The 62,798-nt window shown below is 40.1% G+C and overlaps 2 protein-coding genes across 4 annotated transcripts; one reads left to right on the top strand and one right to left on the bottom strand.

Annotated features, from left to right (window-relative positions):
• Window positions 1-8,493: 8,493 nt before the first annotated feature.
• On the bottom strand, window positions 8,494-42,967 carry nampt1 (nicotinamide phosphoribosyltransferase 1). Its single transcript, XM_052029967.1, has 11 exons — window positions 42,744-42,967; window positions 38,336-38,492; window positions 31,213-31,316; window positions 27,690-27,818; window positions 27,372-27,530; window positions 25,928-26,064; window positions 24,318-24,543; window positions 20,605-20,724; window positions 16,362-16,502; window positions 15,180-15,314; window positions 8,494-11,761 (listed from the first exon to the last, which is right to left on the bottom strand). The coding sequence occupies exons 1-11, from the start codon at window positions 42,795-42,797 to the stop codon at window positions 11,651-11,653; spliced, it is 1,473 nt and encodes a 490-aa protein (XP_051885927.1). The 5' UTR covers window positions 42,798-42,967; the 3' UTR covers window positions 8,494-11,650.
• Window positions 42,968-43,076: 109 nt separating this feature from the next.
• cdpf1 (cysteine rich DPF motif domain containing 1) lies at window positions 43,077-59,582 on the top strand. 3 transcript variants are annotated; one of them, XM_052029978.1, is made up of 5 exons: window positions 43,104-43,198; window positions 50,644-50,808; window positions 51,411-51,520; window positions 56,014-56,125; window positions 59,239-59,582. In XM_052029978.1, the coding sequence occupies exons 3-5, from the start codon at window positions 51,411-51,413 to the stop codon at window positions 59,368-59,370; spliced, it is 354 nt and encodes a 117-aa protein (XP_051885938.1). In that variant the 5' UTR covers window positions 43,104-43,198; window positions 50,644-50,808; the 3' UTR covers window positions 59,371-59,582. The 3 variants fall into 3 exon arrangements, with proteins under 3 accessions (XP_051885937.1, XP_051885938.1, XP_051885939.1); XM_052029979.1 differs by lacking the exon at window positions 50,644-50,808 and adding an exon at window positions 44,899-45,020 and having other exon boundaries at window positions 43,107-43,198; XM_052029977.1 differs by lacking the exon at window positions 50,644-50,808 and having other exon boundaries at window positions 43,077-43,198.
• The last annotated feature ends 3,216 nt before the right edge of the window (window positions 59,583-62,798 follow it).

Genomic DNA, 62,798 nt, shown 5'->3' with positions numbered 1-62,798 from the left:
TCTCATATAAATCTATTTTAGCATTTATTTCTCCAAAGTCTGCCGTCGCACGTGGAATCATTTGCTCTCCTTGTCTCATAGATAGGGACATCTCAGAATCAGACTTATTATCACTGACATATGACGTGATATTTGTTGTTTTGAGGCAGCAGTACCGTGCAAAGACATAAAATTACGATAAATTACAAAAATAAATAAATAGTGCAAGAAAAAGGAATAACGAGGTAGTGTTCATGGGCGGTTCAGAAATCTGATGGCAGAGGGGAAAAAGCTGTTTCTGAATAGTTGAGTATGGGTCTTCAGGCTCCTGTACCTTCTCCCTGATGGTAGTAACAAGAAGAGGCCATGGCATGGATGGTGAGGGTCTTTAGAGATGGATCCACCTTCTTGAGGCACCGCCACTTGAAGATGTCCTTGATGGTAGGGAATGTTGTGTCTGTGATGGTGCTGGCTGAGTCTACAACCCTCTGCAGCCTCTTGTGATACTGTGCATTAGAGCCTCCATACCAGGCTGCGTTGCAACCAGTCAGAATGCTCTCCACTGTACACCTGTAGAAATTTGCAAGAGTCTTTGGTAACATACCAAATCTCCTCAAACTCCTAATGAAGTAAAGCTGCCACTGGCATCAAAGTGCAATCACGAAGAATCTCCTGATCACTTCACCTTATTGCTCCTCATCCACACCACACCCCTCCGCCCCCACCCACCCCTTCCAACTCCAATTCCTCCTGCATCCATATCTGGAAAAGGCTATCTCCCAGTTTGTTTGCATTTATACTTCCGAAACTTCTGTGACAAAACTTTTGGGCTTCCACTTGGAGCAAATTTTCTAAGCAATCTACTCAAAAAAAAAACTGCAGATGTTGGAAATCCAAAATAAAGACTGAACGTCCTGGAAACGCTCAGTAGGTCAGGTAGTTACTGTGGGAAGAGAAATAGTTAGTGTTTCAGGTCTGGGACTTATAATCAGAAGTGGTGAAGGGTCCTGGACCTGAAGCTAACTTTCTCTTTCCACAGGTGCTGCCTGACCAACTGAGTTTGTCCAGCATTTTCTGTTTCTACTCGGCTCATCTTCACCTTTGACACCCTGGTCCCTATTAAAATAATTTTCTCTCTCAAGCAGGCTATCTCTCTTTGAGGTATTATCAGCTCTCTCTTAAATTGAAGATACATAGATTTGAATAGATATTGCAAACAAATGGTGAAACCAGACATCATCAGATATGTCTGGACTTACTTTCCAAAGCCTTTCCACCATCTACAAGCTAGAAATGTGATTGAATGATCTTCAGTTGCATGGATGAATGTGGTCCAAACATTCAGGACAAATGAACCATTTGATTTGTACCCATTTAGCACCCAACACATGGCTCCTAGTTAACCACACCACCCTTTTTCTAAATCATGCTGTCCAATAGAGTGGGACACCTCTCTCCTCATACAAATCTTATCTAAAAGCAAAAAAAAAACTGCTGATGCTGGAAATCTGAAATAAACACAGAAAATATTGAAAATACTCAGTTCAGGTATCATCTGTAGATAGAAAAATCAAACTGCTGACCTTCAGAACTAATCAGAACGTTTACATTCAGCCTGCAAAGGTAACCCTGAGCCCATTTGTCTGTTGCTTTAATTCTCCATTCCACTCTCATGCTGACTTTGGCCTCTTACATTGTTCCAATGAAGTGGAAAGTAAACCTGAGGAACATCTTCCAACCAGGCACATTAACAGTCTACAGAACTCAACACTGAATTCAACAATTTTGGATAATCAGCCTTTCCAGGTTGCATCAGAATTAGCCAGTTTCAATGAAAGACCATCAAAATGTAACATGAATTCAGGTTTTCTTTCTCCACAGACATTGTCTGACACAGCATTTATATCTCCAGTATTATATTTTCTTTTAAATCTTTATCCAGTCATTTCCAGTGAATCACCACTAATTGCTTCTTTCCCCACAACCGCGCCACAGAAGACCCCTTTAATCTTATTTTGAAAATGCATCTCCTACCTGACAGCCTGTCAGTAAGTCAGGACTGTCTGCAGTCGGTCCCCCTAGAAAGAATGGAGGAGAATATCTTTGGTACCTTTGAAATCACTCGAGCTGTTGGACAACACAGGGGAAGTGAAGGGAATTAAGGAATTGCAAGAAGGAAAGAGACATTGTGGGTGGGGAATCTCAATAAATCTTGAACCAATCAATCAAAAGAAAGTTTTTTTCCCCCGATTTATTTTCAGGACCTGGGCATTGCTGCGAAGGGCAGTATTTATTGTGCATGCATAATTGCCCTTGAGAAGGTCATGGTGAGCCAGCTTTTTGAACTGCTGCATCTTTTCTAGTGAAGATACTCCCTCAGTGCTATTGGTGAGGGAGTTCCATGATTTAGACACATTGACAATGAAGGACCGGCAAAAATATTTCTAAGAAAGGAATGGTGTGTGAGTTGGAGAGGCACCTTCCTGTGGTAGTATCCCATGTAGCTACTGCCCTTGTTTTACTTTGCGTTCGAGGTCTGGAAGGTACTAGGAGGCAAGTCATTCACCACAGGATACCCAGCCTTGGACCTACTCTTGGTCAGTGGTGACCCCAGTACATTGATGGCAATGGAATTGGCAATGCCATTGGATGTTAAGAGCAGGTGCTAGATTCTCTTGCTGGAGGTAGTCATTATGTGGCACTTCTGTGGTGAGAATGGTACTTGCCACTTATTAGCCTATACCTGAATGTTAGCTAGGACATGTGGGTCCGGGCTACTTCATTTTCACACAAGATCACACAAGACAAAGGAGCAGAAGCGGGCCATTCGGCCCATCGAGTCTGCTCCATGAGCTAAACTAAACTATTCCTATCTAGCCCCAATTTCCGGCCTTACCCCTTATCCCTTGATACCCTGACTAATTAGATACCTATTAATCTCCTCCTTAAACGCCCCCCAATGATCGGGCCTCCACAGCTGTACGTGGCAAAGAATTCCATAAATTCGCTACCCTCTAATTCTAAGAATGTGCCATCTGGTCCTGGACTCACCCACCAAGGGAAACCTGCTTAGCCACATCTACTCTGTCCAGTCCTTCCAACATTTGAAATGTTTCTATGCGGCCCCTTCTCATTCTTCTGTACTCCAGTGAGTACAGTCCAAGAGCCGATAAACGTTCACCGTATGTAAGCCCTTTCATTCCAGGAAACATCCTCATAAATCTTTTCTGAACCCTCTCCAACATCAGTACATCCTTCCTGAAGGGTGGCACAACATGGTGGGCCGAAGAGCCTGTATTGTTCTATGGTTCTATAAGGGGCCCAAAACTGCACACAGTATGCCAAATGAGGTTTCACTAGTGCCCCATATAGCCTCGTCAACACTTCCTTACTTTTATACGTTATACCTCTTGAAATGAATGCCAACATAGCATTCACTTTTTTTACCGCCAGTCCGACCTGGTGGTTAACCTTTAGGGTATCCTGCACGAGTACCCCCAAGTCCCTTTGCACTTCTGTACTTTGAATTTTCTCCCCTTCTAGATAATAATCTGCCCGTTTATTTCTTCTTCCAAAGCGTACAACGGCACATTTCTCAACATTGAATCTCACCTGCCATTTCTTTGCCCATACTCCCAAACTATCTAAGTCTCTCTGCAACCTTCCTGTTTCTTCAATACTCCCTACTCCTCCACCCATCTTGGTGTCATCTGCAAACTTAGCCACAAAACCATTTACTCCATAATCTAAATCATCAATGTACAATGTAAAAAGAAGCGGCCCCAACACCGACCCTTGCAGAACACCACTGGTAACCGGCAGCCAACCAGAACAGGATCCCTTTATTCCCACCCTTTGCTTTCTGCCTACCAGCCAATGCTCCACCCATTCTAATATCCATCCTGTAATTCCCTGACCTCTCATCTTATTAATCAGCCTCTTGTGCGGCACTTGTCGAAGGCCTTTTGAAAGTCTAAATACACAACATCCACAGCCTCTCCCTTATCCACCCGACCTGAGATTTCCTCAAAAAACTCCAATAGGTTGGTCAGGCAGGATCTTCCCTTCACAAAACCATGCTGGCTTGGACCTATCTTGCCTTGCACCTCTAAGTATTCCATAACCTCATCCTTGAGGATCGATTCCAATAACTTTCCAACCACTGATGTCAGACTAACAGGTCTGTAATTTCCCTTATGCTGCCTCCCACCCTTCTTATACAGCAGAACTACACTTGCGACCCTCCAGTCCTCCGGAACCATGCCAGAGTCTATTGATACCTGGAAAATTATCACCAGTGCCTCCACAACCTCTAAAGCCACCTCCTTCAGTACCCGAGGGTGCACTTCATCCGGTCCGGGAAACTTATCTGTCTTTAGTCCATTTAGCTTCCTGAGCACCTTCTCTCTAGTAATCTTGACTTAGTTCTATCCCCTGAGACCCCTGACTATCAGGTATATTGCTGATGCCCTCCACAGTGAAGACCAATGCAAAATACTCATTTAGTTCCTCTGCCATCTCTTTGTTATCCATTATAATCTCTCCTGCACCGTTTTCAATTGGTCCTATATCAACCCGTCTCTGTTTTACTCTTCATATATTTAAAAAAACTCTTAGTATCCTTTTGAATGTTATCTGCCAACTTCCTTTCATAATTCATCTTTTCTTTCCTAATGACCTTCTTAGTTTCTTTCTGTAAGTTTTTAAAAGTTTCCCAGTCTTCTGTTTTCCCACTAATTTTTGCTTCCTTGTATGCCCTCCCTTTTGCTTTTATTTTAGCCTTCACCTCTCTCGTTATCCACACTTGTGCCATTTTTCCATTCATAACCTTTTTTCTTCAAATATATCTATCCTGCATTTTCCTTATTTCTTGTAGAAATTCCATCCATTGCTGCTCTGCCATCCCTACAGCTAGCTTACTCTTCCAATCGATTTGGGCCAGTTCCTCTCTCATACCACTGTAATTTCCTTTGTTCCACTGAAATATTGACACACCTGATATCAGCTTCTCCTTCTCAAATTTGAAACTGAACTCAATCATATTGTGATCGCTACTTCCTAATGATTCCTTTACCTTTAGTTCCCCAATCACAGCACCCAGTCCAAAACAGCCGATCCCCAGTGGGCTCATCAGCAAGTTGCTCCAAAAAGCCATCCCGCAGACATTCCACAAACTCTCTCTTCTGAGATCCACTACCTTCCTGGCTTTCCCAATCCACCTTCATGTTAAAATGCCCCACAATTATCTTGACATTGTCTCTCTGACACGCTTTTTCTATTTCCAACTAGTCCACATCCCGGCTGCTGTTAGGGGGCCTATATATAACTGCTATTATTGTCCTTTTACCCTTGCCATTTCCTAACTCCACCCGTAAGGATTCCACTTCTTCTGACCCTATGTCCCTTCGTTCTATTGATTTTATATCATTGCTAACTGTCAGGGCCACACCACCCCCTCTGCGTACCCGCCTATCTTTCCTATACACTGTGTACCCTTGGACATTTAGTTCCCAATCACATCCGTCATTAAGCCATGACTCAGTGATTGCCACAATGTCTTATTTTTTAATCTGTAGCTGTGCCGCTAGGTCATCCACTTTATTTCTAATGATATGTGCATTTAAATACAGTACATTTAAACCAGTATCTGCTACTGATTTCGCTGTATTTCTATTGTTCAGCAAGTTATCCTGTCTTTTCACCTGCCTGTCCCTCTTACCATCTTTACAGCACACTATCTTGGACTTGTTTCTATATACCTCTTCCTCTAACATCCTGGTAACCGTAACTGTATCGGAACAGTTTGGCTGGAGGTACAGCTGGAGTGCAGGTTGCAATGTTTTCTGTTCCTGCAGTCTTTGCTTGTATCTCGTGCTCTCAATCATTTCTTGGTATCACTTGGGAGTGAACTAAGTTGGCTGAAGAATTGATTCTATGATTCCTTGTAATCTCTTTTCCCCACCTTACAATCAACTACCTCCACCCATACTCTTCTGCTCACTTCACACAAGAGACAACTTGCAATTATCAATTAACCTACCAACTCGCACATCTTTGGGAGCTGGAAAGAAACTAAACCACTTGGGCAAAACCAACACATGCAGAGAGGGAACATGGAAATTCAAACCCTGGTCACTGGAGCTGAGATAACTGCTCTCCCAGCTGTGCCAATGTGTTGCCTCAAGATAAAGCAAACAGACTTTGGCTTAAGACAACTCTTGACAGAATCTACTGCTTCAGACTTTTTGATAATAAGGGAAGCCCTAAATTTATTGACAATATTACCAGATGAGCTGTACAACCTGAGAATCACAACTACCCAATTATTGGATTCCTTGATTTGTTTCTTGTCTCTGATCACATTTTCATGAAATGAGTCTCCACAGGGTAAAGTTGAAGACAGTTTAATATTTATAATTTTCTACACTTTAAGTGTCCAGAAATTATTGGAGATAAACAGTTGCAAATATGACACTATACTTCTTAACAAATCACTTGAGTGGAGCTGAAGAGATTTATAGTTAAGGACTATTTTCAAAACAGGGACACAAACTTAAATTTTAGATTTGACTCAAGTAGAGTTATCAAGGGAAAGCACTTTAGAAACTCCACTGTTAATCTTTTAATTGCACAACTAGAAATAAAGCAGCATTTCCATACTAACGTTCTTTCCAAAAAGGATTTCTTTTGTGACTATAAAACCTGTTTGACAGCCTTTTAAACAGGAATTTATTGGACAGATATTCCTAATTGTTTCATGGGTATACACCTCCTCAAGACTTGTAACTCCTTTCCCAGTGAACTGGCCTGTCCCATTTTGAAGTTATTTAACACCTGAATGAACTTGCTGTCCAACATTATGGAGGCAGTGATGAAATAAAAATAATTCATCCATCTTTTAATATCAAAATGCCAGTGGTACTTAAAGGAAACAGCAAATAATACTGACATGAATGTTTGGAGAACAATTGGATCTTCCAATTTGATGCAAATGTAGCTTCTAGTTTCTCAAGTCCTGATTGTTGTAATTGAAAGGGAAAAGTAACATTTTCCAAGGAGGTGCACTTTAAAATGTGCACCAGTATTCAATTAAGAATGGCAAAACATAGGATGTCACACTGCAGGCCTTTATTCAATTAAGGACATTATCTACTGATAATAGAAACACCATCGGGCCAAACTGTTGCAAATACTCAACAGGTCAGGCAGCATCTTTGGAATGAAAAATGGAGTTAGCATTTCAGGTTGAAGACATGTCATCAGAACTGGAAAAGTGGGAAAGTTAGTTTTAAGTTCCAGGGTGGAGAAGGGATGGATAGGATAAAATAAATATCTTGATAGGGTGAGGCTGGGAATACGTTTGAGACAAAATCACGCAGTTGGTAGGTTAATTGGGCTGGTTAGAGGGAAGGAATGTCAACAAAAGAACATAAAAGCTATGAGAGCAGCAAGAGAAAAAAATGGGCATAAAAGCTGTGAAATACAAAGGTGTAGGAAATGCTTGAAGTCATTGCTAATGGAGAGAAAGATTGTGCCAGTGTTGCAAACTGATGACCTTTTGCAGAAACTGGGCAGTTTTGATAGAAAGAGAAGGCAAGTTACCTGAAGTTGCGGAATTTGATATTGAATCCAGCAGGGTGCAAAGTGCCTTGGTGGAAGATGAACTGCTGTTTGTCAAGCACATGTTATAATGGTGCAGAAGGCCACAAACATATGTCCGAGTGGGATGGAGAATTAAAGTGACAGGCAACAGGAAGGTCAGGGTCACCCTGTCGACTGAACTCAGGTGCTCTGCAGTGACCCAATTTGTATTTGGACTCTGCATTGTGGAGACTATATTAAATGAGCATTGAATGCAGTAAACTAGATTAGAAGTGAAATCATGGATGATTGGAAGGGAAGAGGTAAAAGAACAGCCTCTCCTGCGATTGCATGGGAATTTCAAAAGTGATCTTTCTCATGCATCAAACTGGATTTCAACCTAGTTCACGTGTGTAGGTTAAACAAGGAAAACCACTAAATTACTGTTCAATTTGTTCAGCTCCTCCACAATCTTTGACAGACGTGGCACTAACCTATGCAAGGACATGAAATGCTATCTTGCATCAGTTACTAACCAAACCAGAAAGGTTAGGTGGTACAATGAATTTTAACTGAATTTAAATCATATTAGTCATACTGACAGCCAAAAAACTCCTTTGCTGCTGAAAATATTAACTCACTGTATAGCCCCATTCCTGTAGAATTTAATTAGAGATTGAATTTTTTAACTTTTCCTTGCGTCCATTATCTTCAGTTGAGTTTGCTTTCTGTACAAGATATCTTTGTCATTTGACCACACTATCCAGGCCATTAAACTCAATCCGAAATGGGCATATTTAATTATTTCAGGAACTATTGGACGGAATGCAATGCAATACAGTGTGAAGAAACTTCACCTGAATTCCACTTTATCAAGATATGCTGGATATTTTATCTTTTATGAGAACACATTGCTGACAGCGACAAGAGGGATCAAAAGAAACATTTTATTAATAATATTTTTCAGATAGGTTTCAGGTTTATGGGAAAAATATAATTTATAGGAGAAATTGAGAAACAGCAAATGGCATCAAGTTCGGCAAAAGTAAACAAAATTACAGATGCAGTAATATTTTCCAATCTACAAAGTATACATTGTGTAAAACAAAGCCTTATTAAAGTTCCTTGATTAGACAATACACAAGGAAATCAATTAATTTAAAAATAGAGGTATATAGGACAGCTAACCACCTCAAATTCAGACATGAAATAAGAGATGTCATGGTAGACCAGTTTATTACATTTATAAAAGCATAAACGCTCAACAAATTTAATGACAAAACCAATATACCTACAAAATTTAAAGTTATTTTGAAAACAAGGCTGTCTCAGATACCTACAAAATTTCTACAAGCATTTGGAAAGATGATGACAACATTACTGTTTTAACAGTGAATTCAACCAATACCAATACCAACTACATTGAAAATTGGATTAGCAGCTCTAACTCAGAAACAATCCCTGCCAAGAGATGTTCCTTGATGAAGATAGTATTGCCTTAGTAATTTGTTTAAAAGGTGAGGAGTTATAAACTAACACTAAATGACAAGGTTTGAATCAAAACTGCTACACTCAGGCCTACTGGGCTCATTTAAGAGACCAAATGAAAGAAAGAAAATACAAAATTGGGTGGCGTAGTGGTGCAGCAGTTAGTGCTGTTGATTCAATTCCAGGAAGCCAGGTTTGATGCTAACCTCTAGTACTGACTGTGAAGTGTGCACGTTCTTCAATGACCACATGAGCTTTTGCCAGGTGCTCTGGTTTCCTTAAACATCCCAAAGATGAACCAGTAGTTTAATTAGCCACCGTAAATTACCCCTTGGTGCAGTTTATGGAAAAATAATCAAATGACAATTGATGAGCATGTGAGAGAACAAATTGCAGGGCTGAGGGTTAATAGGATTGCTCTGCTGGGAGCTGGCATGGACATGATGGGCCAAACAGCCTCTTTCTGCATTGTAGTACGCAAGCAAGCAACCTGGTGTATATTTGATGCATTGCTCATTGGGTGACTATGACAAATGTCTATTTCGTTTTTTCCCTGGTATTTCTCCCTTCTAGTTATTCAATTCTTGTGTCCTTTAATTTAAAATTGCCACAACCCATTCAACTCCATTACTTAAACATTGCAATTCATTCATGAAAATCTGATACAAAAATTTCTGTATACAGCACAACATATTGTTTCTGCAGCCAGATAAAATCTTCAGTTCTCATAACATTGTTTATTTAATGCAATGATTCATTCCCCCAGAGGAGTTCTTTGCCAAGGTTCCCATGTAATGTTTGTGTGAATGAATTGATTATATCTAGCAGTTGTGGTTGGTATTTCATTGAACACAAGCTGAACTACCTTTTATTTTTAGGAATGTAAAGCAGGTTGAAAACAGCAATGTTATTAAATGAAAACATCTTAGTGATGAGTTTAATATTAAAACATCATTCAACAAGTACTTAAAATGTTCCAATGATCATTTATAATTTTGATCCTTCTATTTGCTGTTCTGTCTGATCTCAGTTTTGAACAATTGTACAACATTATTCCCATTTCTATCCTTGACAGACAATCATCACTGTGGCACTGAATGCAAGAGAAAGCCATACTTCACAGAACAAATATCATTGGAACCAGTTCAATGAGTTATTTAAGGTTACACATTCTTATATAACAGCAAATGTTCTTCCATTTCAAGATTATATGGGGGAATAAAAGAACAAAAACAAGCAAGCTGTTTATTTTCAACTTGTCCTTAAATTTCTGGTTAAGCCATTACATCATCGATGAGTGGAATCAGTAATGTTCACTTGACAAATTTTAAAAAATCCAATGGCATAGTCCAATGCTCTGTTTTAATATTTAGATACATTGCTGTGGTAAAAAAAATAAAAAAATAACAAGTATAATCTGAAACTGGAGACATCAAACAACTGTACAAAAAACAAAGCATATTACACATAACTGGTGCATTAAACCATCTCCAGAACTGATAAATGCAATGGGACACAAGATCAAATTTAAAGCCAATCCTATAGGGTTGTAAGATTTCATTGCCAATTCCATTTCTTATTCCGAGACAGTTTGGGTTTGCTTTAACATTCTACAGGGGAGATATATGTATATAATGACACACTGAATTGCCTCTTCCATCCCAATCTTACCTCAGTGTAGAAACAACTGGTAGTGAGAGTCAGCAAAGATTAAATTGTATTAAAGAAAAAGCCAAAATAAGTGTTCAAAGGAAGGCACCTTCCTATCAATTTCAGAAATAAGGTTATAAGTTCATCATGTGCATTAAAAGTCTAATCCAAATTAATCAGTATACTTGAAAGAGAGAGAGAGAAAAACAGTTACACATCTTGCATTAATTCACTTCTGATTGTTGCAAAGAGCAATTTTAGTTAGAGTGGACATCTTCCCTTCCTCCACAATTGCTCTTAAAAAGCCTGCATTTTCAGCACACACAGGTCTATAAATAAAAGTGCACCATTAACTATCCATCCTTTCAAAATCTACTCATGTTTGTGTGTGTGTGTGCGTGCGCGCAAAAAAGGCTTTGTTCAACACAACATCAAATGGTTGTACTTTGTCACAACCTGATACTTTATTCTGCAAAGCAGCCCTTATTCCTAAACTGGAACAGTGTCTTAAAAACAATAAAATAGGAAGATCAAAAAGGAACTTGGTATATATGTACACTAAAATTTAAATTATTTCCAATATTGGCCAAATTTTTCACCCACTGAAGGTGGTCAGCTAGTCCAAACACATAACAAACATGGGCCGACATTTGTACATTTTCATAATTCCTAGTAACCACTATTATACCTCACAATTTACATTTTAAAACACAAGTAGCAGCTGTTCAAAGCAACAAATTGTTGAGACTGTGTACAGCGAGTGTTAAAAATACAAACCATACTGGATGATCACTGTACGCTTGATCGTCATTTGCTGTTTATGTGGCACAGCATATAATTATAAATGTTTAGATTTAATAGGTAAATTAAAACTGCATATATACACACATCTGCGCACCAAATCTGCAACAGACCTAGGACATCATTCTGCAGTTATTTGTTTGAAATCAACTCAGATTTGAGAGTCTCCCATTTTATTCTTCAGTTGCGCATTTTCCCTCACTTCATCAAAGGTGTAGCTCTTTACAACTATGCCATTCTTGAAAACTGTGTGCAGTAGATCCTGTAAATTGAGAACATCCAGGAGTCACATTCAACTCAAACAATCCAGAAAATAACAATGCACTAAGTGTGGATCAACTAAAATTTAGGAAGCGAATGTCAATTTGTGATTGACTACATGCCTGAAATTTAACATCTTCCTCAATGTCTTGTAATGCCCTACACAACTGTGTAATTGTTGATGTCTTTTGATATTGCTGCCTCACAACAAATGGTGGATGACTTAAATTGAAAATTAACAAATGACACATGCTATAAATCTGAGAAAAACGAAATGCTGGAAATACTCAGGTCAGGCAGCATTCTATGTCAGTGGCCCTTAATCAGACTGGAGGAGTGAGAACATGGGTGTGCTTTAAGTTGCAGAGAGGGGGAAGGGTGGAGAGAATGTTTGTGATAGGATGGAAACCAAGGCTGTCCAGGCAGCAATTACTTTCAGAGCTATCTAGTTAATAGATGAGCGAGGGCAGTTAGAGGACAGAAAGCAAAAGAACATAATAGAATTGCTCTACAGTTCTAGTGTGTTCTTTTCATTTTTGTTCTCTCTCCAATTGCCCTCACTCATGAACTAAACAGCTCCAAATGTGCAAGTGCACTTCATTTCAAGTTCACTATGTGGTCTCCCCTACACTGAAGGGAAACCAAACACAGACTGGGTGACTGCTTTGCCGAGTACCGCATTCATGATCTTGACATTGCCCATCACTTTAATCCAACTTAAGGTGACATGCTTTCCGTCTCAATCAGAACTGGACACTTCTACTTTAAATAATCCATCTGTGATATCGGCTCAGTTTTTCCTCTCCATTAGCACAGCCTGATCTGCTGGGCGTATCTATTTACACTTTTTGGCCTGTATTATCATCTCTACCTGTCCCCATTAACCCATTTGACCAAAGGACTTCTGCAACTTGTCCCCACAACTTAGTGTACCATATAACTAGATATTTCCTCTGTCCTTTTTCTCACCCCAGCCCCACCTTCTCTGTAACGCAGAAATAACTTGTTTTCTCACTTTCCCAATCCATGAAGAGTCTTCACCCTGAAATGTTAACTATGTTTATCTTTCCACAATTTCTGCCATATCTGAGTATTTCCAGCACTTTGTTTTTATTTTAAATCAAATGTAGATTTTTATCCCGCCATACAGGTTTACTATTTTTCATGAGATTGATGGGTTTTGAACAGAAGTTCTGGCATTTCGCCATTAAAATGGAAGTAGCAATTAGATCATCAGGGACATTCAAAATCAGTTCAGAAAAATGATGAGGAGTTGTCCAAAACTGCTGGCATATTCCAAAAGTGGGGCCGAGGCAGTACACTGCCTGAAACCTACTTGTCCTGTGGAGCATGCTCCGCCAGCTCCCTCAGCTGTGGAGGATCACTTTGTTTGCTCTCCCGTATCCAGAAAAGACAAATGCAGTCAGGCAGATGGGGAGTCTTGTGCAGTCAAACTCAATTTTCAATAAAATATTAATGGAGCCATTAAGAACACCGAAACAAAAGATTATTTGATTGAGACCATTGTGCTGTGCAATGAAAAGGTGATTTGTGACTGAATGTTCTCACTCACACATTCCTTTATCCAACCATTCCCATTTTCCCCCCTTAATACCAACAGTTAACAAAAAAAATCAAATATCAGGTTTAAAAATTATTGACCCATCAGCCTTTTGTAGAACAATTCCAAATCTCTAATATTCTTTACAAGTGGAAGTGTCTTCTCGCTTCTGAAAGGTCTGGTTCCAATTTTCAAACTAGTCCCCCTGGAATTGGGCTTCCCAAATAATAAAAAAATAGTTTCTACCCAATTAGCATGTCTTACCAACTTTTAAATATTATTCAAATAATCTTTTAAATCCTGGACAATGCAACTTGTGTAATCCTTCCTGGTTTGTAATATGTTAGCCTTTAGAAAATTTAATATTGCTCTGGTTATTCCACTCCATAAATCCTTCATGGTGCAATGATCTCAGTTCTGCTGTGGCCATATCAACACAATAAAAATCACAGCACATGCAGCCATTTGGCCCATTACATCTCTGCTATCCTATTCCCCTCATGACACCCCCAGTTCCTTTGCTGCACTACTTTTGTTTACCCAAGCATGAGGTACTAGAAACAGTTGTTCCTCATGTAAAACTTCCACAATTCAAAAATAAATCTCAAATCTCCTCAGCCTTCTCTCCTGAGAAACTCAACTTCTCTGGTCTTTCCTTATATTTATATTGACTTATCAACAAAACTCCTGGGATTCTAGTCCTCTACAGATAGCATTTCATTAGCCTATTTTTCATCCCAAATAATATTTTCTGAACAACCATAACAGCTGGCATCCCATTTTCTGGACCTGCCTATAACATTTTAAATGATGAATATACACAAAGTTTCTTCAAACCTAACTTTTCACCATTTAGAAAGAAATTTGGTTCCATCATAAAAACAACATATGCTTGAAGAACTTAGCCAGTCAAGCAACATCTGTTGAAAGAGAACCAAGCTAATATTTCAGGTCAGGGACCCGTCCTTAGTACCAGGGGAAGAGTGGAGGCATTACAGTTTTCAAAACAGAGCTGGAGGGGAAGAAGTGATGTGCAAGACAAAAGACTACATGGAGATTGATCAAGACAGATAAGAATCCCCTAAGAGAAGCATTTTATAGAAACAAGAGGAAGGTACACAAAAGCATGACAATGGGAAACAATGGGAGAGCAGTTTACCTGGAAAATTCATTGTTCATTATGTGCATGTTTCACATTTGCCTTTATTGAAATCGATTTGCTATAGTTTTGCCCACTCAGTCTATTAGCTTTGTAATTTAATTATTCCATCTATAATGAAAGTTATCTTGTATCATAGGCAAAATAGAATATGTCCCAGTCCATACGATCTGAAGTAATTTATAAATATTTTAAATATTTGCAACCTGAACAGATTCTTTCAGAACACCAATAGTCACCAACTGCCAGTTTAAGTTCCCATCCTTTCTCTCTGCTCAGCCAATTTATCTTAATTTTATCTGGTTCAACTGTGTCTCTTGGCAAGAATTTTTATCAAATGCCTCTGGATGTCCATAGTAACATCCAGAGACATTCCTCACCCTTTACATTAAACAGCTCTTCAATAAGAGATCTCAGCATAACTAAATATTCAAAAATCCATTCCCAGCTCTTCGTGATTAACCAAATGTTTAAGATGTTACAACCATAATATCATTAAGTATGAACTCATGATTTACTGAAGTTGGATGTTATGCCAGCAGATCTATAATTTCCTGGTTTCTTCCCTTTCCCTAGTTGAAATAGCCAAGTGAGAAGAGCAAATTTGCAATCTAAAAAATGATTCTTAATTAATACCAAGGTTAATATGCCTTCCTTTTTGTTTGGCAGTGTGGAAAACAAATATACAAAGTTACTTACAGGCCCATTTTGTTCAAGTTCGCCTTTACCCTCTTCGAGTGTAACATAATCTCCTGAAGCAGTGCAGTGCAAAGACAGACGCCCTTTCTTGGATCGCTTGTTTGGATCCATAACTGGATCTTTGAAAACATTTACCTATATACAAGAAAGATTTACTTACATGCATGGTAAGTATTGCCTTTACCTCAATTCTTTGAGCAGTTAAGAGTTTCACTGAAATACCTGTACAAGTTACTTTTTTGACATTAAGCCACAAAATCTGCAAGGTTCCAAGTTTATAACTGGAATCCAAGAATCAAAAGAAGCCATCACAAATCCCCATTCACACTTTAGCAAGGATGAAACCTCAAACATCAACAAAAGTTTACTGAAGAAAACACTTCACTACAGAACACAACATAAATCCTAATAACATTAGGAAACATCACTAAAAAGCAACACAAATATTAAAGCCTCCTTTGCATGGAATAAAATCAGATTACCAGTAGACTGGTGGCATTTCTTCCCTGCTTCTGTGCTACAAGATAATTTACTCAGCACAATCACTTTTACCTCAAATCTGACATTCTGAACAGCATTCAAAACATTTCTCCAAATTACTACCATTAAAACATTCTAAGCACAAGTATGGCAAGGATGTTTATGTTGCTGGACCGCTAATCCATAATGCTGAAACAATAATCCAAGGACATTTTCAAATTCCAGCATGGCAGCTGTAGAATTTAAAATCTGGCTAATTAACAAAATCATAAGAGCTAGAATAAATAATAGTCATCTTTAAAAACACCAGTCTGTCTTACAAATCCCATTGGGTTCACTAACATTTGAGGAAATCTGCCATCCTTATCTGGTTTGGACAATGCTCAACTCCAGACACACAGCAGCATGGCCTTGCAAAGCACGAGCAATTAATGAAGGGCAATAAATGCCAGACTTTCTGGCCTTGGCACCTCCAGTGAATGAACATGTAATGAATAATTATGCAAACTATTTATCAGACAACAAAGAACTCAGGCAATTATATAACAATTGTATAATTATTATTCAATTCATACATAGTGTATACACACACACACACACACACATCTCAGACAACTAAGTTCTCTACTCATATTAAAAAAAAACACTGGACCTATAAAACTGTTTAAAATACAATCCAACAGCTTTATAACATTAACATACCCCTAGGCCATTGGTCACGACATAACTGCACTTAAAAGAACAATTCAAAAGATCTCTTGTCATCTTCTGTAGCAAAGCTCCACCAGAACCAAAGGTAATGTTTTCAATGCTCCATTTATGTTCTTTCATTCCTTGTACAATCTGAAAAACAAAGTATGCTACTGTTATCCATTTACATATGGCACAGTGCGATATGTGGCTCATATAGACTCAAATTCAGAGCAATAGCTGCATCAATTTGGTTTCTTAAAAAGTTTCCAATATCCTGCTTCCTGATATCTAGCGAGAAATCCATTCAGAGTTAAATTATTCTGCGGATGTATAAATGCCTCTACAAACATTAGAGTTAAATGCAAGTCTCAGCCCACGGTTTCTCTGCCATTTTATCAGATCATGGCTGATCTGATTGTAACTTTCCAATCCTCCCGATAAAAGTCATAGGAGGACTGATTTAGTTTGCTCTCCCCACTTGAAGCAGCATTCCGAATTAACTTTTCCTATACCTTTCCACTTGAACAGAGTTAAGTGTCTCATCTTAATGTTTTGTGCACTTAAAATGTCTCTCATGTTTTCTACAAAACCAGAACTGGATAATCTTCAAGGTGTAAACTAACCAATTCAAATTGTATTTCCATTGATTCTTTTTATTTTTTTTTCCTGAGTTGTTTTATTGGTCTGTTACAACTTCATTCAAAAAAAAATTGTCAAGGAATTTACCTTAATTGCAAAATACCTGCCACAGAGGTGTTAATTAAATCTAGGGATATAAATAATATACAATATACATAAGCCTATTCATAAAATGTGCCACTTTACACTCAGCCATTAGCACGAGAATTTTTAACCTGTACCAACCCCAATCCTTAATACTTGAAAATGAAATAAAAATAGAAAACATTAGTGATACTCAAGATCTCAGGCAGCACATGTGGAGAGACAACTTAAAATGTTAACTCTGTTGAAGCTACAGAGAAAAGACAACTTTTGTTGTAGGACGAAGACCAAGATCGTGCAAGTGACAAATGGTGGTGGTGGTGAATGCTTGTTAAATCATTGTTTATAGGAGATGCATTTGGAGGGAGATGAGCACAGACAGAGGAAAGGAAAACAAAATGTTCTAAGGTGCAGAACGCAACAGCTGCTGAAAACCTGAAGAAAGAGAGAATGCATCAGATAGCATCTGCAGAGAAAGAACAAAAACAAGTTAACATCGATGAGCCTCTGTCAAGATAGGTAAGGAAACACTAGTTTACAGAAATTATTAAATTCTATATTGAGTCTTGAAGGCTACAAGGTGGTGAGCTGGAAGATAAAAGGTGCAGTACTTTGAATTTACTCTGGCTTTCAACAATGTTCCAGTGAAGCACAAAGACAGATCAGAGTGGGAGTGGGATAGAGAATTAAAATGAATGGCAACTGGCAGCTCAGATTTTTCTTTTCCAGACTGAACAGAACTGTTCTGCAAAGAGGTTACCCAATCTGCATTTGGTTTTTCCCCATATAGTGAAGAACATAACACAAGCAAAGAACGCAGTTCACTAAATGCTTTCTGCATTCATATAAGAAATAGTAGTAGACTATTTGGTCCCTCATACTCGTTCTGCCATTCAGTAAGTTCACAGCTAATCTTTTATTTCAGTTTCACTTTCCTGCACTAACCCGATAATCCCTGGATTCCCTTAATATCTTTTTCTTGAAAATCCACAGCCCTCCAGGGTAGAGAGCTCCAAAGATGCATTGTCCACTGTGTGAAAAAAAATTCTTAGCTCTTTCCTGAAGAGCCAACGTCTTATCCTGACATTGTGATCCCAATTCTTGGCAGCACAGCCAGGGGAAACTTCATGTCTATTCAGTCTAGCCCTTTGAGGATTTTGTAAATTTCAATGAGATTGCATAATCTCTCTGCATACGACAAACTCACCATACCAAGGATCAATATGGGACATTCCATTGCAAATATATCCTTTCATCATTTGGGAGACTAGACTTTGCTCAAGGTTCTTGATGCAGTTTCTCCAGGACTCTGTATAAATTGAGCAACGAGTGTCTATGCCTGTACTTATATCCTCTTGCAATGAAGATCAACACACTATTTGTTCAATGAACAATTAGAAAGACAATGGTATGAAACCAAATGCAGAGTGAGTGACTACGGCAGAACGTCTTCATTAATCCTCAAGGGTGACCCTGAGCTTCTGGTTCCCCATCACTTTAATTTCTACCCCATTCCTACTCTGACCCCTGTGCCTTTGGCTTTATATACTGTTCAAATGATGCCCAACCTGAACTCGAGGAACAGCACCTTATCTTCTATCTAAACACATGCAGGACTTGGAATTCAAGGTTGAATTCAATGATTTCAGATAACGAGTCTTTCTTGAATATGAAAGTGAAAAGATGCTTCCATTCGTAAAGGATACGAGAGATTTGGAATTGGCAATTGCTGTCAGTTCAGTTAATTTTTAAAATCTGACATTTGATTTTTTTTGTTAACTTATGTCCAATTCTGGCATTGTGCGCATCTCTCGTCACCCCATTGCAGGAAGGGTGTGGAGGCTTTGGAAAGGGTGCAGAAGAAGTTTACCAGGATGCTGCCTAGATTAGAGGGATTACAAAGAGAGGTTGGGAAAACTTGAGTTATTTTCTCTGGAGTGTTGGAGGCTGAGAGAGACCCGATAGAAGTTTATAAGATTATGAGAGGCATAGATAGGGTACATCTTTTTCCCCAGGGTAGAAATGTCAAATACTAGAGGACATGTATTTAAGGCAAGAGGGGGCAAGTTTAAGAGAAATGTGAAGGGCAAGTTTTTTTTTGAAAAAAGCAAATGGAGTGGTAGATGCCTGGAACAGGCTGCCAGGGGTAGTGATGGAAGCAGATAAAACAGTGCTGTTTAAGAGGCTGTTAGATAGACATATGAATATGCAGAGAATGGAGGGATATGGATCATGCACAGGCAGAAGAGAATTAATTCAGTTTGTATCGTGTTTGGCACAAATGTCGTGGGCGGAAGGGCCTGTTCCTGTGCTGTACTGTTCTGTGTCTATCCAAGTCAGAATTGGTCAGTTTTGGTGCAAGATGAACCTGTAACATTAACTCCAATTTTTTCTCTCTATTGATCCTTTCACAGCATTTGCCATGGTCTACATCTCTGTTCCACTATCGTTTCTACCTCCCTCTCCACCATCTTTGCTCATCTCTCACTAGTTACATCTCCTCCAGACAGATTAGCTACGATTAACAAGCTTTCGCCACACTCTTAGACTGCACAGCATCTGTGTCACCTGGATTCTCTTGGTCTATCACAGACACTCCTGATGCTCTCTCCACTCCTCCCCCTTATCTCCAATTTAAAAAACACACGTTTCTCACATTTCCAGCATTTTGTGTTTATGTGCAACTCCAGCTGCAATGGGAAAAGTTTAAATTACTCAGTGGCGTCAATTCTCTGCAATAGTACCCATCAGCACCACTTTTCTCTCCCCATCCATCCCTTTTTTTTTACCTATTGTGAAGGCACAATGACATGGTTGAAGAAATACCAACCAACAATGCTCATTTTTTCACCTAAACCCCCCACCTTTCTTCCTGTAAAGCCTTCCTAAAAGCCATCTCCAACCAAGTTCAAGTCACTAATCCCAAAATTATCTGCATTGATACAAACACAAGTTTGAACAGTTACCTTCAATTAAGCAAGTCATTTATGAAGAAACTCAGCTGTAATGTCTCAAATACAGGTCCCCAGGTTATGAATGACTGACTTACGGACAGCCTGTACACATAAACAAGCGTTTGGGCAACCAGCAGGATGGATTTGCTAGCTGCTGGGGGGCAGCAGGCATCTTCTGTGCCCGGGTGGGGGGGGGGGGGGGGGGGGGGGGTGGAAGAAGAATGCAGCATTTCCACACGTTTTCTCTTCCTTCCCCACCCCCCCCCCCCCCCCCCCCCCCCCCCCCCCAACAACAAGCCCAACAATTAGGGGCTAACGTCAAGCCAGCAGAGCTGGGAGCACTGAGCAGACTCAGTGAGTTAGTGAGGCCAGCTGGCGGCCGCTCTTCCTGCACCTGCTCTCTCCTGTCACAGCTGATTCTGTGATCCTCTCCCACACACCGTTTCTGTTCATTTCTGACTTACAAACAGTTCGTGTTCTCAACAGTTCTCAGGAACGGAACCCTTAGGACTACCTGTAAACCAAATAAAAGAAATGGGTACCAGTGATTACTTCTCTGGGCTGTTCACTATTACCTCTTGTAAAGTGTTGATATCCACACCATCTCCCTGAATGATCCTCAAGAAAGGTGGAAGTACTTTATAACCTTTAGAATTTTCGAATGGTGGAAATTTCCTCCCAAGGATCTCAAGAACCTGTTGATAAAACAATTAAGATTTTGATAATTGAATAGAAGATGATCAAAAGCTCAATTATTCGACTAATCACTTCAAAAGGTACAAGTACATGTGTATGAAAAGCAGATACCAGTATTGAATTACACAATTGCAAACTTCAGGAACAAATCCAGAAGATTCAAATAATATTCTACTGATTTCATAAAGTCCTTGTGGTTCACAACACAAAACTGTCCCTAATTGCCTCTGATGCAACTCAAAGGAATCCTCCTAGCAAGTATTCCTGAATATTCTGCTGAATACAGCCATCCAGCCAACATTCCCTTGAGCTCGCTAATCCCTTTCAGTCAATTCTTTATCTACCCAAGATGACTGATGCTTTAACCTTGCAGACAAACTTTTCATACAAAACTTAATTTAGACTTCATGCACACAGCATCCAATATCCACTTGGGAAGCCACATCCATATTAATAATAATATACAAAAAATCAAAATGCTACGACAGAAGAATGTGCTCCTCCTGGTAGACAAAAATCATGTTAATTTTAATTCCCAATAATTGATTCCATTATCTTGCTCATTACAAATATCTCTGCAGTTATTCGGTTTGTATCATCTTTCCTGAAAATGAATTTCATATTTATTTCAAAATCAGGAATGAGTTACTGCCTTCAGGACTTAATCTTACTCATCTCTAGTCTCATGTGTCCAATCACAAGTCCTGTTCTGACATGTTGGTTGCAGCCTCTGACCTCATACGAAGGGTATACCTCAAATGTCAATTTCATTTCCTCTTGAAATACATCAAGGAATTTTTGAATATTCAAGTACTTTCCTTTTAAATCTCAAGCCTCATTATTACGGATGTTGGTTTGCCACACATGGAGTATTTCACACAGTTCTGGTCGCCCTGCTGTAGGAACCTTATTATTAAACTGGAGTGGGTGCAAAAAGGATTTGTGAAGATGTTACTGGGACTGGAGGGCTTCGGTTTCAAGGAGAGGCTGGAAAGGCCAGGTCTTTTTTCCCTCTGGGGCACAGGAGGCTGAGGGGTGACCTTATAGAGATTTATAGAGGGGCATAGATAAGGTGAATAGCCAAAGTCTTTACCTCCAGAGCAGTGAGTCCAAAATTGGAGGGCAAAGGTTTAAGGAGAGAGGAGGAAGATTTAAAAAGAGACCCAAGGGGCAATTTTTTCCCTCCCCCACCACACAGAGGGTGGTGGGTATGTGAAATGAGCAGCCAGAGAAAGGCAGAAGCAGGTACAATTATGACATTTAAAAGGCATTTGTACAGTTACATGGATAGGAAAGGTTTAGAGGGATACGGGCCAAAAACTGGAATTCTTTGAGAAAGTAACAGGCAAGATAGCAAAGGAGAGTCAGTGGACGTTGTTTACTTGGATTTTCAGAAGGCCTTTGACAAGGCGCTAAACAAGATAGGAGCCCATGGTATTACAGGAAAGGTACTAGCATGAATAGAAGATTGGCTGACTGGGAGAAGGCAAGGAGTGGGAATAAAGGGGGCCTTTTCTGGTTGATTGCCAGTGACTAGTGGTGTTCTGTAGGGGTTGGTGTTGGGTCCACTACTTTTCACGTTTATATGTTAATGATCTGGATGGCGGAATTGATGACTTTCTGGCCAAGTTTGCCGATGATACAAAGATAAGTGGAGGGGCAAGTAGTTTTGAGGAAGCATCGAGTCTGTACAAGGACTTGGGACAGGTTGGGAGAAAGGGCAAAGAAATGGCAGATGGAATACAGTGTAGGGAAGTGTATGGTCATGCACTTTGGTAGAAGGAATAAAGGCATAGACTATTTTCTAAATGGGGAGTGAATTCAGAAATTGGAGGTGCAAAAGGACTTGGGAGTGCAGGATTCCCTCAAGGTTAATTTGCAGGTTGAGTCGGTAGTAAGGAAGGCAAATGCAATGTTAGCATTCATTTCAAGAGGACTAGAAATATAAAAGCAAGGATGTACTGCTGAGACTTTATAAAGCATTGGTCAGATCACATTTGGCATATTGTAAGCAGTTTTGGGCCTCACAATATGCCAAATCTAAGGAAGGATACACTGGCATTGGAGAGAGTCCAGAGGTTTACGAGAATGGTTCCAGGGATAAAAGGGTTAGCATATGAGGAGCATTTGATGGCTCTGGGCCTGTACTTGCTGGAGTCTAGAAGGATGAAGGGGGATCTTATTGAAAGGCCTGGATAGAATGCATGCGGAGAGGATGTTTCCAGTAGTGGGAGAGTCTAGGACCAGAGGGCACAGCCTCAGAATAGAAGGACATTCCTTCAGAATTCCTGCAGAGGAGAAATTTCTTAAGCTAGAGGGTGGTGAATCTGTGGAATTCATTGCCACAGATGGCTGTGGAGGCCAAGTCATTGGGTATATTTAAGGTGGAGCTTGACAGGTTCTTGATTAGTAAGGGCGTCAAAGGTTACGGGGAGAAGGCAGAAGAATGGGGTTGAGGGGGGGAAATAAATCAGCCATGATCAAATGGTGGAGCAGACTCGATGGGCCGAATGGCCTAATTGTGCTCCTATGTCTTATGATCTTAAAAACAGGCAAATGGCACCAGCTCATTTGGACAACTTGGTCAGCATGGATGAGTTGGGCTGAAGGGCCAGTTTCCATCCTGTGTTGCTCAATGACTGTTTCCATGTGGATGCAGAATTTGCCAATCTTGGAAACCCTTACAACTACCATCAAGTCAGAAAGTTTCCTTTGAGTACTCCCATCTTAAACTGAAATGAGTGTATTAGCAAGCATTTTAGTACTCAAGAGGAAAACAAATCTCAACTGCTTTGTAAGTGCACAGTTCTGGCTTACTTTCTGTTTCAATTCTACAGCATACAAAGCAGCAGTCTGCTTACTGAAACAAATATTAAAAAGCAATTGGAACTAGTCAAACAGCAGGTGGAGCCTTGTCAACCAAAGTGAACAAGATCGAATAAAATTCTTATAAAGACCAAATATATAAATTATATTTCTAAATACAAGCTACAGTAAAACTCCAATAATCTCCCTTTAGTCAGAAATTCTGATGATCTGGCAATTGGCTCACTCATTAGTCCAGAATGTGAGGCAGGGGTCCAGAATGCAAGCAGGACATGTGGCCAGAGCTGGAGGTCAGTGTGCTGCTACAGCCCCGACCCAGACAATGGACCACATCTGAGGCAGAGTTGGGGCCTGAAACACCAGGGATCAGGAACATGGGTAGGTCTGCAACCAGAACCCGGGTCTGGAGAACTTGTACGTTTCCCACTCCTTTTAAATTCACGGGTTCACTCAAAAAATTATATTACTGTATAACATGCAAAAAAAGTATGTTCACATATTATGAGTAACATCCAATAGTCCAGAAAATCTGCCAGTCCATCACTAACAAAGTCCCAAGGGTGCCAGATTATCAGAGTTTTGCAATATAGTGTTTTATTTTACCATTTCAGTTCCCACACACATGTATTCAATGTGTGCTTTCACAATTTTTCTTATACACTTCTGATGTATGGTTTGTAATTTTAGCAACAAATTTTTCAGAAGATATTCAAAACATAAATACCTCTAAACTAGGAACTACATTCTAAGAAGAGAAACAAGTTACCTGTAAAACTGTATCAAGTGGATTTCCTGAATCTGGCCGAATAATGAGTGGAGCTTCAGGACTCCTTCCTTCTATCAAACCTCTTAAGTCCTCACCCCAGATTTTTTCACAAGCATTATATATATCATAACTGTCACTGACAATTGATACAGGCACAGTAGAAAACTTCTTCATTATGTGTTCAAAGGCATCTTTTTCACAGTCTTTTCCCCATGCTGTAATTGTACTGCTCATAGAAAGGAAATATAGAAACTATTCAAGAAGCAACCCAAATGATAGACAGGTATACAACTATAAACTGATAACCATCAAGAACCTATAGCTAAAATCAATTTTATGACATACAAAGAAAAACAAAAAGAACTGGACAAAATTTAGCCTTGGCTTTAGAATACACAAATTAAAAAATAATTTCTGAGCACAGCTGAATTACTTTTCTGTCAGAATTACTTGCAAGTAAATTTGGCCTTTACTTAAATTCAAGATTCACTTAGTTTTATCAGAATTCAGTTAAAAAACTAACCCCTCAAAATTATGACACATGGAACATACATAAGGATTTCGGCAACAACAGGTATGTTTTGATTCAGCTGGTAATAGTCATCCAATCAGCAAGTAGTGCTTTCAAGCCCTAATCCAGAGATTTAACCACAAATATCAATGCTGACACTCCTGTATAATGGGGGTGCCTTCTTTTTGATGATCTCATACAATTTTATCTAAAATTGACTGCTTTATGCTCTCAGCTGAACACAGAAAAAAATCATATGGCACCACTTATTCCTGGTATCTGGTATTTCTGCCTCAATTCAACATTACTTGCAGATCATTTAGTCATCATCACACCACTGTTTGTGGTGTTTATGCGAACTTACTGGGCATAAATTGTCTGCCATATTCTCTACATCACAGTTGTGAATGTGGTTTAGGATTATTTCATTATTTGTGAAGTGCTTAAGGACATCTTGAATGCAACATAAAAAGGTACTATACAAAACTTTAGCTCTTCACAATATATGCAGGAAGAAGGCAAGCCAATAATACAAACAAATTATGTGAAAGCAAAAAATGAATTCCAAATCCAGAAGAATTTTATTGGATAAATTGACAGAACTTTCAGTAAGAAGCAAATTATAAAAAGTGGTCAAAATACCAATTTCCTAAACAGAGTGCTGTTGAGATTGATACCATATCTGGCTGATACAACACGGAGAATATAAATACCTGTACAACAATATTCTCAGAAATGACCAATGTACATTCAAAGGGCATAATTAAGAACTCATCTCTGCTCCCAGAGGGATAAGACTGAGTTTTGCAATTGGAACATGAATGAAAATTCAAAATAGACTGACAAACCAGAATTTAAAAACTAATAAAATAAGATTTGGCTTGAGTACAAGTATTGTTTCAAAATTCAAATGATGAGTTGGTGGCCACAAATATTAACATTCACTTTGATGCAGGATGATATTAGGTTTAATAAGTAATCTTTCCCCACATAATACCCACATTCAAAGTTACATTTCAAACACTTTCCAAGATTTCCTTCATAACATGTTATAAAACATTTACTGTACAAAATTAAGTTCAATTATCCACGTGCCTACCTGTGTTCTGCTGCTGGCACTGAAAAGCCCGGCATGGAGTCCTTTGTTCCATAATACTTCTTGATTACTGTGATTCCTGCAACTGTGTCAGTTCCTTTGAAGTTTACCAGATGAGCAGACGCCCCTATTCCTGCTGTCTAAAAGGAGAACATCTATTATGACACCCGGGCAAATATACTGAAGCACACAAAATGTAACTCTTGCTTTAGAATGTTTAAATGGTGAGAGTGGGGAATATTTGATACTTTAAAAGAACCTGTGTGTCCTTGTGCAGTAGTCACTGAAAGATAACATGCAGGTGCAACAGATAAAATGGTCTGTTGACCTTTATTGCGAGAGGATTTGAATACAACAGGAAAGATATCTTCATGCTATTATGATGGGCCTCAGTGTACCATGTGCAATTTTGGACTCCTTACTCAAAAAAAGGATATAGTTGTCATTGAGGGAATGTAGCAGACTGGTTCCTGAGAGAGTGGGTCTGTAATACAAGGAGAGATAGAACACTATTTTCTAGAGTACAGAATGAGCAGCAACTTCACTAAAATATACAAAAATTCTTAAGAGGCTCAACACGGCAGATCCAAGGAGGCTGTCTTTTGCCAAGTAATTTTGAACTAGGGAGTCAGTTTCAAAATAAAGAGTGCATTAAAGTCTGGAATGAGGAAAACTTCTATAAAGGGGTAGTGAATCTTTGGAATTCTCCACCTCAGAGTGATGTGCAGGTTTAGTCTTTAATTGCACTCAATTTTCAGCTAATTTAGTGATCGATAGATTCCTGGATGTTGGAGGACTCATGAGATATGGGGACAGGAAAATGGCATTGAGGTAGATCATCAGCAATGATCTTTTCCGAATGGCAGAACAGGTTCAATGGGCTGAACTGTTCTGCTTCTTACATTCTTATTTTAAAAATGATAATATCAGCATAGTCTACCTTTGAATATGGGAAATATTTACTTTTAATTAATTAAATTTGGCTTTATTTGGAGTCTCTGTGTCCTGGTCACGTTATCTTTCAGCATGAGTAAGGAAGGCCATAATTTGCTATGAGACTCTGATCCTAACTATGTCTCTCCTTAAAATCCCGTACCCAACTCTAGAACAATGTAATACGAGGATGTAGAAGCCAATTCAATACAAACAGTAACATTCAAGAGATGATCAAATACTCAAGGGAAAGACTGCATTATTATGGGAAACAGCAGGTGACTGGGAGCAATTAAAACTACCAAAGCACTAACATAAACAAGACGCATCAATTGGCTAACTTTGGTATATTATGTTACAAGTCCAAGGCACCACAATTCATTCTTTGGTAATAAATGTTAAATGGCAAAAACTTACGAACTTAAAACCTCAAGCATTTTGCTAATCTGGCTGATATCTTGGCCAAGCCTCTGGTTATTCAGTTCCAATTCTATGAGAAAAACAAAGTTCTTACCTCTTGAGAGGAAACCCCTCGATAGCCAAAGTCATGAAGCTTGTACTCCAGTCCATCTAAATTACCAGCAGTCTGCATTAAATACTTGGCCAAAATTTTCTTCTGCTCTCTGGAATTGGTAGCCACAGAAATTGGATACCAAGTTTGAACAAGGCTAGTCTGGAAACCAAAGGGAAAATGCAAGTTTACTTCTCCCAAAAGAATGTTTTGTGTGCAAACAAAATACAGTACAATTAAGGTAACATCACAAAAATCCGGAAGCTGGATATTCCTCAAATATTTTTCAGTCTGAAAAAGCAACAAAAACTGCACACATACCTCAACCCAATTAGTTAGCCAATAACACTCTGGGTCTGTATTTTCAACTGTAAAGAGAACGTTCCCCCGGGGAATGACACTTCCTTCAGGAACAGCCTTTATTTCTATTGGAAGGTGACCATCATGTTTCTATAATGGAGAATCAAAAGCGAAAAGTAACAAGATATCAGCATTTTTTAAATACAATCCAAATTTAGCACATTATTTTAATACACTGTTGGAAACATTATGGAAAAAGCTGTCCATGTTCTCTAACATGCCAAATATATTTTGTTTCATTAGCAACATCATTTCATTTACTGACCTACAGAAGCTAAACAACCAAAATTAAAACTGAAGATGTAACGTCTGAAAATTTGCCTTGACACGAAGAAGTGGAAAAAAAACACTTTGGTTAAAAAATTTCAGTTTCTTCACTGAGATATCACCTTTGGAAGCTGCAGTAAAGTGCCAATGACCAAACTTTCTTTCTTACACCCCATTAAAACAAAAACTGGTAGAATATTTGGTTCTCCCTGAAGCCCATTGTCCTCTTTGGAAACCAGTGCCATTCAGTTCCCTCAAACAAAGAAACTGTTTGCCAAACTTTGCAACACCCCTAATCTCCATTTTCAGTGTTCTTAAACTATTGTTTCCCCATTTCAAAAATATCTTCCCAATGTCACCCATGGTTTCACATGTCTCTTACACAACATAGCTCATTACCCACCCCAACACCACCCCCCCCCCCCAAAATACTTCTCTATATTGAAAGAACTGTGTTCACCAAACTTTAAAAAAAAATTCTATTTCGGGAAGCAGAGTGATTAAAAGGTCATGGTGCACAGAGAGACCTGGGTGTCGTGCACACAAATCACTGAAGGTTAACGTGCGGGTACCACAGGCAATTATGAAGGCAAACAGTATGTTGCCTTTATTACCAAAGGATTTAAATACACTGCCCAAAGAAGGAAGGAATGAAGGAAACAGGAGTACAGCAATGGCTCCCCAGATTGATGGTGGGGTTGTCATAAAGGACGGATTAAGTAAACTTGGCCTATATTCTCTGGAGTCCCAGGTACATGGATAGGAAATGTTTAGAGGGATATGGGCCAAATGGGACTAGCTTAGATGGGCATCTTAATCGGCATGGACAAGTTGGACTGAAGGGCCTGTTTCCATGCTGAATTACTCCATGATTCTAATAACATAATCTCACTGAAACGTACAAAATTATTATGGAGTTCAAGGCCGCAGAGGCAAGATGATATTCCCCTGAACTGGGGTATCCAGAACCAGGGGTCACAGCCTCAAAGTAAGGGGACCAGTCATTTAGAACTGAGACGAGAAGAACCCAGTAGGCATGTGGGACTCAGTCAAGACAGATCAACTGATTTTTGGATATTAAAAGATAATCAAAGAATGATAGTATTGGAGCAGGAATGGGACGATAAGATAAAGGATTATCTCATGATTATTCTGAATGGTGGAGGAGTGCAGAGAAATAACAGCCTACATCTGCTTATACTTCTCATGTTCCTATGACTTTAAATTCTGTTTATATCCTGTGCTTGTGCTAACGTTTTACCATGAAAACTGCATTGAAGATTGATTCCAATCACTGCATGTAGTGTTCTAAGTGTGTCCATAGCTTTAATGCCGCTCCTCTGAGGGCATTTATTTTTGGATCAGATGTTGAACTGATGTCCCATCTGATCCCTTAATTGAACCTTGGCAATCTCCATACATTAGGGATAGGTGTCCTGGCCAATATTTATCCCTCAACTTAAATGAACAACATTTTGCAGAAGCCAAAAGAATAAACAGCTCAAAACTATAATGCACAGGAACAAGTCATTTGAAACTATTTCAGTAACACTGTTATTTTCAGGTATCAGCAGTGACTCATTTAGTCGCACTCTTCCCTCTAAAGTCAGAAGGGTCTGGGTTTCAGGGTTGAGCATAAAATCTAGACTGACAAAATACATCTTCAAACTTAAGACTCCATTTGTCCTCTCAGCTGAATAAAAGATCCATGCCACCACAATGAGATTATACTGTCAACGTTGCAGCCAATTTGTGTAAGGTGGAAACCTTGACATTGCAGAAAGATGCAAATTGTTTGTCAGGAGAGTGGAAAATGAAATTTAATCTCAAGTACGGGGTAATGAATTTTGGGTGATGCAACAAAGCAAAAGAATATTCTGCCATTTATTGTATACTGAATGGTGTGAAAGAACCAAGAAACTTTAAACTGTATAGCTGAAGATCCTTATGGAAGAACAAATGGAATAAAGAAATTAAAGTGCCAAGTGAGTTGCTTTTGTTTATTAGCTGAGATGCAAGAGCAGGAGATTTAGGCTAACTACATTGGAGGGTGCAGAAGAGAATTACAAGATGTTTCCAAGAGTGAAAAACAGGAAAGAATAATATGTTTGAGTTGAAAAAGGAGGCTGAGGGGAGTCTTGGTGAAAATGTAAAAAATTATGCGAAGAATCAAAACCAGGGGACAATGGATTTAAAGTAACTGGTAGGAGGATTTGGAGGAAATAAGGAATCTTGTTTTCCCATTCAGAAAGGAGAGCAAGGCAGAAACCACCCCCCCCCCCCCCCCCACCCCTCTCATACTTAAAAGTAATTGAATGTTTACTTGAAGACCAGTGATTTGTAGGATTACGGTCCATGTGTTGGAAGATGGAGTTAGATGGCAAAGCTGTTATCTGACTGGCACAAACAGCCCACTTTTGTGTCATATTTTAAGAGCAGGAGAATTATCCCTAGTATCCCATTTTACACCAACTGAAAAATTAGTAAGTATGTCTGGTTTTTATGACCTGAACAGCTTTGGAATATTCAAGATCATGAAAAGTGCAAGTCTTCTTTATTGAAAAGTAAATCCAAGTCTTGCATAACTGACAGAGCATTTTCTAAGAACTTAATTCACTTCCCCTTGAAATCATTTCCATCTGCTGATTGAGAAGTTTTATGTTGAAAGTCCATTCTTTGACACTTCCTCACGAACAACAGTAAACTTTTTTCCTAGCAGGGAAAACCCATAAAATAAACATCAAGGATCTATACAATGCTGCTGAGAAATAGTACTTGCAAAAATAGCCTTTTTATACAGTGAAAATCAGCAAGGAAGAGTCCCTATTCTGGGCAGAAATACCCAATATTAAACAAGACAGCAAGTGTGCAATGACTTCAGCAGCCAGTTTAACAATGTACATACTAGGGTGAACCAGAACTTTTTCATACCATTGAACCCAACTACTATCAAGAAAGATTATCCAGAAATGGATTGTTAATGTTGTTAAGTTTCATTTTATCAAAGAGTCTGGGATGTTTACCAAGGCTCATGTAAAATAATGCAATCTGAACAATGGACAAAAGTAGTATCCTAGCAGTAATTAAATGATTTAAGGTACAGAGGTGTGTGCGTGTGGTGGAGTAGGGCGAGAAGAAGGGTGAAGAATCAACAACTAAAAGATTGCTGAAACAAAATTGTCTCTTGACACTACACAGGTACTCTTGAATTACCCACCTCAAGGATATAATTCCAGCCACTCTCATTAAATACATCATGTTGAAAATGTTCTCTGTAGACCTCTTTGGCCTCTTGAATTTTTTCCTTTGTTACAACTTTACCTGTTAAAAAATTTAGACGAAAGCATTTTCATGTAGAGATTGATCCAAGTTTGAGATTTCCATTGTACTTGTCGTAAAGCTGCTTAGATCAAACCTTCAAAAACATTGCTGTACAGAAAAAGCATTCATTTCCAAAAAAAGATCCTTTAGCACAGTGGTTTATTATAATTACCAAGCCATTTTATTCCAAGTGTTATCTGCTTAGTAAAATAATTAAATACTTTACTGTAATTAACAGGAAATTAATTAAACAACATATTAATCATACTTTATCAGAATCATTAGCAAATATTCCAGTTCAAGTTACTCATTCAAAATCAACATTACACACAAAATTTGAATCAATATTCAAGACATGAGACATTAAAATCATTCCAGGAAAATAGTCAGAAGCCACAAAGAAGAAAGAAACTTAAAACAAGCACTTGAGAGAAGTTATGAACCACATTGATAGGACTAAAGACAGAAAAGTTTAGAATTTTAAACTTAAATAGGGGCAATTTTGAGGACATGAAAGCAAAGTTAGCTTAAGTGAACTGCTAAGTTGAAGGATCAGTCAGTCAAGATGCAATGGCATAATTTAAGGAGATCATTCCAAATACATGGAATTTTTGTTGGAAAGTAACTATCGTAATCAATGCACCACGTTTAAAAAAATTATTGGATAAAGTAAAAGTATACTTTTGCGCAAAAATTAGTGCAGGCCAGAAGATTGAACAGAATGATAATGGCAGTGGTAGGCAAACTAAACAGGCATTTTGCAGTCTCCATAACACAGGTAATATCCCAGAAATTACTGTAAAACTGGCAACTGGAGGTGGGGTGGGGAAGGAATTCAAGAAAATTGCAACCATCAGGGAAGTGGTACTGAGTAAACTTGTTGGTGCTGCAGGCTGACAAGCCAGAGTCCTGATGTACTTTATCCTTGATTCTTAAAAATGGCTTGTGAGATGGTTAATGTGTTGGCTTTATTTTTTACCACAGAGGGTTCCATTAGATTTCAAAATAGCAAATGTAACTCCCGCCCCCCTCCTCAAAAAAAGAAAGCAGGAAACTACATGCCAATTGGCTTCACAGCTGTCATTAGGAAAATGTTGGAAACTATAACCAAAGACTTGATATCAGGATACAGAAAAAATTTACAAATGTAAGCACAGTTTTGTGAAAGGGAAATCATGCTTCACCAGTTTATAAAGAGTTATTTGAAAGTACCAACATATGCTGTGGATCAAGGGAAATGGAGGACTTCCAGAAGGCATCTGATTAGGTGCTTCGTCAAAGAAAATAAAAGCTAATAGTGCAGCAGATAACAAACTGGTGTACATAGAAGATAGGCTAACAGGAAACACTAGGCATAAATGGGTCTTTTCCAGTTAACAAGATGTAATGCACTGCAGATATTTGGACTGGGTCATCAACATTTTACCATTTATATCAATGACTTAGTGGTGGGATCAAAGGTATGATTGCTAAACTTTCTGAAAAACAAAACAGCTCATATCATCTAAATAGTGTGAGAATGTTAAGCTCTAAAAATGGCGGGAGGGGGTGGTGGTGAAGAATCTGGGTGTCTTAGTGATGATTTGCAAAAGGCTAGAGTGCAGGGACAACAGTAATTAGGAAAGCTAACAACATTATCACTTATTGCTCGGGGGATTAAATACAGAAGTAAGTGGTTTTGAGCATTGACAAGATTCCATCTGGAGTACTGTGAACAGTATTGGTCTGCTTAAAAGTTATTAATATGCATTGAAAGCAATTCAGAGGTTTACAAAACTAATCTTGGAATTGGTGAGATGTCTTATGAGGAAAGGTTGGACTGGCTGGGCTTGTAGCTGTGGAGTTTAGAACAGTAAGAGGGGATCCGATTGAGACACCAGATCCTGAGGGGTCTTGACAGGTGGACGTGGAAAAGATATTTCCACCGAGGGATAACCTGGAACCATTGGTCACTACAGTTCCAGATTATCCCACAAGTGGAAATATCTTTTCCGGCACCTAGTAGTCCTTTCCGTCATTTACTAGGTGTAGATTCGAGTCTGCATACCTGATCTGAGCCCACAGGACTTGACTATGTGTTATGGGTTCAGGTCCAATATATAAAAAACTCCTTGGGCTCAGGTCAGATTGGGCCGGCTCTTTATATATAAATGCACTAATCCTTGCTGATCGACTCCATTACCAAAAATTCAGCATTTTGCAAAGTGAATCAAAAGAAATTCAATGGGAATTAAACCAGAATCAATAAACCTGCAGATGTGGGAAATCTGAAATAAAAACACAAGATGCTGGAAATACTTAGTGGGTCAGGCAGCATCTGTAGAAGGAGGAATTGTTAATGTTTCAGATTCTAAATGTTTTGTCAGAACTGGAAAGAGAAAAGACAAGTTATTTTTCAGTAGCAGAGAAGGTTAGGGAGGAATGGGTAGAATTAAAACCAAATGGCTTAAGGTGGTAGTTAGAAGCCCACAATGCTTTCTTGTCTGTGTTAGGTGTTGCTCATGGCAGGGTTGTGGGACATGCCCAGAGTCCAGACTATACTAATAGAAAGAGGAAAACTGAGCCAAAATTGACAGGCAGAAGTGGCCAGTTCATATGCAGACGGAAAGAAAAATGAGTTACCTAAAATTGGAGAAATCGATATAGAGTCCAGAAGACTGCAATATGCCAGACAGAAGGTTAAACTAGCACTCCAATTATATGGCCTGCTCCCAATCTAATGAAGTCCTGATGAAGGGTCTCGGCCCGAAACATCGACTGTTCATTTCCCTCTGTAACCGCTGCCTGACCTGCTGAGTTCCTCCAGCATTTTTGCTCCAGATTTCCAGTAGCTGCAGTCTCTCGTGTCTTCTGCTGCTCCCCATCTCCCTCCTGCTGGACCAAGAAAGTTCCTTCTAGGCTAGAAACACAGGAGACCACAACTGCTGGAATCTGGAGCAAAAAAAAACTGCTGGCAGAGCTCAGCGGGTCGGGCAGCATCTGTGGAGGGAAATGGCCAGTTGACGTTTCGGGTCGTGACCCTTCATCCAGTTCCTCCAGCAGTTTGTTTTTTGTTCCTTCTGAGCTAATTTGGAACAGAGACCAGACCCATTCTTGTACTACCTTTCCTTCAGCCTGTTGTTCCACTGGAGTAAGGAGCTATGCTGAATAGTCGAGCCAGTACCTCTCACGCAGAGGACAGGGTAAGGTGCACATGGTTAGTTGGTGAAATGCGCCTGTACTGTGCTGTAGTGTTCTACGAAGGGTTAGATAGATCTTAGAGCAGGATAGAATGTCGGCACAACATTGTGGGCCGAAGGGCCTGTACTGTGCTGTAGTGTTCTATGTTCAAATGGGTTTGTCAATGTTAGATGGAAAGGAGATAATTCTTTTTTGAGGGTCACGGGTCTTTGAAGCTCTTCCTCAAAAAGGGGAGTAGAAGCAGAGTTGAGGATTTTTAAGGCAGAGGAAGATTGATACAAGCAGGGGGTAAAAGATTACTGTGGTAGAGAGAGATACGGAGCTGAGTTACAATCAGTTCAGCTGTGATCAAATTTAATGGAAAAACAGGCTTGAAGGCAGAGTGGTCTACTTCTAATTTGAAAGTCCTCAGAGTATGACCACCAGCTGATTTATGATGTATTGGATAATGGACATTCTGGAGACTCAGCAAATGTCTCAGCAATTTGAAAAACTAAGTGCAACACCCTGTTCAAGAATGGAGGGAGACAGGGAGCAAGAAATTATAAACCACTTAGCCAAACAACTCAGTGAGAAATAACGAGTTCAACATAAAACAAGTCATAACAGGACATTCAGAAAATCCAAACAATCAAGCAAGGTCTAATTGGTTTTATAGAAGGAAAGTAGTGTTTGACAAATTAAAAGTCTTTGAAGATGCAAACAATAGGGTGGATAAAGGAGAAACTACAGATGTGTGTTCCAGATTTCCAAAAGGCATTCAGTAAAGGATCACAAAAGGTCACTGTAGAAAACAAGAGCTTATGGCACAAGGGGCATGAATAGAGGACTGGTTAACAAAACCAGGTAGTATTAATGGGTCATTTTCAGATTGGCGAGATGCAACTAAATTTGCTGAGAAGGACTGGAGGAAAAACAAGCTGAGAGGATGCAGCAGAGTCTGCAATAAGATACAAACTGCATGAACAGGTAGATATTTGGCAAATGAAGTATAATGTGGGTTTATCCAAATATGGGTTTATCCAAATGAGATTAAAAAAATCAAAATACTGTTTCTATGAAAAGGAAGTACAGTACTACTGTCCTCATACATGAAACTCAAAGGCAGTATATGGGTGTGACAAGTAATTAAGGTGGCAAATGGAACATTGGCCTTTATTGCATTGGGTACCCAAGTCGAAAAGACATGTGACAGTTTTGGACAGAACACAAAGGGAGCCGTACAGATGGTTTGTCCCCTCCCTTAGACAAGGCCACACTTGCATTTGGAAGCAGTTCTGAGAAGGTTCATGAGGTTGATTCTTGTCACAAAGGATTTATCTTGTAAGGAAGGGTTGAGCAGATGTGATCGAAACTCACTGGAGTTTAAAAAGATACAATCTGAAGGCTCTGAGAGGGTTTGTCAGGGTAAATACAGGTAGGATGCAACTTCTTGTGGGGAAAGATAAACAATAATTAGGGAAATTTTCCAACAAAAGTTAAGATGGTGTTGTGAGAAATCCACATGGCTGCCACGTGACAGTAACGACACTGACCCCCCCCCCCCCCCCCCCCCCCCCCGCTGACCGGAGGACAGCATTGCTCCTCTGATCGGAAGTGATACTACGGTTAATCAAGGTGCGGCTCCACCCACCCCTCAGGTGTGAGAGTACCCTTTGCCTCTGAACTTGCCTGACCAGTACCCTTTGTCTCTGAACCTGCCTGATCATTGGCTGTGGCAGGAACCTTTGTCTTTGACTCCCACACCATTGGCTCGTTTAAATCACAACAGTGAGGCTCCACCCAGCCTCCTAGCACCATAAAAAGGGCTGCATCCGCTAGCCCTTCCTCTTTGACGACCACAGGAGAAGTGAGACAACGCTGCAGAGATCATTGAGAAGAGTGCATCACCACATGGTCAGGGAGCATTTCACGCAGACTCAGGGAGCGTTAAGGGCCAATGCTAGTGTGGGCCAGGCATTGAAGTGTTATATCCTGAAGTTGTACATTGTTATTGTGTGCTTGTTTGTATCAGTGTGTGTGTGTGTGAGAGTGTATTTTACCCCAGTTGCGATTCCCCTCTCGTGTTCGTGGTATCCTGTGCGTGAGTGAGCATGTGTCTGTTCCCATCCATTCCGTCCCGCGTTTGCCTTTGTGATTAAACTAGTTTTGGTCTACAAAGCTCGTGTCCGGAGTCCTTGATCCTTAAGACAGAAAAGAACGATTTCACACAACAGATGGAAATGACAGTAAATTACTTTTGAGGGCCAAAAATCTTGGGAATTCTCTAGCCCAAACTGCAAGAATTCTGCATTTGTCTACCCACAGGAACATTTCACCCCCTGCCCTTCAAGAACCTATCTACCTGAAAAATATTCAGATTATGCTTCCACCAACCTTTGAGGAAGGTAGTTCCAAGTACCGTCAACCCTCAGAAAATACTTCGTCTTATCTTAAATGCGCAACCCCATTTTCAAAACAATGTTTCTGCATTCTCCCGCCAGAGGAATAATCTCTTCACATCCACTTTATCAAGGCCCCTCACGATCTTACATGTTGTAATCAAACACTCTCTCACTCTTCTGAACTCCCAGAGATACAAATCTAGCTGTCCAACCTCTCCTCAAAAAGGCAACCCACCATTCCAGGCATTAGCTTAGTAACCTTTTCTAAGCTGCTTCCAATGCGTTAGCATCCTTCTTAACTCAGGAGACCAATTCTGTCCACAATACTCTAGACGTGCTATGACCAATGCCCAATATATCTGAAATACAACCTCCCTTCAATTCTCCTGCAATAAATGATTCATTCCATTAGCTTTCCTAATTACTTGTTATGTCTACATATTAACCATTGGCAAATCATGTAACAACAGAACTAATCTACCTCATCCAGAATGCGCATGTTTACATCTTGAATCATTCTGAAGTGTCCTGGTCTTGCTATACCAGGAGTACACCTAATGTTCATGAAACAGCCAAATTCAAGCAGCAGTGCAAAACTGATCAAGGTGTTTGAAAAGTGCTTGAAAAAGGAAACAGTCATGAACATTTGGATAATTCGAAGCTCTTTGGCCTCAGTGGATGTGTCTGTGGGGACCATTGAGTTCACAAAATATGTAAAGGGATAAGACATCAAATTGGAAACAACAGCAAGTGCCGAGGAGAGCATGGGTTCTGCTGTTTAAAATTCAAGGCAGAAGTGGGTAATAAGGTGTAAAGGACAAACAGTGCTTCAGATCTTGTACAGAGAATAATGGCAGTACTCCGAGTACTTATTGTAACACAGCAAATCAGACAGCAGCTTCCAGTGTTCCATACTTCTACAGTTATGCCTATCTATAAGTTAGGTCAAAGATACACTTCCCTTTTACAGGCTGCAATACAGCCTCGCCAATGTCAATGCAACAAGCTGAACAGATGGGGTTTCTTTCTAAACAAAAAAAGGAAACTGAGCGGTGACCTGGTAGAGGTCTTTAAGATGATGAAAACAGTTTGGTTAGAGCAGATAGAGAGAAAACATTGTCATTTATGGGAAAGCATACAATGCAAGTCCATCAAATTGATCAAGAAAATCATCAGGTCAGAATGGACTTTTCGGGCTGAGACTCTCTGGAGGAAACCCACGGTCACAGGGAGAGCATGCAAACTCCACAAAGACAGGTCTCTGGCACTGTGAAGCTGTGGCTATAATACCTGTGCTACTGTACAACCAATCGAAATCTGAAGCTTGCTAATCTGACCCAAACTGGAAAATATAGTCAGGTCCCATAGAATCCTACCAAGTAACAGGTTCAAATACAAATACAGCTTAAAATTATACTTGACCAATTTAAGAAGATCATACTTCAAAAACCGTACCTGCTAAATATTTCTTCAGAATATACTGCAAACCATAGAACACAGTTTCATCATATTGCACCTTGTTGGATTTGTTATTTTCTGTCCTCTTTTCACGACATTCAAAGTAAGAATAGACCTTGCTTGTATTGGGTGGATATTGCTGATAGTGAGTCACCTTTGAATGGATAAAATGAAAGATAATAAATACAGCACATCTTGAAATTAAGAAAACAAATTGATAGTCAATAAAACTGATTACTTTTACTAAATTAAAACAAGAAACATTACATACGTACTCTCCCTGGTTAGGAACATCTTTGGATTCAGAGGTATCATCCCATACAATTTCAAATTATACTTCAAATCTAAAACATAACAGATGCTAAAAATAAACTGAAGCAAAGTTCACAATCACCAGCAGCTCCTTCAACCTCAGGCCAAGGTTTAATTAGAACAAAATAATGGTAACCATGTGCTAATTCTAGGTAAAAACTTATTTTGCAAATAATGCCTAATTTGGTGTGAACATGTAGAATAATGACCTATTCTGGAATATAGAAAACATGCAGATAATTAGCGGCAGCAGGAATGAGGTATCAGTGGACATGGCTGGGAGAGTGGGAATGTGGTATTGAGACAGACAATCAGCCATGTAATGGTGAAGCAAGCTCAAGATCCAAATGGCCAAATCCTGCATCCAATTTCTATGTTCAAATGAAAAATTTGCTTAAACTCAGTCACAGCAATATTCATCCATCAGGAACATGCGTTTTGCTGAGCACTCTCTGCACTGCAATACCCATCCGAGAGTGGAATGTATTTAGCAAAACCTATGCTCCCCAATAACCACGTTTTTAGGACCAGGAACAAAATTGGCTTGCAGCATGTTTTTTTTGGCTTCAGGCATCCTCGCAATTCTATGAACTAGATTTTACACACCTGATATTTAACAAGTCAAACCAATACAAGTCTTCATTTGGTATCGCTGTTTCTTGACTAAGTGGTAAATTCTGGGTCTATTTGGTCAACCAGAAAGGATCCCTTTGAGCTAATGTGCAAGATCAACAAGACATGATTTGCATGGTCACAATTCCAAGAAATATCATCTGACCCAATAGGGAATGTTTGGCAGGCTATTCATGTTGAACAGATCCAATGATTAAAACACAAGTTTAGTGCAATCACCCAGCAAATAGTAGGTGACAGATGGACAATAGTCAACAAATCACAAAAGCAACACAAAAGCCAATGATTCAGAAGTGATAATCTTGGAGGAACCAATGTGTTTTGAGACTTGTTCTGTTCCTCAGCCAACTACATTTCTTTTCAAATCAAGTAGGTCCTTAAACATTCAAATCAATAGCTTAGATGTAGTTTGGATAAATTTCAGAAGTATAAACTTTTAAAAAAACAACAGGCTGTATTTCACTCACAATGAACTTGTGATTTTCTTAGAAGATTGCAGAGAATTGCTGGCTTTTTCTAATATTGCCTCGAGAAGTTAGGTAGACAATTCAGAGTCATATTTATAGGTCAGAATTTGCTGCCAGCTCCTCAATGACCTGCATGGCATGCAAGATGTTACCTTTCAGGATCCACCACTATCAATTTGCACTTCTGAACTTGCCAACTCGTGAATAGAAAGTTCAGTGCAGTGGCTGGGTCTTGTAATGATGCAATTCATCACGATGGGGGAGGGAGGCAAGAACAAATCTCACCACCACTGGATTAACCAATTTTCAAAAGTGTCAAACCTGTCAATACCTATTACACAAAGTGGTAAAATTAACAGAAACAAATATTTGAAAATATAACTACATTCTGTCATTAATAATTCTCTTACTTTCTTGCTGCTATTCCTCTTCAGTCAAGTTAAAGGACCCAGTGTCCCTAGATTCACTTAAGTGCCAGAGACAGGAATGTTGAACTTATTCCCTGTGGAACTCCTGGTACTTCCTTGCACTTAAGAATCAAAACTGCCCCTTCAGATGGAAGATTCAAGCAAGACTGCCAAAAATCATTTACCCACTGGCTTTTTTTCTAAAATATATCGAATACAAAAAGAATGAACCTCTAAAAGATTTGCCGTACTCCTATCTGGAAATATTTCTTACTGGCACACTCCCTGGAGACCTCATATTTTTCACCCAATATCTAGAGAAAAAAAAGAGATGCAATGGCAGGTAGCTCCAAAAGTGGCATTTCAACTAAAAATAGTTCTTGGAAAATGTGGGATCCTTCCCAAGCACTGATTTGCAAGTCACCAGAGGACCCTGAGAGAAGTTTATGGCATCTGTTCAAGGAGAACACACAGCAACAGCTTTCCTCAGCTGCATAAAGTCTCTCAGCTGGTTGAAATTGTAATGTATTAAATCAGCCCAAAATGGCTTGTGTTCTTTACAAGGATATGAATGATTTCCTCAACTTCACATACATCATCAGGAACCAATCTAACAGTTTTCACACCTGATAATAATTTTATTCGAGGGAGTAGAGGAAGCGAGATACATGCAAGTTCCAACTTAAACTGTCAGTTCTTACGTAACAATATTGAATGTTTACCAGTCTATTAAAGTCCTTGAAGAAACATTTATTTTCAAGTGAGCAGTTATCAGAATTTTGATTCAGATATGCAGAAGGTCAAGTTGGCTCTCAATGATACCCACTCCATTCTTTCTACACCACCAAAAATAAATATCTGGTGAAGAAACAACAACTTAAGAAACTGCTAGTAACAGTTTGAACATTTTTTTAAAAACCATCCTCCCCAGAGTAGGAGTTGAAAGTCAAGTTAAGTGTCTTTTTTGGTGTAAATGCACCTTTAGGTGGTGATAAACCTAGCTATGAAAATTTCAAACAATTCAGTTTTTGCAGCAGTCCACATCTAATACCAGAGTCAAACATGCAGGAAACTGATGATAATTAAGAAGGCTAATAGTTTGGGGAACCAATAAGACTACTACTGAAAATTGCCACACTTGTTAGCAATACATCTCGGAACGTTGAGCAAACATTCAAAGAACACAAGAAATAACAGGACTCCTTCACCATTCTGTAAAATCATGGCCGACTTGATCTTGGCCTCAGCTCCATATTCCTTTCAGTTTCCCCATAACTCTGAACCCTCCCATAGACCAGAAATGTCTCTTAGCCTTGAATATATTCAATAATTTCAAAAGAAAAGCATGAAAACAGTTTAGCAGTAGGCTCTTTTTGGTTTTTGAAGAGTGGCTATACAATTCACTTTTTATATTCTATATTTTATATTCTATGTGAGAATCACAGTAGGTTTTACATAAAAAAACACGTGTAAATGAATAGCTTCAAGGCAATTAACAACGAAGAAATTTTTTTTAGTGGACTGGGGAAACATTTTACACTGTAAAAATAATGCATTTCAAACCAAACGCAATGCAACCATAAAGTTCATGACAAATTAATATTTTTCTGAATGTTTGACTTCCACCCCGACTATAACAGGAAGTCAAGTAAACCCCTAATGATTAATGGCACGGTAATTTAATTTTGCTAAATAAACCGGAGCAATACTGCCTCCTCGTGGTAAATTATGTAATTTTAATTAGAAGACAATGTAGTTAGAATTAAAATCTAGCACTTATGAAACAAGATCATAGAAATTATCGGGGGGGGGGTGATAAAGATCGATTTAAAAGTTAAGAGTAGCGGCGATTTTACTTTTTAAATAAAACAATTAACAAAAACAATGCGATATTAAAATGGGCAGGAGTTTCAATTCCTGCTTGAATAATTATTGGAATTACAACCACAAGCAAAAAAGTTGCCTCATCCATTTCGGCGAAATACCCCACTCAGCGAAACTCGTGAATGATTTTCGTTATGTGTCACACAAGTTCAGGACGACGTGCGCTGGACCTGATAATCATGAAACTGCACCCCCACCACCCACCCCCTCTAAAACTGGGCAACATTGACGGATGTGAGTCGCATTTTTCCAAGAATCAAATTTATTAACGCAAGCGAAACATAATGAGCAAATGCCTGTGATTCAGAGAGCTTTCAGTTTTGATGCCCTGATTCGGTCTGCACTGTACTTCAGGGGGACCTGTGGACGGGATAGGACCCCCACCCACCAGACACCTCCAATGAATCCCAGCAGCATGAAGTTAGGGCGGCAGCCGCCGCTCTGCCATCGCCCTGCTGGGGGCACCGACAGGTAGGGGTAGGCAGTCCCCCCCCGTACCCAACCCCTGACTGGGGCAACGAGCTGAGGCCTAGATCCTCGGGGTACTTGATCTCTCCTGGGCAGAGAGCATGTGTGTGGGGGCAGCGCCCGACCGATAGTGGCTTAACCTTTCCGATCGGGGGGTAACGCGGCCTACGGTGAGAGTTCACCGACACCTGCAGCGCGCCGTGCCCGGGGCCGGGGGGCCGCCGCGCCGCCTACCTTGTAGGAATCCGTGGCCAGCAGGATGTTGAAGTCGCCGTTTCGGCTGTCCATCTCAAGCCGTCCGCTCCGCTCGGGCGACGGGCCGGGGAGAGCAAGAGCGCGGAGGAGCCGAAGTCGCCGCCACTACTTGACGCCGCTGCCGTGAGTGGCCCAGCATCGGCCTGTGTGCCGCTCCTCCTCCAGGCCCGGGGCAGGGGGAGGGGGCGGGGCCAGCGGCCGAGGAGGAGGAGCAACGCGGCAGCGCGCGTAATCACCGCCAGAGCGCGGTCACCCGTCCCGTGACGTCACACATGGTCGGTGACGGCTGTGATGTCACGGCAGAGAAAAAAAGGCGGGGGGAGCAGGGAGGAAGGAAATCACGTCTCTGCCAGCCCTGACTCTCGCGAGAGTGGGCGACGCCGTCGAGGCCGGCCTGAGCTGACACCGTCGATGGCGGCTGCGTGGCGCCGGAGGTAGGATGGCGGTCAACGCTTGCGGGGGAGCAGGCTGGCTGTCGTTTGAAGTGGGGAGGGGAAGTAGGTCAGGCAGCCTCTGTGGAGAGAGGAACGGAGCAAACGCCCGGGGTCCAGTTTTCCAGCCCCTGCCGTGTGTGCCGTTCCGCTGGGTTAACGGCGGAGCGGCGCCGGTCCGGAGATCCCGACTGAATAAAAACACCTGAAGAACATCGTTCAATAGTATATTGTCTCACAAACCCACTTTCCTGCCTTATCTACATAGGCTTCAAGTTTATCGCTGTTAGTAATGCCATGAAAGTTTGCAGTAGAGTACATTACAAGGCGAGAACGCGTTAACAATCTTTAATTAGCAGGGATAACACATAACTCACACGTGTTCAAAATAAACAGAACGACGACTAGTGCAAAGCATCTTTAATGTACAAAAATCTATGGCTCTCCGTTTTGAACACATTGTGATTCAAGTTCCACAATCCTCTGATGTAGAGAGTTTTAATAAAACACCAGGCTTTGAACGAAGACGTTTCTCATTTCAGTGCCGAATAGCTGTCCTCTCTCAACCTAAGCGGCATGGGTGGTGCAAATGATGCTGCCTTACAGTTCCAGGGACCTGGGTTTGGGTTTGAGCTTGACATTTGGTGCTATCAATGTGCAGTTTGTATTCTCACTTGGTTTCCTTCCACATCCTGAAGAAGTCATGGTAGGTTTATTGACTTCTGTAAGTTACACCTTGGTGAGGGTTAATGGCAAAAGAACCAAAAGGGAGTTTGGTTCTGTGCCTCATTCAATAAAGGAAAGGATTTCCTGTAACACAGGAGACTGTAGATGCTGGAAATCCTTCGCAAGGGACTGATGAAGAGTCTCAACTCGAAACATCGACTGTTCATTTCCCTCATAGGTGCTGCCTGACCCACTGAGTTCCTCCAGCTTTCCTGTGCTTTTTAACCACTTTAATCACAAGTCTTACTACCTCTGGTATTACATTCTGAGCTTGTTCCTCTCAGAATCCTCCCATTCATTGTGTACTCCTTTTTCTTCTTGTCCTTCCTCAGTGTATTACCTCGCACTTCTATGGATGGAATTCCTCCTGCTAGTTCTCTGCCCGGACCATCAGTATCTTCCTGCGTTACAGAGTTATTCCTCTCACTTTCAACCACAGTTAATTTTTCTCTCTACAAACTTCTTTACCGTGCCTGTCACATTTATATCTAAGCTATTAATATATTACTATTGAGAACAAGGGACTGAATACTGAGCCCTGTGAAACACTATTGGAAACAGTCATCATGTTGCAAAATGCCCATTAACTACTTCCCTTTGATTTTTGTTCCTGAGACAATTTTGGATCCAATTTGTCCCTCTTCCCTTGATCCCTTGTCTTATACCTTCTCTAATCAGCTTGCTATGTTGGACCTAGTCAAAAGTTTTGCAACAATCCACGTAGACTATATCAAATGCATTGTCCTCTCCTTATTCCCACGTAGTTGAATCATTTCAAACTGCATAAAATGACCTACAATTGCCCATTGTTACCCAATAGAAACATAAAACCTTCTGGCAAGTGGTGTAGACCTTCGTAATCATTAAAGCAAACAAAAAATGTTGCATAGTGCAATGACACGCATTAGTCAATCATTAGTCAGATGCAACTCTCCCTGAACAAATCCATGCTGTCCACTGTATGTTTTTCTTCTTAGGCAGTCCTTGGGATCAAAGATGACTTACTTCCACTATGGTTTTGTGAGTTTTGAGATGGCTAATAACACCAATATGGGAACCTCAGACTCTTCCACACACTGGGCAGGTACCGGCTTACAGGGTGAGTGAGTAGTTAGTTTCTGAGATGGTCTTCTTACACAGGGCCTCCATGTGTTCCTGATGCACGGACTTAAGATTGTCAAATCACCCTGAATAATGCTGCTTCACTTTGAGTGGTCCTGGGATTTCCAGAAGTCTATGGGGATGTTGCATTTCTTCAAGGATGCTTTGAACACATTATAGACTTGTAGAGTTATACACCACGCCCAACAAATTACCTACCTGAGCTAGTCTTTAATATGCCTGCATTTGGCCCCTATTCCTCTAAACTTTTCCTATCCATGTACCTGTTTAAATATCTCTTAAATGTTGTAATTGTACCACTTCTACCACTTCCTCTGGCAGCTCGTTGCATATATGCACAACCCTCTGTATGAAAAAGCTACCTGTCAAGTCCCCTTTAAATGTTTCTCCTCTCTCACCTTGAACCTATCCCCTCCAGTTTGAGATTCCCCAATCCTGGGGGGAAAAAACTGATCATCCACCATAACTATGCCCCTCATGATTTTTTAAACCTCTTCCTAGACGTGGACAATGAGGTTATAACTGAAGCTCTTCAGTTTTAGCCCAATTTTAGGATCTTAGTGGGGCTATCATCTGCTTCCAAGGTTTTGTTATTGTTAAGTTGGAACTGCATGTATTAAATAACTCAGATTATGTATAGTAGATAACTCGAGGCCTTGTTCTTGTAACCACAGTTATTGCACATACTTGAAGGAATCCAATGACTTTCAAATTATTTTTCTGAATATGTGATTAATTTAGTGCTATCTTACTTCATCTTTATCAGCACTTTCACATAACCAGTCTCTGATAACTTTGCTGTCACCCTCAAAAAAAATAAAGCTTTCATTCATCAAGTTGCTTTTCAGTAAATATATCCTGACAGAAAAAAGTTTGCAGGTAACTTGACCTGATTGTTGTGTATTCTGCTTCTTTAACAATATTTGTGGGCTTTAATATTCTATTTTGGTAGCCTGTATGTTCATTGGGAAAGAGATATTCATGTTATTCACTTCTCAAGTCATACTACCCAGCTGCATTAATTTACATAATTTGCTCCAGTGTCACAGGTGGAAACAAAAAGCATTATGACAAGTGTCGTTGGGAATCGAGCATTAAAACAAACAAAAATTGTGCTTTGTGACGTGATGTTTTAATGTTGTTATTAATAAAACCCGAGACCCTTGATCTTGACCTGAAACGTCAACTGTTTATTTCTCTCCATAAAAGCTGCCTGACCTGCTGAGTTCCTCCAGCATTTTGTTTGTGTTGCTCCAGATTCTAGCATTTGCAGAATCTCTTGTGATTTTGTCCCACTATCATTTTTATGATGTATTTACAGCATGGAAATGGATGTTTTTGTCTCTCACAAGCCTTCTCATTTCACCCCCTCAATATATTCTTCTATTCATTCCACCCCAACTCAATAAAAGCCCCCCCACCCACATACCTGCCTCCCACCACCACCACCTATCATCTGCCAGCCAGTGCTCCTCCCCCTCCTCCAACCTTCTTATTCTGGCTTCTGCCCTCTTACTTTCCAGTCCTGATTGAAGGGTCTCGACCTGAAACGTCGACTGTTTATTTCCCTCTATCGATACTGCTTGACCTGCTGAGTTCCTCCAGCATTTTGTGTGTGTTGTTCAATATACGATTGTCAGTCATTTCTGCTAGTCCAAGTTTCATGTCGCCAACAAACATGTTTTTCCTATGCCTCCTTTTTTTCCTTATCCGCTTCCACAATCTGGTCCACTTTTAAATCATCTCCAGCACGTCATCTCCTTCTCATGGCATTTTCTGTGTAACTGCAGTAGATGCAACTTTACCTTTTTTGTTATCATCTTCCCACTGTTCAGGATCTCAAACACTTCTTCCAGGTGAAATGCAATTTACTTATCCTTCTAATTTAGTCTGTTTCCTGCTTGCAATTTAGTGTCCTTTAGATTGGTGAGTCCAAACTTAACGTGTGGTTGCTTTATAGAAAGCCTCTATTCAGTAGCAAGCATGACCCAGTGTTTCTCACCATCTATCATTTTACTTCTCCCTGCTACTCTCATTTCTCTGTCTTAAATGTCCTGTGCTTTCTTAATTCATTTCATTGTAAGCTGAAGGAGTATTTTGATCAAGCCTCTAACAGCCTTTTGAACTCAATATTGATATTTAATTTCTGAATTGCACCTACTGTTCCTAATTTTTCTCCAGTTGGTAATTATTCTGTTATTTCTTTGTATCCCTCATCTAGGCACTTCTGTTTTTATAACGTGCCATTTCCCTTACCTTGCACTGTCATCTCTTTCATCATTTCATTTCTCTTATCTTTCATTGCTTTACAAACCTAACCTTTTGTTCATCTGCCTTCTTTCCCTGCCTATTTGCTTGTTCAGAATCTATTGCATGTAATTTTTTTTTACCAGCTCTGCAGAAGATCATTATCCTGAAAAGTGAAGGTTTGTTTCTTATTCCTCAAATTCTGCCTCACCTATTGAGTATTTCAAGCAATTTTTATTTTTATTCTATTTTATGGCTTTAAATACTTTTATGCCATTAACCTTGATTGGTACTTGTGGAAAATTTCACATTCTAACCACCTCTTGAGTTCATCCTACTTCTGGTCTCAACTGCAAGCAGAAAGAAAATAATTTGATTGTAATCTTAAAAATGTTTGTCATTCAGCCATTCTGGAGAGAAGAGCTGTACAAAATATTTTTGCATGTGCATCCCTGTAAAGAGGAACAAGGAGTAGAATATTTAAAGCCTAAAGTCTAATTTGAACAAACTAAAAAGGCTGCTTGTAACCTGAACTCAAATCTCATCACTGGTGTCTTTTTCTTGCATTGTCCACTTTTACAAGGCTTGTGCCTGGGATCCTGTGAGAGGAGAACTGAGATCATTTTGGTTCAGAGATTAACTCTCACAGGACTTGACAAAGTGAATGCAGGGAAGATGGTTCCCATGACTATTGAGTCTGGAACAAGGGGTCATAGTAACGACTGAGTTGAGAAGAAATTTATTCAGCCAGGGGGCGGTGAATCTTCATAATTTTCCAGCCAAGAAGGCTATGGGGGGCTCAGTCACTGAGTATATTCAAGATGGAGATTGACAGATTTTTGGATATTGGGATCAGAGGATTTGGAGTTAAAATAGGAAAGTAGTGCTGAGGTAAAAGTCAGCTACGATCTAAGTGAATGATAGAGTAGGCCTGAGGGAGCAGATGGCCTACTCCTGTGATTTCTTATGTTCATATAACGGAACGATTTTCCCCACAGAGTGGTGGGGAAATACTTTTGAAATGCACTTCCAAATTTAGGAGAAGAGCAAAGGTAATGTGACAGAAGTAATTAAAATTTTCAAATAAAGACAGCCTTATTTAAGAAAAAAGTACGGAACAATAGACCATTAACATGATGGTAAAAAGCTGGAATCCATCATTAAGGACATGAAAACAGGACAAAAAAAATCAGTGTGATTTGACAGAGTCAGGGTGTTTCTAAAAAAAACATTTAGGAAATCTAATAAATTTTTTTCCAATGTAATGTGCAGAGTTGACTGGAAACCAGTGAAAGACACCTATCTAAATTTTCCAAGGTCTTGGTGAGATATCATACGAAATGTTGTTACATAAGATAAGGGCAAACACTGTTAAATGTGACATCAGCATGAAAAGGAGGACAGAAAGCAGTAGAAATAAACAAGTTATTTTCTCCTTGCCAGTGTCATTATTTTGCATGATGGAAATCAGTACTGGCCTTCAGCTAATCATGATCTATATTATTGCACAAATATAAAGGCAAACATATCTAAATTTGCTGATATTTCCTTGAGGTTTTCAGAAAGAAACACATACCAAGTTTAAAATTAAAAGGAAATGTGGATAATAAAGTTGATCCATGCACTAGAAACAGTTACGAGAATATAATCACTACAAAAAGTAACCACATACTTTGAATTTTTCTGATCTTTGTCACTGTGTCAATGGAATTACAGCCCCTGTTACCAATTGTACTGTACATTTGTAAAATCCATTAGAAATCTTGTTATAAATCTTACTTCTTCCAATGAAGCACTTTGAATATTTTCAGTACAGGTCCTCCCCAATATACAAGTGCCCAGCTTATGTACAGCCCGTACGGCGGGATGAATTTGTAAGCTGTTGCAGGTATATTCTGCCGAGTGGGAACTCAGAACTCTGCTTGTGGCCACGTTTCCGACTTGTAAACTGCTCAGGTTACAAGCATTTCACGGGAATGGAACCCTGTCTTAACCTGGAGGGGACCCATATTAGTCATCAGCAAATTATAACATTTACGCATCAAATGCAACCTCAGTTGCTCATGATTAGTTATAAATAAACTATTTAATACAAAGTAAAAACAATTTTTATTTAAATTCTTCTTGCCACAGTTTTATGACCATTCTTAATAATTCTTGTTTCATTCCGTGACATGTGTTCCTCCAATATCAAAAGATCTTGTAATGATGTTTCCTTGACAAACATCCATGTCTTGGATAAAATGTAGTTTAGATTAAAATACACCATTAAAATATTGATCTAATCCTTAAAACGCACTGCATTAGTTATGGTGTGAGACCAGCACAGAGGCAATCATCTCTTTAAAAAAAACTGAACTTGGTACTTGCATTCTGATTTTTGCTTTGTTTACTTTGTGTATCAAATTGTAATAATAATTGCTACAGACAACAAGGTGGCACAGAAGTTAGTGCTACTTTAGGAACCCAGATTTGACCTTGACGGTAAGTGCTGTCTGTGATCGCATGGCTTTCCTCCCACGTCCCAAAGCCATGCTGGTAGGTTAACTGGCTTCTGTAAATTTCCACTTAGTGACAGAAAAAATCTAAAGGGAAATGATGGGCATGTGTGAGAGATCTAAGTTGCAGGAATACAGGGAAATAAGAGGGAATGAGATTGCTTCCCAGAGAGCTAGCATGGATGTAATAAGGCAAATGGCCGCTTCATGTGTCACTATAAGATTTAAAAAAAAGGAATTATATCTTCCTATCTAAAATGTATACGTCTAATGTCAGCACAGATCATCTTAAGTGAGAATTCCAGAAGAAAGAGACGATCAAATACGAAGAGCAAACATGAACAAAGTGTACACACCCACAAGTGTACAATTTTCTAAAAGGGTACAGAGAATCACACTGTCGGGCAACATTTGAAAATTCCTTCATATCCCATACTTCCTTTGCCTCACTAATACTTAAGCAATTCAGGCTCTAAGATCTGGAATTCACTCACTAATCCTTATCAACTCATTCCCCTTTTAGGGCATTCTAAAAACTTGTTTCTTTAACCAAGCTGTTGCTCACCCGTGGCTCAGCATCAGTGGTTGTGTGATAATAATCCTCTGAATCATCTTGGGACATTTTGTTTTCCTGAGTTACAGAGCTGTTGTTGAAAATCTCAAAGGAGAAATCTTTTACTGGATGTGTTAATGAAATTAGTTCTGGGTCAGACATGATTCAGCCACAATGTTTGTACAACCTGAGCAAGGGGGTGACAGGACAAGAACAGTTAATTCTTTGGTAGTTTTGACTTGTGTAGAAGAGCACATTCAATATACATCGCTGAGTACAAATTTATTTTCACATTGTTCTAGGCAGTAGCAAGGAGGCTTTCAGAACATTGCTGATTTGTCATCACTTTCTTGTTGAGCTTACAAATATAGAACAACGTTGCAACGTTGGTATGTGCTTGTCCATAGGAAGCAATATACATTTGATATCGAGATGGTTGAGTGAGCTGGGCATTATTAATACCATAGGTGAGTTTTGTTCTTTTAAAGCTGTTTAATATTTAAATATTACACACCTAAAAGAGAGTTACCATTTCCTCTTCCATTGGAAAAATAACCCCATTCAGAAAAAGAAAATTTGAATGTTGCCTGGCCAGCAGTAAAAAGGCTACCATACCATACTTTATTGGAGGCCAGAGAGTCAGTGGTATTCAACATTTGGGAAGCAAATCCTTTTCACTTTCCTATCCCAGCGCTTCACTCAAATGTTCCACAGAAATGTTTTGAGCAAATTTTACAAAAGATCAATTAAAAAATTAGACCCATGATCTGCTCTCTCTACTCATAGATTGGTATGGATGCCAAGTGTTATGTCCCACCAATAATTCAGCAAAGGGCAGTAACAGCACAAAACTTTTGTTGTGAATTCAGGTGAAATAACTTAATTCACAGAAGTTAGTGAACTATTTACGATAATTGAAATTGAAGCTGAATTCCAAGATGTGACCTGTCAATTCTAGGCCTTTATGGGATATTAAATGTATGTGCTTAAAGTGTATGTAAATGGAAATCTGTTATCTTCAGTATAAAATGAAATGAACTTGAAATGATTCTTGATACCTTTATTTCAGATGAAGTCTGTTGAAGAGCCAGAGCAAGGAGTATTTGAATGTAGTTTATGTGGACTCAGAGCACCGTTTAACTACCATGGACAAAAACCACCAAATGCACGTTCTATTGTGTGAGTGACTTTTCACATTTAGAGTCATGCAGCATGGAAACAGGCCCTTCTAGAGCCCATTTAGAGCCAAAGGCTGTAGAGGTTCCTTATCATCTATATAAAGTATACACTTACTATTCAGATATCAGAGGTGCAAAATTTGGATCAGTTACATTAGTTGTTTGGGTACTATGGTTCCCATCTGGGTACCAAAATGGCTTCCACAGCATGGAGCCAACTCTACATTGGTTGAAGTGTTTCATGGTGCAGTTGACTGTACGCATATTGCATTTGTGGAAATGGGAGATCAACTCCACCCTTAACCAAAAGAGATTTGTGTTTAGATGGCATGTAGCCATTGATACTTGTTCATTTCAGTCAGGTAGATGTTCATTTCAACAGGTAGATCTGCTAAAAAGCAACAGTTGTGTTGCTAAGAAACCTCGCATTAGAGAAAATCACACTATAAATACAATTGTGTCAATGGGAAAAAGGGGGTTAGGGGCTAGACTCCCAATAACAGTTATTTTTCAAATATAAATATGTTTTTAATTGCTACAAGTTTATTCTGTTACTGAAAGCTAAAAATACTAAAGGCTGTATGTTACATTGTTTATTGATACTTGTGTAACTATTAGAAGCTATTGCTTATCAATTTCCAATGGCGTCCTGCCCTGATACTAGCAACCTGTGTTTGTATGTAAGAGACAATGGTGTCTGATTACTTGGGGGGGGTGGGAGAGAGAGGTGTTACATGTAAACATTTTTTTTCCCAAAGACATTTTTTTCCTACTTATCAATTTTCAAAGTAACTGGTTCTCTAGTTCCTGATCAAAATCACGTTATATCCAGTTCATGTTATGAAAACACATGTTATAGCTGAGTACCTGGACCTGGTATCACAGTATCACTGATGGTCCCTTGCTTCTGCAGTGGTCTACCATGTCAGCTGCACTTGAGCTACCAAGCTACCATGGTGTCCTGAAGAGCACTGCAGTTTTTCGGCAGAGCATTTTTCATAACCATCAACGTGGCATGCAGCTGAGGAATAGGTGATGAGTGAAGGCAGCCAAAACAACAACGACCTACCTGGACTGTGCATGAGAAATTTCCATGTTCAATTGCAGTAACTCCAGAGCAAAACAGTGGTGCAGCTAGTAGAACTGTTGCCTTACAGCTCCAGTGACCAGAGTTCAATCCTGACCTCTGTTGCTGTCTATGTGGACTTTGTATGTTCTGTTTGTGACTATTTGGGTTTTCTCCAAGTGCTTCGTTCTCCTTCCACATCTTAAAATTGTTGGCAGGTTAATTAGCCATTGTCAATTACCCCTGATTGCTCAATTAGTGGTAAAATCCAGGAGGAGTTGATGGGAATGTGAGGAGAATAAAATAGTGTAAATGGGCATTTGATGGTTGACGTGGACTCGGTGGGTTAAAGACCATATTTCTGTGCTGTGCTATACGAACTGCAATTTCCCCATTCACTGACAGTCTCACACTTTAACTTCCCTCTGACTGTCAGTGTATCTCAGTGGCATTACTTGCACTGTCACACTCAAATCCATTTCGTCAGTAATTTCTCAACATTGTAGAGAGTGGAAATTGTGGGGAGTGCTGGAGAGCACATCCTAATGGAGTGGGAATGTGGTTCAGGGGATGAGAAGTGTGTGGATCTAGTGAGGAAACTGTTAGAGGACGGGGAAGGGAAGTGGAGATGTGCAGGAGTGGAGACGGAATAATGGGTGAAATTGGGCGGAACTTCTTTTGGTAATAACATGAGGTGTTGAAATGATTTGTGAGGGGGCAGAAGATACCATGGATATAATCTTGGAGAGAATATTAGCAGTAGGATCAGGGAGATCAATGGATCGGATAAAAGGTGGCAATACTGGAGAAAATAGGAGGATGACAGTAAAAATTAAGGGGCCTGGAAGACAGCAGAGAATGAGGGTGGGAATAGTTAGGGATCATTATGAATGAGAAGATGAAAAAAGAACATATCAATGAAGATCGATACCTTGGATCCGAAGATGGAGGCCCAGTTACCTTCTAGTCATGACCTGCTCCAGAATTTAAGAATATTGCATGCATAAAATCAGTCGTGTGTTAGAAATATGACCAGTGGCTTCAGTGCAAATACGCATCCGAATCAAGTTTATTATCACTGACGTATGTCGTGAAATTTGTTGTTTTGCGGCAGCAGTACAGTGCAAGACATAAAGACTACTACAAGTTACAAAAAGGAGGAATAACAAGGTAGTGTTCAGAGATTCATGGACCGTTCAGAAATCTGATGGCAGAGGGGAAGAAGCTGTTCCTGAAACATTTGAGTGTGGGTCTTCAGGCTCCTGTACCACCTCCTTAATGGTAGTAACACGAAGAAGGTATGTCCCAGATGGTGAGCGTCCTTAGTGATAGATGCCGCCTTCTTGAGGCACCACCTCTTGAAGATGTCCTTGATGGCAGGGAGGGTTGTGCCCATGATGGAGCTGGCTGAGTCTACAACCCTCTGCAGCCTCTTTTGATTCTGCACATTGGAGCCTCCAGACCAGGCGGTGATGCAACCAGTCAAAATGCAAGAGTCTTTTGTGAAGTCCCAAATCTCCTCAAGCTCCTAATGAAGTAGAGCCGCTGGCGTGCCTTCTTCCTGATTGCATCAATGTGTTGGGCCCAGGATAGATCCTCAGATGTTGACGCCCAGGAACTTGAAGCTGTTCACCCTTTCCACCACTGACTCCTCAATGAGGACTGGTGTGTGTTCTCCCAACTTCTCCTTTCTGAAGTCCGCAATCAATTCCTTGGTCTTGCTGACGTTGAGTGCGAGGTGATTGTTGCGATACCATGCAACCAGCTGATCTATCTCACTCTCGTACGCCTCCTCGTCGCCATCTGAGATTCTGCCAACAACAGTGGTGTCATCAACAAATTTATAGATGGCGTTGGAGCTGTGCCTAGTCACACAGTCATGAGTGTAGATAGTAGAGCAGTGGGTGAAGCACACATCCTTGAGATGTGCCTTTGTTGATTGTCAGTGAGGAGGAGATGTTACGAGCGATCCACACTGACTGTGGTCTCCTGATAAGGAAGTTGAGGATCTAATTGCAAAGGAAGGTACAGAGGCCCAAATTTTGAAGCTTGTCGATTAGTACTGAGGGGATGATGGTTTTGAATGCCGAGCTGTAATCGATAAACAGCAGCCTGACGTATGTTTTGTTGATGTTTTGGTGCTCCAAAGCTGAGTGGAGAGCCAGTGAGATTGTGTTCACAGTAGACCTGTTGTGGCGGTAGACAAATTGCAGTGGGTCCAGGTCCTTGCTCAGGCAGGAGTTAATTCTAGCCATGACCAACCTCTCAAAGCACTTCATCACAGTAGTTTAGTGCTACTGGGCAATAGTCACTGAGGCAGTTCACCCTGTTCTTCATGGACACCAGTATGATTGGTGCCCTTTTGAAGCAGGTGGGAACCTCCGACTGCAGCAGTTAGAGGTTGAAGATGTCTTTGAATACTCCAGCCAGTTGGTCAGCACAGATTTTCAGTACCCTGCTGGGGCCTGATGCCTTGCAAGGGTTCACCCTTTTGAAGGATGTTCTGATGTCAGCCTCTGAGACAAAGATCACAGGGTTGCCAGATGCTGTGGGGATTTGCACAGGTGTGTTATTCTCCCTTTCAAAGTGGGCATAAAAAGCATTGAGCTCATCAGGGAGTGAAGCATCACTGCCATTTATACTCTTGGGTTTCATCTTATAGGAAGGAATGACATGCAAACCCTATGCAGACAGCACTCAGGAACTGTGCAGAACATTTGCAAAGGACCTTCAGTGGGCATTCTACTTAAATTCCCACATGTAGTAAATTTAAATGTTGTGCTGTGTCAGAGAATTTCTTGGCCATGTAATCCTTTGCTTCCCATTGCCATTACATTAATTAAGGTTCATACTCTAGAAACCTTATTACATCATTTTTATTTCTTGGTCTTTGGAACAGGAATCCATGTCATTCCATAAAGTTTCTGTCATTCCATAAAGTTTCCACCATTCCATACAGAATTATAGAAAGTGGTAAATCTGCATTAGATGCACACAGTGATAAAGGTCCATGTGTCCCCCTCCTTCACATACAGTATCTTGCAACAACCTGTCTGCCTTGAAAGCCAAGAAGAAATTATTTTGAAACCTTTTAATAGACTACAAATTTGTTTTGTGAAAGGGGCATTTAGCAATAAATGACATGGACATGGTGTCAACATGATAAATATAATTCTGTAGTCGGTAAATATTTTTATTATCTTTATTGGGTATTGTGGTGTTTACTATGTGCAAAATAATGCTAGATAACTAGTTTGGCAGAATGACACAAGTTAAAGATAATAGACCGAGTAGCATGAGCTTGCTGTATAGAAGCTGAACCAACATTGGAAATTCACATTGGAACCAAAAAATTGTGATTTCTGCTGAATTGGACGTAAGAATTTACTCACCCATTCGATGTTTTGTACAAATTTTTCTTTGCATAGACTGCTGGAGGAGTGCTACACCATGAATGATCCGTTCACATCTCAAAAGGACAAATTTCTTATAATTGGATCTCACTGTAGTCTTTGCAACAACATTGTATGTGTTGGACAAGTAAGTTTATCACAATTTCTTCCTCATTGGTTGCAAAACCATTAGCTTCATGCTGAACAGAATATATTTTTGGAAGTGCAGTGTGAATCTTGCTCCTCCCTCTTGTTGGTATTTTGAACTGGTGACTTCAGTTTGAAGTCATCCCTTTTTCATTATTTCTCCTCACCCCTTTTTTGCACAACCAGTCTTGGTCTTTCAAAGAACTTTACGTGAATTTGCCTTTTTCTTTAGAATCCCTTAAATTGACCTTGCTTTCCATTGTTTTAATAGGCATTTGTTGCCCCGCAACTGGTAAGGTCTTCTCGAGTTGCTTGGCATTCTGTTTTCCTTCCTCATCTATTGACCCTATTCTATATTTTAAAGTCTTGGGTTGTACATGGACTTCATCTGTCTGCTCTTGACCTGATCTTATGCTAACTTTATTGCTTTCCCCCTCTTCAAATGGCTTTGTCATTGTTTGGAGTTGCAAGCCTTCATTGAATTGGTCCTTTCCCATAGAGTCATACAGCACGGATACAGGCCCTTCGCGCAATGGGTCTATGCTGACCATGGTGCCCACCCATCTAGTCCCAATTTCTTGCATTCGGCCTATATCCCTCTCATCCGCCTCTCCACGGACCTACCCAAGTGCTTCTTAAATGATACTTTTGTACCTGACTCAACCACTTTCTCATGCAGCTCATTTCATATACTCACCACCCTCTGTGTGAAGAAGTTACCTCTCAAGTCCCTTTTAAATCTTTCCCCTCTCACCCTAAACCTTTGCCCCTTAGTGTTGGACTCCTACCCTGGGGAAAAGACTGTTACCATCCACCTTATCTATGCTTCTCATGAATTTATAAACCTCAGTAAGATCACCCTTCATTGTCCTATGCTCCAAAGAATAAAGACCAAACCTGGCCAACTTTTCCCTGTAATTCAGGCCCTCCTGGTCCTGGTAACATCCTCGTAAATCTTTTCTGCACTCTTTCCAGTTTAACCACGTCTTTCCTATAACAAGGTGACCAAAAACTATACACAGTAACTCCGTGTGTGGCCTCACCAACGACTTGCACAACTGCAACGTAATGTCCCAACTCCTATACTCAATACCCTGACTGATGAATGCCAGCGTGCTGAACACCTTTCTCGCCACCCTGTCTACCTGTGATGCCGCTTTGTACTCCTAGGTCTCTCTGTTCCATGACACTCCCTAGTGCCCTACCATTCATAGTACAATTATTGGTTTATTATTGTCATTTGTACTGAGGTACAGTGAAAAGCTTGTCTTACAAACCGATCGTACAGGTCAATTCATTACACAGTGCAGTTACATTGAGTTAGTACAAAGTGCAGGTAAAAAAAAGTAACAGTACAGAGTAAAGTGTCACAGCTACAGAGAAAGTGCAGTTTAATACGGTGCAAGGTTACAACAAGGTAGATCATGAGGTCATAGTCCATTCATTGTATAGGGAACCGTTCAATAGTCTTATCACGGTGGGGTAGAAGCTGTCCTTAAGTCTGGTGGTATGTGCCCTCACACCTGTATCTTCCACCCGATGGAAGAGGAGAGAAGAGAGAATGTCTAGATGGGTGGGGTCCTTTGATTATGCTGGCTGCTTCACCAAGACAACGAGAGGTAAAGACAGAGTCTAAGGAGGGGAGGCTGGTGTCCGTGATGCGCTGGGCTGTCCACAACTCTCTGCAAGCTTCTTGCGGTCCTGCACAGAGCAGTTGCCGTACCAAGCCGTGATACATCCAGATAGGATGCTTTCAATGGTGCATCGGTAAAAGTTGGTGAGAGTCAAAGGGGACAAACCAAATTTCTTTAGCCTCCTGAGGAAGTAGAGGCGCTGATGAGCTTTCTTGGCCATGGCATCAACGTGATTTGACCAGGACAGGCTGTTGGTGATGTTCACTCCCAGGAACTTGAAGCTCTCGACCCTCTCAACCTCAGAACCATTGGTGTAGACAGATGCATGTACACCACCCCCTTTCCTGAAGTCAATGATCAGCTCTTTAGTTTTGTTGACATTGAGGGAAAGGTTGTTGTCATGACTCCATTCCACTAAGCTCTCTATCTCCTTCCTGTACTCCGACTCATCGCTGTTTGAGATATGGCCTACAACGGTGGTATCATCTGCAAACTTGTAGATGGAGTTAGAGCAGAATCTGGCCACACAGTCGTGAGTGTATAGGGAGTAGAGTAGAGGGCTGAGGGCACAGCCTTGTGGGGCACCAGTGTTGAGAATAATCGTGCCGGAGGTATTGTTGCCTATCCTCACTGATTGTGGTCTGTTTGTTAGAAAGTCAAGGATCCAGTTACAGAGGAAGGTGTTGAGTCCTAGGTCTCGCAGTTTGGTGACAAGCTTGCTTGGAATTATTGTATTGAAGGCAGAGCTGTAGTCAATAAACAATAGTCTAACGTAAAGTCCTATACTGGTTTGACTTTCCAAAATGCATCACCTCACACTTATCTGTATTGAAATCCATTTGCCACTCCTTGGCCCACTTCCTGAACTGATCAAGACCCCCCTGTAATCTGTGATAACATTCTTCACTATCAACCGAACCTCCAAATGTTGTGTCATCCGCAAACTTACTGATCAAGCCTTGTGCATTCACAGCTAAATCATTTATGTAAATAACGAATAACAAGGGTCCCAACACCAACCCCTGCAGCACACCGCTAGTCACTGGCCTCCATTTCTGAGAAACAACCTTCAACCACCACCCTCTGCTTCCTATCTCCTACCTTTCTGTCCACAAAACCAGACATTTGACCAGTGTACCATGACACCCTTTCGAAAAGCCCTAGTTCTTCAAAATCATAACTTTGACCACCTTTATCTGATGCTTTGTAAAATAACAATTGCAATTTCAACAAGAGTTCAGAGGAATGCATATGGCATGGCAGTAAGGATATTTGCATTAAAAACTTGGAAAAGCTGAATGCCTTGAAGGGATGGAGTCAGTGGACCCAGATATGTGTGTATTTGAGAAAGATTGTAAGATGGGGATCGGGGTGGCAAAGTGGTGGTGGGAAGGGTACAATATCATATTCATACTTTAGAAAAACATTTTTTCCACTTACTGATTTTCTCCCCATAATATTTGTTTAATAATCCCTTCAGGAATGTAGCCTTTTCTATACAAAGCGATTCTGTATCCCCTGTGTTAAGAAGCACATTGAACAATTCCCTGAAGAGATTCAGTTGGACCTAGAGAAGAAGCAGCAGCAGCAAAAGCCTCAGTCCTTGGGTTGAACACAGCACAAGATTCGCTTTAATGAGAAAACCTGGGAGTCGATCCTTTACATTGAAATACATCCAATGGGAAGCTTTTTCTTATGTGAATAAAAAGATTATCACACTATCTTTTGAAAACATTTTCTATGAAGAAGTCCAGCAAAACTACTCTGCAGAAAATATGTTGTAAATAATTTCAAGTATATTGGAAAAATAAATGAATAAACAAAGCCGTTTTATCATGTTTACTTTCAATCAATAAACAGTATTGGTATTCAAGAGTGTAGTAACAGCTCCATGACTCAGTAACCAAAAGAGGAAAAATGCTTATGTTTATCTGTAACACATAGTTCACAATGTTGGAATACTATTATTCCACATACTCCTTTCATGTTTTTTCTCATGCCCAGAATGCATGAGAAGGTCCTATTCACTGATCTCTGTCTTTATTATGACAGAAACTACCCATATGACAAAACTGATGAGATCAAAAACTTTCTGTAAGGAACCTGATCGTGAACCCCCATGAGCACTGTTCTGGAAAAAGCATGTTGGAGTATAGGCAATACTAAAGTTTTCTTCTATGGGTGCAGCATCACTTCCAAAATAATCTCCTTATTATCAAAGGAATACATTGTCAACATCGATAGGCATAAGATAGGTGTAAATATAAGGATACTTTGCACCATTGATAATGTATTCCTTTGGTAATAAAGAGATTTTGGTATCTAAAAATGTTGGCTGTAGCAATGATGCCACTCAGCATAAGAGGTATCAAATACGTTTTTTTTCAGCATCTTCATACTTTAGGAATATAATAAGTATAAGAAGAAGAATATGTTCCAACCTTCAAATGTAGTGACATTATGAAGAATTAATCTGGTTAGTATTTCTGATATTTATTTTAACACAGAATGTCAAACAAAAGGCCTTTGGTTCATTAAGGCCAGCTATCCACAATGTTTTCTCAGTTTAGCTGTATCAGGCAAAGCAATGGAAGAAGATGGAGTAATCCACCACCTCAAATACCAAAGTAATTGCGAGATATGAAGAAGGATAATTCACTAAGAGAATGCTTTGGCCAGGGCTGGCTCAGTGAGCAAGATTGAGAGATAAGCACATGGTCTTGAAGGTAAGAAGACAAGACAGGCATGAGCTGACACAATGTGAAAGTAAGTGCAATAATATGATCAGACACATCATGATTAAATCTGTTGGAATACTTCCCAGCATAGGTTCTAAAACTAGGCCTTAATTATGAAAATCTATGCTCGAGGTAATTTGGCAGCTCTTGTATTCAACTATTATTTCTTTCCCAACTGCATAATTTTATAGGTAAATTCAGAAGGCATATTTTCTTGCACAACTCTATATTACCTCACATCACCACTCCTCTCCCTCCAGCGTTGGTCAAGATGCCTCTGCCACAAGTTCAGAACAAAACTGGAACTTCTCTTAAGAACATTGTAAGCTGAATTGTGAAGAAGTGCAATAAGGCAATGTCAATGCAAAAGGGGGAGAAAGTGTCCCTCTGCTTCTTTTATACATGGTTGGTTATAAAGGCCACACAGTCAATTTAGACGATAATATACAATGAGGTAAAACTGCAAGGAAACAGCTTAAGGGTCAAAGAAAAACCATAAATTCAAAAGTAATAATTTCAAGACAACGACAACCTCTCGCTTGACATCAGCAAAGCTAAAGAGCTGAATGTTGACTTAAGGAAGGGGAAGGAGGACGAACATGCACCAGTCTGCATTGGGGGGATTGGCAGGGAGAGAGTCAGCAGCTTTAAATTCCTGGGTGTTAGCATATCAGATGACCTGCCCTGAACCCAGTAAAGTACATCGATGCAATCGTAAGGAAAGCGCGCCAACGTCTTTACTTTCTTCAAAGGTAAAGGAGGTTTGGCAAGTTTTTCATTTGCACCTGTGCACACATGTACTTCTGCATATGACAATAAACTCCACTTTGACTTTGATGTGACCAAGTATGACAGAGCAGTAGAACATAAATTTGTACCCATTAGACCCTACTGCTCTGTCACAGCTGAACATCAATATGTTAAATGAGAGATTTGCTCACTTTTGACCCTGTTGTGCACTGAGAAACAAGAAGGGACTTAAATGGAGAGAAGAACTTTGAACTTCAAGAATTAATTTTCATTCATTAATAAATTGTTTGACACCTTTGCTTCAGACTTGATAATACACTGGACAGATTGTGTTAGTTCCCCGTGTACAACCCAAGACTTTAAAGTTTCTGCAAATTAACACCATTAGGTGGCAGCAAAACTTCAACACATTATTGCAATTTGATTTTTCTCCCAGATGTAGAGTAAATCATCGAGCCATATTGGGCTGGATCAGGCCTGCTGTCCAGACGTACCATATATATAATCTGGGATGGATGTGTTGGTGAAACATTGCTGGGTTTCTGGATTGCGGAGGCACTGGTGAGGTGCAGCAAGGCTTTGGTGGGCTCTGGTGGTGAAGTACTGCCTAGAAAGCCCTGACAAGTGGACATAAGAGAAATCTGAGAGCATAGTTTGGCTTTATGTCTTAAACAATCAAACAATTTAACAGTCTTACCATTTCTCTGACAGGCCATTAACATTCAGCCCATTGTGTCTACAGGCTTGGCTTGCCTGTAGAAAGCAGAGGGTTGTGGTGGAGGGGGTGCATTCAGATTGGAGGGCTGTGACTCATGGTGTCCCACAAGGGTTGGTTCTGGGACCTCTACTTTTCGTGATATTTGTTAATGACTTTGATGAGAGGGTAGAAGGGTGGGTTAACAAGTTTGCAGACGACACGAAGGTCGGAGGTGTTGTGGATAGTGTGGAGGACTGTAGAAGATTGCAGAGGGATATTGATAGGATGCAGAGCTGGGCTGAGAAGTGGCAGATGGAGTTCAATCCGGAGAAGTGTGAGGTGGTACACTTTGGAAGGACAAACTCCAAGGCGGAGTACAAGGTTAATGGCAGGATTCTGGGTAGTGTGGAGGAGCAGAGGGATCTGGGGGTTCATATCCACAGATCACTGAAAGTTGCCTCGCAGGTGGATCGGGTAGTTAAGAAAGCTTATGGGATGTTAAGCTTTCATAAGTTGGGGGATCGAGTTTAAGAGCCGCGAGATAATGATACAGCTCTACAAAACTCTGGTTAGGCCACACTTGGAGTACTGTGTCCAGTTCTGGTCGCTTCATTATAGGAAGGATATGGAGGCGTGGGAAAGGGTGCAGTGGAGATTTACCAGGATGCTGCCTGGTTTGGAGAATATGGATTATGAGGAGAGACTAAGGGAGCTAGGGCTTTACTCTTTGGAGAGAAGGAGGATGAGGGGAGACATGATAGAGGTGTACAAGATATTAAGAGGAATAGATAGAGTAGACAGCCAGCACCTCTCTCTCAGGGCACCAATGCTCAATACAAGAGGGCACGGCTTTAA

The sequence above is a fragment of the Pristis pectinata genome, chromosome 15 (genome assembly GCF_009764475.1).
Source record: "Pristis pectinata isolate sPriPec2 chromosome 15, sPriPec2.1.pri, whole genome shotgun sequence".
Lineage (NCBI taxonomy): Eukaryota > Metazoa > Chordata > Chondrichthyes > Rhinopristiformes > Pristidae > Pristis > Pristis pectinata.
The sequence above is the reverse complement of the archived record's forward strand: the minus strand, read 5'-3'. Positions and strand labels throughout refer to the sequence as shown.

Coding starts and splice junctions, on each gene's coding strand:
- nampt1 (XM_052029967.1), bottom strand. CDS start 42,797: ATGGACAGCCGAAACGGCGACTTCAACATCCTGCTGGCCACGGATTCC. Junction 27,819..31,212: donor GCTGGAATTATATCCTTGAG/GTGGGTAATTCA, acceptor TCTCCATTATAG/AAACATGATGGTCACCTTCC. Junction 26,065..27,371: donor GAGGGGTTTCCTCTCAAGAG/GTAAGAACTTTG, acceptor TTCTCCTTTTAG/ACAGCAGGAATAGGGGCGTC.
- cdpf1 (XM_052029977.1), top strand. CDS start 51,411: ATGAAGTCTGTTGAAGAGCCAGAGCAAGGAGTATTTGAATGTAGTTTA. Junction 51,521..56,013: donor CCAAATGCACGTTCTATTGT/GTGAGTGACTTT, acceptor TTCTTTGCATAG/ACTGCTGGAGGAGTGCTACA. Junction 56,126..59,238: donor ACATTGTATGTGTTGGACAA/GTAAGTTTATCA, acceptor TAATCCCTTCAG/GAATGTAGCCTTTTCTATAC.